Source organism: Jaculus jaculus, chromosome 17 (assembly GCF_020740685.1).
Source record: "Jaculus jaculus isolate mJacJac1 chromosome 17, mJacJac1.mat.Y.cur, whole genome shotgun sequence".
Classification (NCBI taxonomy): domain Eukaryota; kingdom Metazoa; phylum Chordata; class Mammalia; order Rodentia; family Dipodidae; genus Jaculus; species Jaculus jaculus.
In genome coordinates, this window is record NC_059118.1 from 41,741,739 (window position 1) to 41,813,827 (window position 72,089).

Consider the following 72,089-nt stretch of genomic DNA (forward strand, 5'->3'; position numbering starts at 1 on the left):
GCAGAAGCACCTCCTGCATGTCCGCACATGGAACCACTGCAGCAGTGTGCTAGCCAGCTGCCAGGCTCTGCTTGAGCCACAGAAAAAGCCAGTTGAGGGGATTTTCCACTCACACTGGATCTCTCCACAAACTCAAGAAACGTGAAAGGAGAATGGCAGTGAACAATGGAGGAGCAGATCACAAGGTAGAAGAACATGTGGAACAGTGACAGAACTAAAACAGCATCGTCAGCCTCCCCTCCCCCACTGCCAGTGTCTGGCTCCAGCAAACAGAGCAGTGGTCCAGGGACCCAGCCATGCCTACTTAAACCAACAGCGGGACCCAAGCATAACTGAGATCAAAATCATCCCAAAAGGTAACTGGGATTACACCAGCTCAGGACCCACCTAATAATACTGGTATATAGGCCTAAACCATAAGTGCTAATTGTACCTTCCATATCAGGATAAATTATATGTTAAATGTGATGGATGGTCAGATTTTCCATTAGTAAATAAGCTGTATTTTGGGCTTGCTATTTGTTGCTCCTTGATTTATACTGCCTTAGTTTCCTCTTCTATTATACATTAGGGAAGGGTTTCATCTGGTCACAAGCTGACTTGGAACCCTCTACAGACCAGAATCTTAACCTCCTTGTTGTCTGGATTAAGGGAGTGTGTGTGGGTGAGGCACCACACAGCCTAAGGGACAGACAGAGGATCTGGTTGTTATAATACCTACTCTTGGAAAAATACTCTGTGCTGTTTTTCATTGAAAGTGTATATTGTTTAGTTAAATTTTGGAAACTGTCTGTATTTGGTTCCACTCTGCCTACTTGAATAGTTTCATAATAGGCAAACCCAAAACCTAGAGTCACTCTTGTAGATACTCTGAGAGTCTTGAGAGCCACATCTAGTGCCTTAAGCTCCTACCCTGAAGATCTATAACATCAGATTGATTGATACATCTAATAATACCCAGCTAACTAGAAAATCCAATCATTAAATAATCCAGGATGCAAAAATATATACATTATAACATAAGAGACACCAAAAATCAAGACAATATAAATCCCCCCAAAAGTAGTAATGCATAAGAATGACCTCAAGTGAGAACAAGTTAGAAGAAATGGTGAGAAACATTGCAAAAGAATGATTATAAATATGTTCAAAGAACTCAAAGAATAAATCAAAGGAAGCAAAGAAGACATAGAATGCCAATTTAATGAAATAAAGAGGTCAGTACTAGACATAAATAAGAAAATAGAAATAATAAAGAAAAAGCAGTTAGAATTACTAGCAATAAAGAAATTGGTAAATGAAATAAAAAATTCTGTAGAAAACCTCACCAGTAGAATGGATGAAGGAGAGGAAAGAATATCTAAGCTAGAAGACCAGCTGGCAGATCTAATACGGTCCAATAAAGAGAAAGACAAACTTATAAAAAAGTATGAGTGAGACGTTCAAGATATTCGGGACACTATGAAAAGATCAAACATCAGAATTCAGAGCATAGTAGAAGGAGAAGAATTTCACTCCAAAGGCATAGTAGGCATCTTCAACAAAATCATAGAAGAAAATTTCCCCCCTATTGGGATAGAGGTGTCAATGCAGATACAGGAATCCTTTAGAACCCCAGCCAGACAAAACCTGGAAAGAACCTCTCCTTGCCATATTATAATCAAACTACCAAACACACAATCCAAAGAAAAAATATTGAAAGCAGTCAGAGAGAAAATCAAGTTACCTGCAAAGGCAAGCCTAACAGGATTACAGAAGATTACTCAACACCAACTTTAAAAGCCAGAAGAGTGCAGAGTGATGTATTCCAAGTCCTGAGAGATAACAACTGTCAACCAAGGTTACTTTATCCTACAAAGCTATCTGTTCAAATAGACGGAGAAATAAGGGTATTTCACAACAAATGCAAGCTAAAGGAGTGTTTGAAGTCAAAAACCAACTCTACAGAAAATACTTGAAAGAATCCTCCATGCTGAAGGAAAAGAAAAGCACACATATAAGAAACCGGGAAAAAATAAACAATACTCAAATACTAGTGAACACAAGAAAGCAAAGGTAAAACCAGAAGAACTACAAAAAATGGCAAAAATGAATACACACCTTTCAATATCATCTCTTAATATCAATGGCCTCAATGCCCCAACCAAAAGACATAGGTTTGCAGACTGGGTTAAAAAGCAGGATCCTTCAATTTGTTGCCTCCAAGAAACCCACCTTTCTACAAAAGATGGAAAGTATCTGAGGGCAAAAGGTTGGAAAATAGTGTTTGAAGTTTGGACCTAGAAAACAAGCAGGGGTTGCTATCCTAAGATCTGATAAGGTAGACTTCAGTCCAACGTTAGTTAAGAAAGAGAAGGAAGGCCACTTTATATTGAGTAAAGGCACCCTTCAACAGCAGGACATTACAATCCTAAACATATATGCATCTAACATGGGGGCCCCCAAATTCATCAAACAAATGGTATTATAACTAAGGTCACAGATAACACCAAACACAGTGTTAGTGTGTGACTTCAACACCCCACTCTCATCAATTGACAGGTTATCCATGGAAAAAATAAACAGAGAGGCATCTGGACTAAATGAAGTCATAGAAGGAGTGGACCTAACAGATATCTACAGGACATTTCCTCCAAATGATCCATAATATATATTCTTTTCAGCAGCACATGGAACATTCTCTAAAATAGATGATATATTATGACACAAAGCAAATCTTTACAAAACAGGAAAATTGAAATAAATTCCTTACATTCTATCTGACCACAATGGGATCAAACTACAAATCAATAGGAAGAAAGGCTATAGAGCATACACAAAATCATGGAAATTAAACAACACACTACTAAATGATTAATGTGTCAGTGAAGAAATCAAGAAGGAAATCAAAAAATTTATAGAGTAAAATGATAATGAGAACACAACACACCAAAATCCCACCAGAAATTGATGGTAAGACCCTATTGCTGAAGACTCCACATACTTGGGCTGCAAGGGCACTGAGAAATCCTGCTAGAACTGAGCTGATAACCTCCTCGATGTAGACCAGCTGACAGAAAGCTGGAATCAAGCCATTCTACATGTAGTTCAATGGGAGAAAGAGATACCACCAGTGAAGATACTCAACAGCAGACACTGCAAGCCTTATAACTGGACAGCCAGGCCAAATGAGCCAAAGGGTGCAATAGTGGCACATCTGTCATGGTGGAAACTAACTGCCCTCCAATTGGACTGGAGGCCCACTCCATGGGGGGAAACACATCCCTGATACTGAAAAATTAAAACAGGGGTAGACATGCCCTAGGGGTGTAACATCTGCTGATGTCTGGATAAATGTATATACTATGCTTATCAAACTGGCCAATAAGAACTTCTCTTAATATTTATACCCTTATATTAATGCTACTCTCACTTTGGGTAGAAACTCTTCTTTTTTCAGATGGCAGTACCTTGGGACAACTCAGAAGGTATCATAGTGCTGAGAAGAAGTGCTACTGGAGCATTGAGTACCATCTTGATTACACCTTCCAAGGCTCAGGGTCTAATGCCGAAGAGGTGGCAGAAAGAATGTAAAAGCCAAAGGAAGGGTATGACTACTTACAATGTGCTCCCTCCAAGCATAAAATGGCCTGGATATCCATGACCTCATAGTGCCTGACACTACCTACACAAGACCATCATACGTGGAGGAAAAGATCACATGACATCAAAATAAAAGAGAGACTGATTGAGAAGGGGAGGGGATATGATGAAGAATAGAATTTCAAAGGGGAAGTGGGAGGAGGGAGGGTATTACCATGGAATATTTTTTATAATCATGGATAATGTTGATAAAAATTGAGAGAAAAAGTAAAAGAAAATATAATAACAAGAGAATTTGAGACTCTTGAGTCTCACCCTTTCTTCCTACTGACACCAGTGCCAAACTTACCAGGGCTTTAAACACTGCCAAAAGAAATGGGTAACATTTACATACAGTCTCTAAAAACAGTTACTTTACTTTACATGTCCATACAGCTTTATGAAGGGGAAATGGTTGTTAATTACTTAAGGATCTCCAATTAGGCATTCTAAAAATATCCTAGGCATTCTTTGTTTCTGTTTCCTCTTGCTGGTCCCTCACATAACAACTGCGTTCATAATGGCACTTATTAAAGTGAGACAAAATATTTGGGACTCTGGCAAAATAACTCTATCTCCAGAAGAGAGGAAAAACAACTCTGTTTCCATAGACCCACTCAATATCTAGCCCCCCTCCCCCCACGTTTCACCAGGTCAAACAAAACAAAACAAAAATATTATTCTTCCTATGTGCTTCATGACAACATTCCAATGGGAAAAACTAAAGATGAGGAACATTTCTAAGGTAAAGGAGTACTCCAATATTGTGAAAAAGTTTTCTCTACTTCATATCCATACTTGTTCCTTCTGATTGCTTAATGACCATATATGGTAGCCAAAGCTAATTGGAGTTATGAGTTAAAAGGACAACCAATATTTTGGCTCATGCTTCCAGGTCTGAAAAGGCCACAGGAGATGATGAGACACTTCCAGCATATTCTCCAACTTTGATAAACCACATATTCTCTTGATCAGAGAGATTATGGAGGCTCAGAGGTTAGCCTTCAAACATTTGCATAGTCTGCAAGAAGAGAGTCAAAACAGAGAGAAATATCTTAAATGCTTCCAAGGGAGGCCCATGGTCAGGACAGCCCTAGCTTATCCTAGCAGATGACACAAATACTAACGGAGCCACAGAGTTCCTTCCAGCTTTCTAAAATCTCTCCTAAAAAAGCCACAACTAATCTTCAAAAGTATATATTTAATTAAATTTTGGATGTCTGCCTGTTCTTGTACACTTATAAAGGAAAATATATAACCAGAAAGAAACTATGACCTAAAGGTTTTAAACAACACAATCCAGAGAATATCTCTTCTCGATTCCAAAGGTCAAATGATAAGAATGACAATTGCACAAAAGAGTGACTGTGACTTGGACACTTGTGCTCAGAACAACTCAGTAATATTGATGCTATTATCAAGTTTCCTGAATCTTCCTCTCCCCTTCATGGGGGAGGAATATCTCAATTTGGAGGGGCTTGCCATAAAACATGTATGTGCAAATTCACATGCTTATTCAAGTGTGTAGTTATTTCTTCTAAACTGAAATATTCTCAGGAAGTGAATGAAATTTTTAAACTCAAAAGTTTTAGGAAGTCTTCATAAATTTAAAGTATTCACAAAATCCTTCCCCAGGATTTTATAAGCAGTAACAATTGTTGGGGAAAGTAGACTTTTTAAATAATTCATTTATTTATTTTTAAAATTTTTAATTTTTTTAAAAATTTTTTATTTGAGAACGACAGACACAGAGAGAAAGACAGATAGAGGGAGAGAGAGAGAGAATGGGCGTGCCAGGGATTCCAGCCTCTGCAAACAAACTCCAGACGCGTGCACCCCCTTGTGCATCTGGCTAACGTGGGACCTGGGGAACCGAGTCTCAAACCAGGGTCCTTAGGCTTCACAGGCAAGTGCTTAACCGCTAAACCATCTCTCCAGCCTTATTTATTTTTATTAATTAGTTTTGTACTCAGTGAATACAGTCAAGTTGGTATCATGGTTAGGCTCATCCATGTCCTAACCCCTCCCACTAGCCCCTCCTTGTTGAGGCATATGGGTCATGCATTGTGGAGTTAGCCCACAGTTATGGGTAGGAGATATGTCTCTGCATATCATGACCCAACTTGTGGCTCTGACATTATTTTTGCCCCCCACTTACATGAAATTTCCCTGAGCCATATTGGGTTCATTTTTGGTCTGCTTTATTGTTGAGGAGTTGGAGGCCTCTGGGTCTCTGGATATGTGATTTGGAAGGACTTGATTGTTCTCTGTGTCAATATCCTTCACCCTTATCCTGGTACCTGGTTCACCAAGAAAATAGCACTCTTACTTGTTTCGCCAGTTGTTCTTAGTTTCAGCTAGGGCTCTTTTGAGGTATGATGGGGTGGTTCTATCCTTAGGATCTGCATCTATCTGAAAAAGAGAAGCAGATTCTCCAATGGAGAGTAAAGTTAGCAACAGACAAATAGGATAACCCTTATTTTTTATAGAGAATTGAATAGGTGTAGGCCCTCTTGTAGCCCATGATTGGTGGTAGCTTGATAATGGAGTACGGGTTCATGTTTGGATATTGTTCTGACTTGTTTCCCAGCTCCAGCTATGGTTCCCATTCCACTGAGTGGATCAGTTAGCCAAATCAAGAGCAGTTGGTTTCCTACCATGGCTGTGCACCAGTATTGCACTTGTGTGAGCATCATGACAGGTTATTTGCTGCTAAGGACATTAGACCATGAGTTGCTTGGACAGATATTGGTCATTTTCCCCCAGTCGCCCATTTAGCTTAAACAGTCACTTAATCCAATAGGATCACATGAAGCTGAAGAGTTGCTTTACAGACAAGCATACAATAAGCAAAGCCAATGATTACCCACAGAACAGGAGAAAATATTTGGTGATTATCCAACTGACAGAGGCCTAATCTCTAGAATCTACAAAGAACTCAAAAACTTAACTCACAAAATGGGGCAAAGAGATGAACAGGCAGTTCACAGAGGAAGAAATACAAATGGCAAATGCACAATTAAGAAAATGTTCATCACCCCTAATCATCAGGAAAATGCAAATTAAAATAACTATGAGATTCCATCTTACCCCAGTAAGGCTAGCAAATATAAAAAAAAATCAAATGAAAATAAATTCTGGTGAGGATATGGAGAATTAGGAACAATCATCCACTGTTGGTGGGAATGTAGGATGGTACAACAACTTTAAAAAGCAATGTGGAGGCTTGTGAAAAAAGCTGACTATAGAGTTACCAACAGACCCAGTTATTCCCTTACTGGAATCTACTCTTAAGCCTTTAAAACCATAGTCCAGAGAGATTTGCTCAACGATGTTTACAGTGGCTCAATTCACAATAGCTAAGAGCTGGAATCAACCCAGATGTCCATCACTAGAAAAATGGATAACTAAGATGTGTATATCTATACGATGGAATTCTACACAGCAGTAAGAAAAAATGACACAATGAAATTTGAGGAAAAATGGTTAAACCTGAAACAGATCATTTTCAGTGAACTTACCCAATCACAGAAAGAAACTCGCCATAGTCTCACTCATTTACAGCCCCTAACCTGAATCTACCCAAGATGCCAACATACCCAGGAAGCATCTAGAGGACTAGACAATAGGGTGAGTGGGGAGGGAGGAGAGGGAAAGGGAAGGGGTGGGAGACACAATTCTAGACCCAAACAGCAATGGTACCATAAAATTCTCCATATTAAAAGGCAGACCAAATGGTTGAACCTTCAGCAGGCTCCTAAAAGGAGCCACAAGACACTGGAGAGGGTATGATGAAGACTGACCTTAATCTTCTACAGCTTCTCTCTCTCTCTCTTCTCTCTAACTCTTTTATATTAGTTATCTTTTTCTTCATTTTCTTAATGGGCATTGACCTGTTACTCCCAGTACCAGCATGTGGCTATCACCAACAATGAGCCTTTTTTTTTTTTTTTTTTAGAGTGACAGAGAGAGAAAGAGAGTTAGTGAGAGAGAGAATGGGTGGTGCCCCAGGGCTTCCAGCCACTGTAAATGAACTCCAGATGTGTGTACCCCCTTGTGCATCTGGCTAACATGGGTCCTGGGGAATCAAGTCTTGAACCGGGGTCCTTATGCTTCACAGGTAAGCGCTTAACTGCTAAGTCATCTGTCCAGCCCAACAATGAGCTTTTGATTAGAAAGAACTACAAGGTTTCCTAAAAGAAAGACAGATTTCTGTCAGAGTACTTGGTGACTCACCAAAGGTTAGTGGTAAGAACATACTGCTGAAGACACCATATGCATTTGACATGTAAAATGGAATGACATGGCTAGAAGCTGGACTGACTAGTCCCTAGATAGTCAGCATGTCTAGTACCAGAAAGTAGACTTTTTGCCCAGCTAGGCTGCCTGCAAGTTGAGGAGTGAGCCCTAGCATTCTGCTTTAGTGAGTCATCACCCATGCTGTAATGAGCTTTTTAGTTGATTAAGCTGCTTTTGAATCATTTATGCTTCTAAAAGTAACCCCTCACAAGCACTCCTATAAGTAAACCCAGTAAACTGGTTCATTAAGTAAATTTTGATGGAAGCATTTCCTTGATCTGGTATCAATGCCCTATCTGAGTTGAATAAACATTTATTTATGCCTCCCAAGGAAAAATTACACAAAATAAGTATGGTTGAATTGAATGATTGATTCCATTTACCATAGTATAAACAGTGTTGTGGGGGGAGTATGGAAGGGGTATGTATTTCAAGTACCAGATGAAGCAAACAGAAAGTTAAATGGTGGTTACTAGAGACTGAAAAGTAGCAGAGAAGGAGAGCTAGGGAAAGTTATAGCAAATAAATAGAAATAAATAGAAATAAAAAAATAAATAGAAATAAAAAAAAAATAGAAAGTAACAGCTGCGCCCCGCATGGTGGTGCACACCTTTAATCTCAGCATGCGGGACACAGAGGTAGGAGAAGTGCCATGAGTTTGAGGCCACCCTGAGACTACCAAGTGAATTCCAGGTCAGCCTACACTAGAGAGAGACCCTACCTCAAAAAACCAAAAGAGAGAAAAAATAAAAAAGAAATAAATTAACTAACAACTGATAGGAGTATAAAATTTGAGTGTGTTATTATGCAATAGGGTTATTATACATACCAGTCATGTATTATACACACCAAAAAGTTATGCGAGAGAATTTTGGATGTTTTTATCATAAAAAAACATAATAGATATTAGAAGATATATATATTCATATAAAATATATACATATATGAAAAGGCTACACAGTATTTCTGTAATAATCACAGATTTTATGCTTTTTTAAAGTATTTTATTTTAATTTACTTATTTGAGAGTGACAGAGAGAGAAAGAGGCAGAGAGAGAGAGAGAGAGTGAGAGTGGGCATGACAGGGCTTTCAGCCACTGCAAATGGACTCCATGTGTGTGTGCCCCTTGTGCATCTGGCTAACGTGGGTCCTGGGGAATTGAGCCTCAAACCGGGGTCCTTAGTCTTCACAGGCAAGCACTTAACTGCTAAGCCATCTCTCTAGCCCCATTTTATGCTTTTTTGTATCAGCTAAAAATTACACTATCCTGATAAGTCCCTATTGCTGAAGTCACCACAGACTTCATAAAGAAATCAGACTAAAACTGAGTGGGAAACTTACTCACTGCTTGCTAGCCTTCATAGTGCCTTAAGGTGTTATGTAGACTGCTTGAAGAGAAAAGTCATCAACAGCTTTACCCAGCTGTGGACCCTGCGTGTTACCTTCCAGGTTAAGATGTGCCAGTCAGTAAAATGGTGGTATGACTATAATTGGAATCACCAACCATTTTCTAATTGAATTAAGGTCTGTTTCATAGGAGGGAATTTATGCTTGGTACTATTAATATGACCAAGGACTCATGGCAAGGGAGGCTATAGGCTCTAGAAAAAAGCCTGCAATTACTGTTAAAATAAATACACAGATTGTCAAACTGCCTTCTACATACTTATGTTTATAGGTTGGTGCTGCTTCAAACATACATTATAGAAGTCTCATTGTGCAATGTGCATAAGTTAATGCAAAGACACAAAAATTCAGAGAATAAGTGAATATTGTATGTTGTAAACAGGTTATCTATATAACTTCCTTCAAGACTTAAGAAATGTTACAGAAGAAGTAGCAAGAAGAGTATTAAGAGCCACAGGATGGGTAGAAGTGCTATGGAACTCTGCCATCTGGAAAGAACATGGCCACTATCCTCATTAACTCACAATATCTGTGATTTTTGCATAAAATTAAACATCCCATCATGGATGAGGGAGGAACTCACAAGATCCCACTCCTCCCAGAGTACCTATTGACAGTTAATGGCTGCTGTGGGAGAGGAAGTCATGTTCTTTAGTGGTGTATCCATTGGTAAACTTATCATATTCCATTTTAACACAGAGAGTCACAAGGATCACACACACAAAAAGACACAAAAGTAGTCAGGAAAAAAAAGAAGTTTATTGGAAGTAGAAGGGCAGTTAAGAAAGGATAATAGGGCATAAATATGACCAAAGTATATTATTTATATGTATGAAAATATCTATAAATAGATACATAAATTAGAATGTCATTACTACAGATGATATAATTAATATTAAATGAAGTATTCAGAAGTTAAGCATTGATTTAAATATGGCTGACAGCAAATCTAGAATACAAAGATTATTATTATATATATAAAAAGTTGGGCTACAGAGATAGTGTGGCACATCCATTTTCTCTCTCTCCATCTGCCAATTTCTCTCTCAGCAATAAAAAATAAATAAAATATTTTTAAATAAAATGGTTATAAGAAATATGCGAAGCATTCTCTACATTACAAAAGATAATTTGAGGGCTGTAGATGTTGCTTTACAGTTAAGATGCTTGCCTGTGAAGCCTAAGCACCCAGGTTCAACTCTCCAATATCCTCATAAGACAAATGCACAACGTGGTACATGTGCCTGGAGTTCATTTGCAGTGGCTAAAAGTCCTGGTGCTCCCGTTTCTTTCTCTATCAGTACCTCCACCCCCCTCTCAAATAAACAAATATATATAAACATTTTTAAAAACATAATTTGAACTCTATATTAAGAGAAATATTTTCCTAATACCAAAGATACTTTTGTGGAAAAATTCAAAAGATTATATTTAGTATGTTTTAGATCTTCGGAAAATGGAACAACCATTTTTATTTGAGAGTTTAATATTTTTACCAGATTTTAATGTTTTTACTTATTTATTTATTTATAACAGATTATATTCTTTTATTCCTTCTCCTCTGTTCCTATTTTCATAGGGCCCTCTTCTGTGGCTTTATGGGATTTACTATGGATTCATAAAGTCCTCAGTCAGTCCCTGTGAGATAGTGGCAAGACCATGCCTTAGAGTATTCCCACCCACCCTTACAATCTTTCCACCCCCTCTTCCACAATGTGTCCTGAGCAAATGTCAGGCCTGTTGGCAGTATGATTTAATGTTGAGTCTATTGTAGCCTCTGTATTTCTGCTTTGATAGTTTTTGTTGATCAACGTTTCTGCCATCATCACCTGGGAACTGGTTGTCAAGATAGCAGAAAGAACAGTGCATATGGCACCACCTCCATTGCAAGTTTTCCTGGGTCCTGGCAGATGTGGAAGAGGTAGTAAGTCTCATTGTGGGCAGTTAGTCATCTTTGTGTCTCATCGATGGATCTCAACTCTCCTCTGTTTTCTTTACCATCCTTAAAACAAAGCATATTTTTTCAACCAAGAGTGAGAAGAGAATAGATTGGGTTAAAGTATTTATGTAAAGTTATTTGAGAGATTTTTGGTGTGCAAGCCCACTGTTCTAGATAGAACAGTGGGGACTTCTCTCTAAAGAATGACTTACCAGAATATGGGAATCTGACTTGGCTTCTAGTACCAGGTATGAGTTTTCTCCCACTGAGTGGTCCTAATGTCCAATCACAGAACAGCTGGTTACCTGTAGATGCTGTTTGCCACTATTGCAGAAGTATGTACTTCTTATCAGGCTGGTTGATTTTGTAGTCTGTAGGTTCTCCTTCTTATTCATGCTGTTGGTGGTGACCCTTTTCTTCTAACAACTCCAATAATATTTTTCAGCACTATGGGGGCCAGTCAGGAGAAAGCTAGTTTCCCCTTTTTTCCAGGATAGTAATATGATGTCCTGTGACTGAAACCTGTGGTGTCTTCAGCTATAGGCTCTGACCTTTTAGTTCTGGCAGGTAGTCAAGTGTTTTGCCAAGGGCCTACATTGTTGTGGGGAACTCATGAGTATCTCTGGCCAACAGCACACTGTGAGGGGTGGGGTGCAGCCAGACTGTGGACCTGGGAATTACTGGTCAGAGTCCATGGTTTTAAGAAGACTCTTATTTTTCCACCCTCTTTCCAGACTTTCCTTCCTCCCCTTTCATTGGAGGTTATATTTTGTAGAATGCTAGTTAGAAATAGCATCTTTATGAGAGTGATTCATGTTGTCTTAACTTTTGTCTAATTCCCTCCTCACACTCCCTACCACCTCCCCCTCCAAGATTTCCTAGTCTACAATATATTTACCCCCCAGTTTGTCCAGTAACTCCTCCTCTCCTCTCTGCCTAGTACTTGTCTCTAAAGGTCTTTTTCTAGTTTAATTCTCGTGCTTCTGGTGGTGACTACCATTCTCACTCATCTCTAGTTGTTCCCAGTTAGAAAGTGCACATGAGACAGTACGTGGGGCATTTGTCTTTCGGGGCTTGCATGACCTCGCTTAGAATATTTTTTTCAACTCCCTCCATTTACCTGCAAATTTTATGATTTCACTGTTCTTTACTGCTGACTATAATTCCACCCTATATATGTACCACATCTTCATTGTTCACTCATGAGTTGATGGGCTTCTGGGCTGATTCTAGTTCCTAAGTATTGTGAATAGACCAGCCATAAACATGGCTGAGCAAGTATCTCTGTAGTAAAAAATGGAATTTTAGGGGTATATGCCCAGAAGTGGTATCCTAACATCAAATGGTAACTCTATTTTTCATATTTTTCAGGGGTCTCAATACTAATTTCCATAGCGGTAGTACAAATTTGCACTCCCACCAACAATGGATAGGGTTCCTCTTTCCCCACAGCTTCAATAGCATTTGTTATCATTTAAAATTTTATTGAATGCCATCATGACTGGTGTGAGATGATATCTCTGATTTGCTTTGATTTGTATTTCTCTGATGATTAAAGATGTTGATCATCTTAAATGTGTAATGTCCATGTTCATGACTTCCTCTGAGAATTTGTTGTTAAAATCTCTATCCTACCTTTGAGGGAGTTGCTTGATTTTATTTTTATTGTTTAGTTTTTTTCTGAGTTCAATGTAAATATTAGATATTAGTCCTTTGTCAGAAGTAGAGCTAATGAACATCGACAACATTTTCATCAACTCTGTTGATGGTTTGTTTGTCTGTTCAGTCGCTTTTTAGTTTCAAGGCATACCAGTGGTTGATTGTTCATCTAAATTCCTCTGCTACTAGGGTCTTATTCAGGAAGTCTTCCCTTACACCTATGTTATGGAGTGTTCACCCTCATTTTTCTGTGAGTTGTTTTATAGTCTTGGGTGTTATACTGAGGTCCTTAATTCGGGGTGCGTGAAGTGGGTCAGAATTCTTCATATACTTATCCAAGTTCTCCAATACCATTTGCTGCTCTTTCTCCAGTGTGTATCTTTGGCTCCATCAAATACAAGGCAGCTTTACTTTTCTGGATTTAGAGGTGGGTCTTCTATTCTATTACATTTGATCAGTATGTTTGTTTTTGCTCCAGTACCGTGTTGTCTTAGTTACTATGTCTTTGTAGTATATCTTGAAATCAGATATAGTGACACTCCAAATTATTTCTTTTGCTGAAGATATTTTTGGCTATCAGAGGCCTTCTGATCTTCCATATGAACTTTGATACTGTTTTCTATCTCTGTGTAGAATTTTGCTGGAATTCTTATTGGAATTGCATTGAATATGTATAATTGTGTTGGTAGAATGGCTATTTTCACAATATTAATTCTCCCAATCCATGAGCATAGGAGAACTTTCCATGTTTCCTTGTTTGTAAGATTTATGTGTCTAAGTTCCTTAGGGATATTGGTCTATAATTTTCTTTTATTGTTGAGTCTCTGTCTGGTTTAGGTATTAGAGTAATGCTGCCATCACAGAAGGTGTTTGGGATCATTCCCTCAGTTTTAATTGTGTGAAATAATTTGAGGAGTGGTTTTAGTTCTTGATTATAAGTTTAGTAGAACTCAGTGGTTAACCCATCAGGGCCTGGACTTTTGTTTTTTTCTTTTTTGGTTGGGTGATTTTTAATTAGTTTTTCAATTTCATTAGGAGTAATAGAATTATTTAGGAAGTTTATCTGACCTGAATTTAGTTTTGAAAGAAGATAAAAGTCAATTAATTTATCCATTTCTACCAGGTTTTCCAGATTTTTGGAGTATAAGTTTCCAAAATATTGTCTGATTTTTCTTTCAATTTCTTTGGTATCAGTTGTTATGTCTCTAATTTGATTTGTAATTTTGTTGATTTGAATCTTCTCTCTTTCCCTCCTCTCTCTCTCTCTCTTGCTTTTGATTAAATTGACCAGTGGTTTATCAATCTGCTTTACTTTTTTTTGAAAAACAAGCTCTTCATTTCATCAATCTTTTGAATTGATTTCTTATTAAAAATTCAGTGATTTCTGCTTTGATCTTGATAATTTCTTTCCATCTTTCACTTTTGGGTGTGGACTGTACTTGCCTTTCCAATATATATATTTCTAATCTCTCTGTTTTTGTAATGTGGGAATTTAGTGCTATAAATTTCCCTCTTAAAACTGCCTTCATTGTACCATAAGATTTGCCATGCCATAAGATTTGGCATGTTATGATTTGATTGCCATTCAGTTCAATAAAATTATGGCTTTCCTTTCTGATTTCTCAAACAATCCATTGCTGTTTAATAGTAACTTGTTCACTCTCCAGGATTTGGTGTGTTTTCTGTTGCTACTGTTGTTGATTTCTAGTTTCAATGCTTTGTAGTCAGATATGATGTAGGGAATTATGTCATTTTTTTTTTTTCTGAATTTGTGGAGACATGCTTAAGTGCCATTCTCTGTTTCTTTCATTACTTTTAGCTTAAAGTTAATTTTGTCCAAATTAAGTACAGCTATTTCTGATTGTTTTATGATCCCATTTGCTTGGTAAATATTTTTCAATCTTTCAGCCTAAGGTGGTGTTTATCTAATTGTAAGATGGGTTTCTTATAGATAGCAAGTGGGTGCATCCAGTTTTCTGATCTAACCTGATAACCTGTGTCTTTTGCTTGGGGAAATGGGCCATTTAAGTTCAGAGTTATAATTGTGATGTTTAAGTTAATCCATGTCATATTGATAGTTATGTGGAGTTTTGTGTTGTCTGGATCTTTGCAAGGTTTTATAACCAACCTACTTCTGATTCTTTCTTTTTCTTACCTCTTCTCAATGTTGGTTCATCTTCTAAGTGTGGAGTATTCCATGCAGTATTCTTTGGTATTATAATATATGTTATCTATTCTAGATTGGTGTTCATGTAATCATTCAGATATTTTAAATTCTAAAAGCTTTTTAACTTCACCTCCTATTATGAGGGACAGTTTTGCTGGGTATATTATTTTGAGTTGGAAGCCACGGTCATTTAGAGTTTAAAATATTCCATTTTAAGCTCTTCTGGCTTTAAGAATTTCCATAGAAAAATATAAGATGATAATTCTGATGGGCTTACCTGTGTGTGTTATGAACTGGTTTTCTTAACAGCTTTTAGTACTCTCTCCTTGGTTTTGATGTTTACTGTTTTGATTATTATGTTCTGGGTATCTCTTCTCTGGTACTGTCTATTTGGTATTCTGTGAACCTCCTTGGTCTCTCTTTTGTAAGGTTGGGAAATTTTTCTTCAACACTTTTGTTTAAGATATTCTCTGTGCCCTTGGCTTTTATTTCTTATCTTAATGTATGCTTATGATCCATTTTTTTCTCAATTTTTATGAACATTTTCCATGACTATAAAAAATATCCCATGGCAATACCCCCCCCAACTTTCCCCTTTGAAATTTCATTCTCCATCATATACCCTCCCCATCTCAATCATTCTACTTACATACATACAATACCAACCTATTAAGTACCCTCCTCCCTTCCTTTCTCTTCCCTTTATATGTCCTTTTTAATTTACTGGCTGCAACTACTGAGTTTTTCCTTCTCACACAGAAGCCCAATCATCTGTAGCTAGGATCCATATATGAGGGAGAACATGCAGCACTTGGCATTCTGGGCCTGGGTTACCTCACTTAGTATAATTATGATCCATTTTTTAAGTTGCCCCAAAGTTCCCTCATGTTCTATTTGGATTTTTTTTTTTTTTTTTTTGAGAGCGACAGACACAGAGAAAAAGACAGAAGGAGAGAGAGAGAATGGGCACACCAGGGCTTCCAGCCTCTGCAAATGAACCCCAGATGCGTGTGCCCCCTTGTGCATCTGGCTAACATAGGACCTGGGGAACCGAGCCTCGAACCGGGGTCCTTAGGCTTCACAGGCAAGCGCTTAACCGCTAAGCCATCTCTCCAGCCCTATTTGGATATTTTTTAAGTTGACAATATTTTTGGAGGCACAGTTTCTTCTGTTTTATCCTTGAGTTCTGTAAAGTCTGTCTTCTATGTTATCTATTCTGTTGATGAGGCTTTATTGGGATCCTTCAAAGAGGGTTAGTGTATTTCTGTTTTTTGTTTTTCTTTTGCATTTCCATTTCTTTTCATTTCTTGATTTGAGCATTTTTTATTGTCTCTTGGTGTTCATTCCTGCATTTGGATATACGTCCTCATTGACGTTGTTCTCTTGGCCCATGAGCTAATTTATTTGTTCACCTCAAATTCCTTTAGCTTTCTGTTGATCTGGTTTTTTTGTTTTGTTTTTTTTTTTCTATTTCATTAAGCCATCTATGGTATATTGTTTCCTGACTCCATTTGGTTTCCTTCAGCCATTTATTCAGATGTTCTTGTTGATTATCTTCCATTTTCATGATTAATCCCTTAAGTTCTTTTTGTTACCTTTCTTCTAATTCATTTTTAATATTCATAGCATATTTTTTTAAAAAATTATGGTTTTATTAATTACTTTTGCATTCAGCAAATACAGTCAGTTTGGTACCATTATTAGGCTCATCCATTATCTAATCCCACCTCTTGGCCCCTCCTTGTTGAGGTGTATGTGGAGTTAGCCCACAGTTATGGGTAGGAGAAATGTCTCTGCATATCATGACCCAACATGTGGTTCTGACATTCTTTCTGCATCCTCTTCCATAAAATTTCCCTGAGTCATGTTGGGTTCATTTTTTGCTGCTTCAATGATAAGGTGTTAGGGGCCTCTGGGTCTCTGGCTCTCTGATTTGGTAGGAGTTGATTTTTCTTTGTGTTGATCTCATTCCCCCTTGTGCTGGTATCCAGTTCACCAGGAAAACAGCACCCTTGCTTGTTTGTCCAATTATTCTTAGTTTCAGCCAGGGCCCTTTTGAGGTATGATGGGGTGGCTCTCCCCTTAGGATCTACATCTATCTGAAAAAGAGAAACAGATTCTCCAACGAAGAGTAAGTTAGCACCAGAACAGATGAGATAACACTTACTTTTTTATAGAGAATTTAATAGGTGTAGGCCCTCTTGTAGCCCACAATTGATGGTTGCTTGATAATGGAGAGTGGGCTTATGTTTGGATATGGTTCTGACTTGTTTCCTAGCTCTGGCTATGGGTCCCATACCACTGAGGGGATCAATTAGCTGAATCAAGAGCAGTTGGTTCCCCACCATGGCTGTGAACTTACCCAATCACAGGAAAAAAAAAAAAAAGAAAGAAAGAAAGAAAAACACATAGTCTCACTCATCTACAGCACCTAACCTGAATCTACCCAAGATGTCTTACATATCCAGCCAGCATCTCATGGACTAGACAATAGGATGGGTGGGGAGGGAGGGGGGAAAACACAAATCTAGACCCAAACAGCAACGGTACCATAAAATTCTACTTCCTAAAAGGCAGACCAAATGGCTGAACTTTCACCAGGCCCTTAGAGAGAACACCTGAACCACAAGACACTGGAGAGGGAATGATGAAGACTGAACTTCTAATTCATTGATCCATCTTTGATTTGCAATTTGAATTTGTTTTACTGATTTTCTTCTGTTTCCTTAAGCCATTCTTGGAGTTCCTGTTTGATTGCTCCTTTTCCCATTTCTTCCCACTCAATAAGTCATTTGTTCATGTTAAGTTAGTTTAAAATGCATGTTGAGATTTTATTGTTGGGTTCTATGTCTTGTGTTTCCCCTAAGCTCTCATGGGAAGTTTCTGTTGTGGAAGTAATAATTGTGGTTGGGATGCCTTTGCTGGATGTTGGTTGTCATTTCCTTTGCATTTGGGTCTACTCAACGTGAGTTCAGTTGTCTCATTAAGAATGCAGCAATAGCAGCTACTTTTATAGCTTGTGTTGGGTATGCTGGTCTAAATTGATCAAGGTGGGTTTGGAGTTGAAGACTGTCTATTGGAATCAGGTGGATGCACTCGGGCCTGAACATGGTCTACTTTGAGTATGGCTCCTCTGGGAAAATCCAAGGATTCTTGGGAGACCTTGATTTTTAAAGGCCTGGGTTGGGAAATTCTCATTCAGTCTTGTTTGCTGTGTGGCCTTTTGGATTGAGATCAGCTCCAATTTTCTCCTAGAGACAAAGACTAATGCACAGTTTCCCTCAACTTAAAACCCTTTTCATGTATATATATATGCATATGCATATGCATACACACACACACACACACACACACACACACACACACACATATTTGGCAAGGGGATGGCTTGGAATGTGAATGTATGAAGTAGAATCCAAGTTGGTTGGCCTTTTCCAGCTGTTTTTTCCCTCCCTGGGTGTATAAACCTGAGCTCAGCCTTGTCTCACATTAGTATGTGACTGTTCCCAGCCTCCCTTACACTGGCCTTGCTCTCCCAGGCAGCCACACAGGGGTGTTTCTACCTTTGGAGTACAACTGGGAGCTCAGCCCCATCTCGCAATGGCTTACAATTCAGCCCTGCTACCAGCCTGTCTTATGGAGGCCTTGCCCTCCTAGTCAACTGTCTAGGGATGGCTCTACCCTTGGCATGTGAGCCCCCAAGTTCAGCCAAATGACATTTTAGGAACATCCACACCAAATTTTATCTTATAGCCACTAGGTGGAAATCTCAACTAATTTTTTTTTCAACTAATTTTTTATTAAAGTAATGAAATTAAACATAAAAGATATGTAACACATCCAATGAGTTAAGCAAAATGATAACTTCATCAAAGAGATGATTATTCTTTGTCTCTGGAAGAAAATAAAATTAATTTTGAATACATATTATTTAGTCATTTGCTACAGGATATTTTTCCCTTGAACTAATTAATGTTAGCAAATACCTTACAAAACCACAGTTTACATTTTTAAACTTTAAGAATATATATTATTAAACAAAAGAAATCATTTTATATGATGATACAATAAAAGTCCTCAACATACATACAAGGAAATTAGATACTTTATAACATTATGAATGAGATCCATATAAATGATACTAAAACTAATGTCTATAGAAGTAATATGACAGGAGCTATGATCTCCTTTGAAAAAAAATATTAAAACAATTCATAAGTAGAATCACATGCAATTATAAGGCTTCAGTACATAAGAAAATGGAGTAAAAATATCTCCAAAATGATAGAAAATGTTTGCAACTATACATCTGATAAAGGATTAGTATCTAGCATATACAAAGAGCACCAAAAACAAAAGAACACCAAATCAAATGTCTCAAATGGGCTAAAGAGCAAAGCAGAAATATTTAAAATAAATTATGCAACTAGTCAATATTTTTTAATATTTTATTTTTATTGATTTATTTATTTATTTATTTGACAGAGAAAGAGGAGGGAAGAGAGAGAGAGAGAGAGAGAGAGAGAGAGAGAGAGAGAGAGAGAGAGAGAGAATGGGTAAACCAGAGCCTCCAGCCACTGCAGACAAACTCTAGACGTGTGCGCTCCCTTAAGAATCTGGCTCATGTGGGTCCTGTGAAATCAAATCTGGATACTTTGGTTTTGCAGGCAAATGCCTTAACTGCTCAGCCACTTTCCAGCCCTTCAATAAATATGGTGTAAAGTACTGCACATTGCAGGTCATTGGGGAAATTCAAATTAAACCTACACTGGAAGATGGAGGTAAGGATATGGTGAAAAGGGTACCTTTATTAACTATTAATGAGGGTCTAAACTGGTGAAAGATCTATGGAGAGCAGTGTTAAGTTTTCTCAAAAATCTAAAAATGGAACCACCATATGACCCAGCTATACCACTCCTAGACATATTTCCAAATGATTCTGTACTCCACTACAAAAATAATTTGCTCATCAGTGTTTACTACTGAGGTCTTACCGTGGCAATGAAATGGAATTTTCCTAGACATACTTGAACTGAGGAGAATGAATAAGAAAAATGTGGTACATTTTCCGTATACATGAATTCACACAATGTAGTTCTATTCAGTCATAAAGAAATACAAAATTATGAAATTGGCTAGAAAATATATATATTAACTCAACTATCAGGTAGAGAAAGACAAATATTTCTTATTCTTTGTAGTAAGTGAATACTAGGTTAGTATCTTTATATGTGTGCATTTTGTGCAAAAGAGTGTGCCAATACCAAGGAAGTAGAAAGGAACTCATGGAATGAGAAAAAATAAGGCTTCAATGGGAAGTGATATAAATGTCTGATAAAAAATACTGAGGGGGAAGGATGGGAGCAGGATAGGGGGTCAGGGAAAGAGAGCAGAGAGGGCAATGGGAAGGTCAACCAAAGCATGGAGAACAGAAGTGGTCATAGGAATGAAACAGGAGCAGTGTGAAAAAGAAGCAAGGATGAGCCCCCGACTGATCAAAGCCACATGCTGCCACATCCCCATGTTCAGGGCCTACAACCCTCCTCCTCGCCCCTCACTGCCCATGCCCAAAAGAAAGGGTGAAGGGATGCTAAAGGAGAGAAAGCCAAGGTGAAGGACGAACCACAGAGAAGATCTTCAAGGTTAACTGCTAAACCTGCTCCTCCAAAGCCAGAGCCCATGACTATAAAGACCCCTACAAAGAAGGGAGAGAAGGTACCCAAAAGGAAAAGCTATAGCTGGCAAGGAGGGAATAACTCTGCAGAAAATGGAGATGCCCAAACAGACCAGGCACAGAAAGCTGAAGGTGTTGAAGATGCCAAATGAAGTGTGTGCATTTTTGATAACTGTGTACTTCTGGTGACTGTCCAGTTTGAAATAATATTTTTATCAAGTTTTATTAAAATGCATAATTTTGTTTTACTTTTTTTAAGCTATGTTGTTAGCACACAGAACACTTAATTGTTTTTTGGGGGGGTGGAACAAGTGTCACTAACAGAAGGTCTCCCAAGCTGGAGTGATGGGAAAACACCTTTCCCTGCTCATTTTAAAAGATTCCCCTTGGCTCTGGAGAGGAGGGATTCCCTTGTGTTCACACAGTAGCCAACCTTGGCACAAATGCCTCGTGGTATGAGAAAACTCAAAATCCATTTTTATGTTCCCCACTCCACCATCAGCATAGACTTAACTCCCTTAAGACCAGAGACCTGTTGGGACCTGACCCCTTCACACTGGTTCTGCCAGTGTGTCAGATGACCTGGACTTTGCAGTGACATCACTGAGATGATGGCGTTCCTCTCAAGAGCTTTTCTAAAAGATTATGGATTTTTCAGATTAATAATTCTTTCGTTTCATTTTCTGAAAGTCAGTGTTGGCTTGTGAAAAGTTGTTAAAAGAACATGCTCAATGTGAAATGTCAACCCTCTCTCTAAACTCCCCTGTTCCGAGAATCACATGAAAACTTCACTGGATTTTATAGTGGCTTTCTAATTTTGGTAGTCCATGCAAGAAGGGAGTTTGAAAGTTCTTATATACTATTACTGACTGTCTGCCCATGTCCTGCCTGAAATACCATGATTGTTTATGGAATTTATCTTTAATAAAGCTTGGGGAAAAAAAGGAATGAAACAAAATAGAGGAAGGACAACCTAGAAGAGAAGGATCTTCAATGTAATGGGGATTCAGGAGAGGGATAAAAGAGGATAATAGGTGGGAAGATGATCAAGTTACAGTATGTTCCAACAATAAAGTTCTTGGTTAAAAAAAAATTAAATCCCTAAAGGAATAGCAAATTTACCTTAACTACACTCTGGCAAGGGCCCTGGCTCTTATACTATTTCCTGATTACACCACTTTTTGTAAATAAATATTTTTATAAATTTATTGCAAGGACAGAGAGAGAGGATATGGACATAACAGGAACTCTTGACTGCAAACGAACTCCAGAACTCCAAATGCATGTGCATTCTTGTGCATCTGGCTTTACATGGATATTGGGGAATCAAACGACAGCAGTCCCATCATGCTTTTCAAGCAAGCTGCTTTAATAATTGAGCAATCTTTCCAGTTCATGGTTATACTTCAACTGACAGAAATGTCTTACCCCCATCATTTTGGGGTTTTCATTGTTTGTGCCAAATTTGCTGGGAGGGCAGGGCTATGTGAGACATTTGACAGCAGTGTTGGGTTCTGCTCCCGAAATATCAGTAGTAGCTTTCCAATGTGATAATGAAAAATGAGTTGAAATGTCTAATATAACTTGTGGGACAACTATCACAATCCATGCTAGCTTCATAATGTTCATAATATGATAAAACATAGAGTGAAATAAAAACAACAGCAGCAATATTAGGAAATATAACTACTATATTAAGATAATAACAGACTCTAGTCCAGAACATACTGTTAACTCCCAATTTGTAATTACTATTCTCAAGATTCTTGGTTTTACCACATCCCAGAAGGCCAAGAAAATGGACTGCTATTTGTCTCTATTCAAATGCTGAATGGTTTAATGTTATAATAAAATAGACAGTAGCAAAATGAATAACTATCAGGTGCATTATATTATTTTGGTAATTTATAATGATAATACAACTCTTCTACTGTGATGAATAAATATTCTTCCTAATGATAGTTCTGCTATCATAGATCAACTAATAGATACATGACAGAAGAATGTCATTCAGAGCTACTTGATTTATTACAGTGTTCTACACAAGATTTTTCTATTTTTTTCACATTCTATTGTCACTTCTTTTATATGTGTGTGTGTGTATATATACATATACATATATATATATATATATATATATATATATATATATATATATATATATATATATATATGCATATGTGTGTGTGTGTGTGTGTGTGTGTGTGTGTGTGTGTGTGGCACTCTGATTTGGTAGGAGTTGATTTTTCTCTGCATTGATCTCCTTCCCCTTTGTGCTGGTATCCAGTTCACAGGAAAACATCACCCTTGCTTATTTTGCCACTTGTCCTTAGTTTCAGTTGGGCCCCTTTGGAGGTATGTTGGGGCAGCTCTCTTCTTAGGAACTGCATCTATCTGGAAAAGAGAAGCAGATTCTCCCACGGAGAGTAAGTTAGCACCCGGAAAACTGAGGTAACACTTACTTTTTTGATAGACAGTATGGTAGGTTTAGACCCTCTTATACCCAGTGATTGATGGTAGCTTGATATTGTAGAGTGGGCTTGTGTTTGGGTATGGTTCTGACTTGTTTCCCAGCTCCAGCTATGGGTCTAGTACCACTGAGTGGATCAGTTAGCCAAATCAAAATCAATTGATTCCTCACCATGGCTGTGTACCACCATTGCACTTGTGTGGGCATCACATCTGGTTATTTGTTGCTAATTAGGTTAAACAATGTGTTGCTTGGACAGATCTTGGTCATTTCCCCCAGTCGCCTATGTAGCGCCTTCTGGCACTAGACACGCTGACTGTCTGGGGACTGACTCTCTCCTGGCTTCCAGCCATGTCATTCCATATTACACGTCAGCTGCCTATGGAGTCTTCAGCAATAGGGTCTTACCACTGGCCTTTGGTGGGTCATCAAGTACTCTGACAGAAGTCTGTCATTGTTTTGGGAAACCTTGTAGGTTTCTCTGGTCAAAAGCTCATTGTGGATGGTAGGCCCAAGCTGGAAGTGGGGGTTACAGGTCAGTGTCCACTAAGAAATTGAGGAAAAAGATAACTAATATACAAGAGTTAGAGAGGAGAGAGATAGAGGGGAGAGGGGGAGAGGGAGGGAGGGAAGATGTAGGAGATTTAGGGCAGTTTTGATCCTACCCTCTCCAGTGTTTTGAGGTTCAGGTGTTTCCTGTAAGGGTCTAGTGAAGGTTCAGCCATTTGGTCTGTCTTTTAGGAAGTAGAACTTTATGGTACCATTGCTGTTTGGGTACGGATTACTGTTTTCCACCCTTTGATTCCCTCCCCGCCCTCCCATCCATCTTATTGTCTAGTCCATGAGGTACTTGCTGGGTATGTAAGGCATCTTGGGCCGATTCAGGTTAGGTGTTGCAGATGAGTGAGACTATGTGTCGATTTTTTTTCTGTGATTGGGTAAGTTCGCTGAGAATGATCTGTTCCAGATTCAACCATTTTTCCTCAAATTTCTTTATGTCGTTTTTTCTTACTGCTGTATAGAATTCCATTGTGTAGATATACCACATCTTTGTTGTCCATTCTTCTAATAATGGACATCTGGGTTGATTCCAGCTTTTAGCTATTACGAATTGAGCTGCTACAAACATGGTTGAGCAAATCTCTCTGGCTTTTGGTTTGAAGGTTTTAGGGTATATGCCCAGTAATCGTATAACTGGGTCTGTTGGTATTTCTATAGTCAGCTTTTTCAGGAGTCTCCATATTGCTTTCCAAAGTGGTTGTACCATCCTGCATTCCCATCAACAGTGAATGAGTATCCCTGCTTCTCCACATCCTCGAGAGCATTTATTTTCATTTCACCTTTTGATGTTGGCTATCCTTATTGGGGTAAGGTGGAATCTCATAGTTGTTTTAATTTGCATTTCTCTGATGATTAGGGATGATGAACATTTTCTTAGGTGTGTGTTTGCTATTTGTATCTCTTCCTCTGTGAATTGCCTGTTTAACTCTGTGCCCCATTTAGTGAGTGGGGTATTTGTCTTCTTATTGTTTAGACTTTTGAGTTCTTTGTAAATTCTAGAGATAAGGCCTCTATCAGTTGGATAACCTGCAAATATTTTCTCCCATTCTGTGGGTATTCTATTGGCTTTGCTTATTATATGCTTGTCTGTAAAGAAACTCTTCAGCTTCATATGATCCCATTGGTTGAGTGACTGTTTAAGAACTTGAGCCACTGGGGTTTTATTCAGGAAGTCTTTTTCCATTCCTATATAATGGAAAGTACTTCCTAAATTTTCTTCCAGTAGTTTTCGAGTTTCTGGACTTATGTTGAGGTCTTTGATCCATTTGGATATGAGTGTTGTGCATGGTGAAATGTGTGGATCAAGTTTTAGTTTCCTGCATGTGGTAATCCAGTTTGTCCAGCACCATTTGTTGAAGATGCTACCTTTTTTCCAGTCTATATTGTTTGTGCCTTTGTTGAATATCAAGTAGCTATAGATGCTTGGCCCAAAATACGGGTCCTCAAGTCTATTCCATTGGTCTATACTCCTGTTTTTATGCCAGTACCATGCTGTTTTTATTATTATGGCTTTGTAATATAGCTTTATATTGGGTATGGTGATGCCACCGGAGGTATTTCTTTTGCTAAGGATATGTTTGGATATGCGAGGCCTTCTGCCTTTCCAGATGAAATTTGAGATCATTTTTTCTATCTCTGTGAAGAACACTGTAGGGATTTTAATTGGAATTGCGTTAAATCTATATATTGCCTTTGGTAGGATTGTCATCTTCACAATGTTAATTCTGCCTATCCAGGAGCATGGGATGTCTTTCCATCTTTTCAAGTCCTCCTCAATTTCTTTTTTGAGGGTTTTTATATTTTCATTGTATAGATCATCTACTTCCTTGGTTAACATTATTTCAAGGTATTTTATTTTTTTTGTTGCTATTGAAAATGGGACTATGTCCTTTATTTCTTTTTCTGTGTCTTTGTCATTTGCATACAGAAATGCTACTGATTTTTGTGCATTGATTTTGTATCCTGCTACTTTCCTATAGGAGTTAATCACCTTCAGGAGTTTTGGGATGGAGTCTCTCGGGTCTCTTACATATACAATCATGTCATCAGCAAATAGAGCTAACTTAACTTCTTCCTTTCCAAATTGTATCCCTTTTATTTCCTTCTCCTGCCTTATTGCTTGGGCTAGGACTTCCAGAACTATATTGAAAAGCAGAAGTGAGAGAGGACATCCCTGTCTTGTTCCTGATCTCAATGGGAATTCCTCCAGTCTCTCTCCATTAAGTATTATTTGGGCCTTTGGAGCTTTGTATATTGCCTTTATTCTGGTAAGATGTGAACTGGCCATGCCAATTCTCTCCAATGTTTTGATCATGAAGTGATGTTGTATCTTGTCAAAGGCCTTTTCTGCATCTATCGAAATGATCATGTGATTTTTATGTTTAAGCTTATTTATGTGGTGTATTACATTGACAGATTTTCGTATGTTGAACCACCCTTGTGTTCCTGGGATGAATCCCACTTGGTCAAGGTGGATAATGCTTTTGATGTGTTGTTGGATTCGGTTTGCGAGTATTTTGTTGAGGATCTTTGCGTCTATGTTCATTAGGGAAATAGGCCGATAGTTTTCTTTTCTTGTGGCATCTCTGCCTGGTTTTGGGATTAGGGTGATACTAGCTTCATAGAAGGAGTTGGGTAGCTTTCCCTGTTCTTCAATTGTGTGGCACAGTTTAAAGAAGATTGGTTTGAGTTCTTCCATGAAGGTTTGATAAAATTTGGCTGGGAATCCCTCTGGTCCTGGACTCTTTTTTTTTGAGAGGTTTTTTATTACTTTTTCAATCTCCATGAATGTGATGGGTTCATTGAGGTGGTTGATCTGCTCTGAGTTTAGCTTAGGTAGATGATATGCATCCAGGAATTTATCCATCTCCTCCACATTTTCCAGTTTTGTGGAGTAGAGGTTTTTGAAATAAGTCCTGATGATTCTGCCAATTTCACTGATGTCTGTTGTGATCTCTCCTTTTTCATTTTGAATTTTGTTAATTTGGAGTCTGTCCTTTTTTTGCTTGATCTAATTAGCCAGCGGTTTGTCAATCTTGTTTATTTTTTCAAAGAAACAGCTCTTTGTTTTGTCAATTGCCTTGTTTCCTTGGTTTCCAATTCATTAATTTCTCCTTTGGTCTAGTCGGTTAGGAGTTCTGTTTGCTTCTTGAATCTTGATGGGCCTTTCTTTTAAGAGACGGGGGAAGTTTTCTTCAATTATTTTGTTAAATAAGTTCTCCATGCCTTTGGTCTGAAATTCTTCTCCTTCTGGTATTCCAATGATTCTGATATTAGGACTTTTAAGTGTATCCCACAATTCTCTCATGTTCTGTTCACAGAAACTTTTGAACTTACTGAAATTTTTGGACTCTCAAACTGTTTCTTCCATCCTTTCTTCCAGATCAGAGTTTCTATCTTCCACTTTGCTGACTCTATTCTTGAGGACCTCTAGCAAGTTTTGGACTTGTTCAATTAAGTTTGCATTTTCTACTACTTTCCTATGTATCACTTCCATCGCTTTGTCCAGCTCCCTTTTTGTCACATTTTCTGATTTTCTTGATGATTCTTGGAAATCATCCTTGCATTTCTTTATGTTTTCATTTAGTGTGGCCAGCTGATTTTTTAAGGTCCTCTTTTTTTTTTCACTCTCCCTCAACTCTCTTAGCTCTCTTTGAATTTATTCCAGTGTCTTATCATATTGCTCTAGCTTAGTGATGGTAGCATTCATACGATTATCTATCCTTTGTAGCTTTCCTGTCAGTTCTAGCAGTAGTTTGGTCAGGGTTGCATTGTTCATTGCTTCCACTTGATGTTCTGATCCTAAACACTCTTCTATGTTTTGGTTAGTTGTGATCCTTGTTGGACTGGGTGATCTGCCTGGATTTTCTTCCATTTTATTTTTTGTGTTATTTCTGTTGCACTGTGGTCTACCCATGTCAGTGTATGGGCAGATAGGTGGGTGAAGCAGCCTGGGATCTAGCTTAATGCAAATCCTGGGGCAGTTGCAAGCAGCCTCGGTTTTGCTCACTCTTGCCAAAGCCGCCTATCTATAGCCTGACAGGGGCACCAAAGTTGCCTGAATTCTCACCCAGTAATGCACCTAAGCTGCCTGCCTTTGAGCTTGAAAGGGGACTAAGGTAGCAAGCCCTGAAGGTGCCCAGACTCTGGCTGGGTACACTGGGGTCTGTAATCAGTCTGTGCTCTCCCGCCTCAGGGGAGTGGGGGATGGGTGGTGATGTACATGTAGGGGATGGCACCTGCGCAGGCACTAGTGACTCAGTGTGGACTTGCTCTTGCTGTGGGAGTGGGCCTGCTGCATGTGCAATTGTAGTGCAGAGGCAGATAATGTGGGTATGGAATCAGGACACAGCTGTGGCTGACCGGCAGCAAGTGATGTGAGCACAGCAGCAGGGGATCTGGCAGCCACCTATTCACGGCACGGGTGGCCCCCACAGGCCTGCGAACTGAGCACCATGTGGCTGGTCTACTTGCAGGATCAGAGAAGGGCAAGGTAGGGGGTCCCAGCTCCAGTGCAACAGGCTGGCAGACGTGACTGGTGGGTGCCCAATCAGAGCACAGCCATGCGGTACGTGTGCGCCAGGGCACCGGGCAATCAGGGTGGGGCGTGCGGGAGGCGGCAGGGCTCATGTGGTGCGGGATGGGGTGCCCTGGAGGGGCGGGGGGCATGTGGCTCTCTGGTTGGTCGGGTGGGGCGAGGGTCGCGTCGTGGGCGCGGTGGGGGCGCGCACGTAAAGAGGTGTGCAGGGCGCAGGGGGTGCGGAGGGGTCGTGGGGCGTGCTGGGAGTGTGGGGAGTGCAGGGGGGTGCGGGGGAGCGTGCAGGAGGCGCAGGATGCATGGGACGCCGCGGTGCACAGGGTGCTAGGGATGCGGGGCTCATGGGGGGTGCACGGGGTGCGCGGGGGGTGCAGCGTGTGTGGGGGTGAGAAGGCGCGTGGTACACCGGGGTGCGGGATGCCACGGGAAGCCATGGGGTGTTCTGGACGCGCGGGGGGGTCGGGGCACGCAGGGGTTGGGGTGCGCGGGGAGGTCATGGGGATCGTGCGGGGGGCATGGGGCATGAAGGGGGGTGGGGCACGCTGAGGCACGCTGGGGCACCGGATGCACGGGGGTCGGGGCGCTGGGGGGGGGCACGAGGCACGCGGGGGTGGGGCACGGGTGTCTTGGGGCACTTGGGGGACGCGGGGCACGACTGGGCACGCAGGGGCATGCTTGGGACACACAGGGGCGCACGGGCCATGTGCAGCGGGGTGACGAGGGGTGCGCAGGGTGGGGGGGCGGGAGGCGCCGGGGTGGGGCGCCAGGGGGGGCAGGGGATGCCACGGTGCACACGGGGTTCGGGGCGCGCTGGATGCCTCGGGGCGTGTGGTGGTGGGGGCGCGCGGGGGGCGGCGTGCGGGGGGGCGGCTAGGAGCGCGGGCGCGCAAGGGGGGCGGGGTGCTCGGGTGGGTTCGGGGGGGCACGAGACGCTGCGGTACACCACGGGGTGCTCTGGACTTGCGGGGGTGGGGGCGGGGACGGGTCCCGCGGGGCGCATTGAGCACGCGGAGGTAAGATGGGGCGCGGGAGGCTGAGGGACGCTCTGGATGAGCAGGGGGGTAAGGGGGGTGGGGCGGGCAGTGAGTCGCCGGACGCGTGGGATGCCGCGGTGTGCAGGGGTGTGGCGCGGGGTCTCGGGGTGCGTGGGGGGGCGCTCGGGGCGCACCTGCTGCGTGTGGATAAGGAGTTTGGGGTGCGCGGGGGGGCGGGGCACAGGGAGGGGGCTCAAGGTGCACGGGGTTGGGGCACGGGGTCTGGGGGTGGGGGCGCGCGGGGCCGCCGGTGCACATGGGGTTTGGTGTGCGCGGGGCTGCCGGGGCACTGGGCCGTGCCCGATGTGGTGGGTCTCGGCGGGCGGGGTGGCGATGCGTGGGTCGCGGGGGTGTGTGCTTCCCTCTTTTACCCCAATCTGTGCCCTCCCTCTTGCAAAAAGTTCCTAATTTCCCTTGAATACTTGCCTTTTTTTTCCTTGTTGTCTGTAGTGCAGCTAGGCGGTCGCCATCTTGACCAGAAGTCCAGGTTTTATACATTTTTAAATAGACTTCTTAGAAGCTCGGCCAACCAATTCAATGATGTCTTCTACTATTGTGCCTTTAGGATTTCACTATGAAACAAAATAATTTGTTCTCAGCTACTTGGCACTCCTCTCTCAGGAGAACCTGCAAGAGTATCATGGTCCCTCACCCCAAATTGTTCAACTAGATGTAGCTTCACAGTCACTGGTCCAAGAAATTAATAAGTTAAATCTGAAATTGAAAAACTAAAACTCTTGGACAAAGAAATCTTTGAAGCCTTTATGAGCACAGGGTCAGATGTTATACCTCTCCCGTGTTCAGTCCTCCTAAGCCTGAAAGCTCAATAGAAGACTTCCTGGCCCATCTGGGAGAAAAATGTGTTGCAGTAACTGAAAGAGTCTTTGCACAAAGAATTGCAAATGCTCCTCCACCAGCCAGTAGATAATGCACAGCAGAGACAGCAGCTCATGTCATATCAGTGGATGGAACAAGATTTTGGAGCCTCTAATTTTACTGCAACAAATGTGTCTGGAGTTGACAATACATGGGCAAAAGCCTTTGAATGCACTGCTACACTTTGGTATGAGGTATCTGGAGGACAAGGCAACAGAGTATATCTTTCAGCAAGGTGACTGGGGTACTGTCTTTAATCTTGAGTCTGAGGAAAAAGGATATCCTGGAATCACTGTAGAAGATAGCAATGACGTTTATATATCCTGCCTAATGACAACTCTGGACAAGTCAGTTCTCCATAGTCTCCAACTGTGACAACTTATTCACAATCCAAAAGTCTGCCTGTCTCATTGTCTGCTAGCCAGAGGTGGCACACAGAAAGCCTTCCAGTGTTCCTGGGTCCTGAGTCCTGACAGCAGATTGCAGTGGATCCAGAATAAGTCAAAAGTTTAGACAGTACTGGAGCCAGAGAGAAGAGTGAGAACAACTATTCGAACTCTGACATTGTACACACTGGGAAGGAAGAGATACAAGAGGGTGTGGAGGAGGTCTTGCAGTCCAGGGAGCCACAGGAGGTGCTCCCTGGAGCACCTGCTCCCTTGCTTGCATAAATCACTGCCACACCTTTGATGGAGCTAGGGAACCTGATGCAGGGATTATTTCTCTTGAGGAAGCCAGTTTCACTCCCTCTGTGCTTGTGGAGCTTGGTGTGGAAGAGTTGCAAGCAGCAGCAATGAGGCCTGCTGCCATGGAGGGAGTGGGCCACACTGCCCTGCAGAGTGAGAAGGAGGCCCTGAGCAGGAAGTCAAGGCAGTACTGCTGTTTGTAGGAGCTGCTGCTGTGGCCATCCTGTCAGTGGCAGTTGGGGTGGCTTTTGCACTAAGAAAGAAGTAGAAAGTTTTAGAAGAAAAAAGAAGACAAATGGATCTAAGGGTTTCATTGTTGTATTATCTGGAATTTGAACTGCCATCAGGTAACTGGAAGTTGTGGGACACTGGGAAACTTCCTGGTCACCATGGCAATGGCATTACCCACAAATAGGGCTTGAAATAGAGGGTCTGACTCATTATGCATTCCAAGGATCTTGGCTCATACCAGATTCAGAATAGTAAGAGAAAAGTTTCCCCATCTAGAATAAGAATGATCAACTCAGCACTATGGACATTTCAGTAATTCTTTGCAGGAGACATTTCTGTGAATGTGCAATGGTTAGAAACATCCTTTGATCTGCTCCCACTAGATTCCAGTAGCACCCTACTCCCAGTGAGGATAGCTAAAAATGTCTCCAACATTGCCAAATGTCCCTGTGGGCAAAACTGTCCCCTGTTGAGGCCATTGCTTTAAGAGTTAAAGTCTGGATCTTAGGGAGGAGTCCACAGTGCAGTATGCCAGTCATCTCCTGGCTCCCCACCCCGTGGTGTGATGCTGTCTTACACTTCACCACCTCAGGTACTAGCCACACTTCAGCAGCTCTCCCTAGTGTCTTGCTTATACCTGTACCACACCCAACAAGCCCCTGGAACTTCTTCAGCTCCACCTTGCAAATATGCTGCCTTTAGGAACTTTGAAAAGAAAAACGCAGGTGGAGCACAGTGTGCCCATCTATAATCCTTGTACTCTGGAAGTGGAGGCAGGAAGATTGCCACACATCTGAGGTAATCCTGGTCTCCATAGAGAGTTTCAGTCAGCCAAAGTTAGGTATTGAGACCATGTTCCTTCCCTCGTCCTCAAAATGATGACTGCAAGAGACTTGGAATTTCCTAAGCAGAATACTACTGAAGTTATTTATCTTATTTAGAAGCAAGAGGATGGCCTATGTGACCCATCCAAACCTCTTCAAGCTCTTACTGTATCTATTTGCTTAATATGACTTGCCATTGGCACCTCTGTGGTCACATGATCTCACTTTCTATATATAAGCTGGGTTAGTGTATTTTTCTAATATCTGACCTCAGTTTTTGGAGTGGTCAGTAACTTCTCTTGGGTCTATAGTCATGGGTTTATGGAAACTGTTGGATCATCATCCTTACTAAATGCATACTATTGAATATTTTCATTGAATCCTAAATATCATTGATATAAAAAGTAAAAAAAAAAAAAGAAGCTTGAATTTCAAGACTGAAGGTACTGATGAGGTTTTTTGATTTGACCTTCAGAGTTCAAGAGCAGAGAACTCTTGGCCTGAACACTTCTAAGACCAAATGCCAGGGTGACAAACCAGGATGACTGGATCCAGTTTTTAGTTAGTGGAGACTCAGCAGAATCTTTGGCCTGGCAGATCCCCAGCCTCAAACGTATTGGAACATGTCACCCTGCAAGGCACACATGCTTGATAAGAAGTCATCTCAGATTTATCTTAACTGTGTACTACTACTTATTAGGTCCTGAAATTTATAATTAAAATACATTTAAGTACTCTGAAAAAATTAATTAGATCATACTGAATAATGTATTGAATCATGGTCTTCCAAAAATAAACTTACCTTTTTTAATTTTTAATTTAATTTATTTGAGAGCGACAGACACAGAGAGAAAGACAGAGAGAGGGAGAGAGAGAGAATGGGTGTGCCAGGGCTTCCAGCCTCTGCAAATGAACTCCAGATGTGTGCGCCCCCTTGTGCATCTGGCTCACGTGGGACCTGGGGAACCAAGCCTCGAACTGGGGTCCTTAGGCTTCACAGGCAAGCGCTTAACCGCTAAGCCATCTCTCCAGCCCAAACTTGCCTTTTAATAAAACTGAATATGGCCTTACTTTAAAAAAAAAAAAAAGCCAGGTATGGTAGCACACACCTTTAATCCCAGAACTTGGGAGGCAGAGGTAGGAGGATCCTTGCGAGTTCAAGGCCACCCTGAGACTAAATAATGTATTCCAGTTCAGCCTGGGCTAGAGTGAAACTCTACTTCACAAAACCAAAACAAACAAACAAACAAACAAAAAACCTGTGCAGAGGTTACAAAGTTACAAAATTTGAGATGAGATGATTGTGGACTACCTAGTGGGCCCCAAACCCAAGAGTTCCCAAAGAAGGCAGAAGGGAAGAAGACACTGTCAGAAAAGATAAAGGTGTGCAGGGGAAGGAGGAGCGCTCCCATGAGGAATGCCTGGAACTGACAGAAGCTGGAAGAGACCAGGAATGACTCTTGTTAGGGACTCTGAAGAGAGCACAACTGTTGCATGGCAAAATTCCTCCATATTGAAAGCAGTGGAGTATTATCATCAGGCTTATCAAATCAGCTGGGACAATTCACCAGAGAGGACATGGAGAGGGTCACCAGTCCACTACCTGAGATCTCAGGTGCCTCATGTGCAAGCTGTTGACGATAAAGTATGAGATCTTGTAACCTCCTGTGGAGATATAGTATATACAGGGTAAAAGATCAAGGAACAGTGAGATCCATCTAAGCAGTTTGTTTGGTCTCTCCACTCTCTGTAAAATAGCCCTCCCCCATGAGGGAGGATCATCCACAGGGTTAATCCCAGTATAGTGAGCCCCACTGAAGTGCTACTTCTGTAAGTAAACCCTCATAGTGAGACTGAGGGAGGAGCATCTACAGGGGCAATACCAACATAGTGAGCCCCAGTGAAGTGCTATTCTGGGATCTCATACTCCTCAGTGGATTAGCAGGTGTTTTGTATATGTGTTAAGATCCAAGAAACACACACACACACACACCACAAAGAGAGATTATACACAAAATTAAAGCTAAAAGATAGTACTTTAACAAAGTAACAATAGCAAAAGTTAGATGTGAGGGTATTCTTGTGTGTAACAATACTCAAGTTATCCAACTTAGAAATCCATTAATTATACAGTATTTATCAATGCTTCTTGAAAGTAGCAATAGAGGGAGGTGTAATGGTACTTGCCTTTAATTCTGCCATTTGGGACACAGAAGTAGGAGGATCAGTGTGTGTTTAAGACAAGCCTAAGATTATATAGTGAATTTTAAGTCACCCTGACCTAAAGCAAAGCTCTACCTTAGGAAAAAAAAAAAAAGTAATAGATTTCTAAAACATCTACTATAATGTAGAAAGCAGTCTCTGTATCAAACTTCATTTCTAACTCATCAAGTACAAAATAACTTTACTTTTAAAATTTTACCACTAATTGTTGATACAACACAATCTATTTCATGGTATACGCTGATAATGCCAACATTTATTAGTGATTCTTCTCTAATTATATCAGCCCCTATTTTAACGCTGTAAAAAATTTATGATTTAGAAAGTGCTTTTCAAACTTTTAAAACTCAATCCAAATAACTAAATTGGTTCTTTAGTTCATCTTCACAAATCCAAGCTCAGGGCTCAAGGTATCCGCAAGTGGCCCTTAATGAATCACCAGTATCAATACAAAAATACATACTTGGACTTAATTTGTTAGTTACCAAATGCATCTGTATTTTTGGTTTAAATAATGGCCTTTCTTCCTTGGACAACTAATTGAGATAAAACAAAAACACTTCTTTGTAATTTTAAATCTGAGTGCAGAGGTAATCAATTGACTTCCCTTACTGTAATTATTCAGCTTCTCCATTATGGATTTACCTCCTTCAGATTGCTCTGGATGGATATGAGGACCCCCACCCCCGCAACACAAATATAAAAAAAGGAGAAAAATGTCCATTAACACAGACATTTATCAATTTTTAGGCAAACTGTTTATTGGAGACCAGACACAATATTAAAGAAACTACCTCCCAGGTAGGGTTCTTTCTCAAAGTCTTGTAAATTGATAATGAATTTTGCTCATTATTGAGCCATTGAGATGTAAAAAGAAGCTAAATCTCAACTAGATTGCCTATTGCTTCTCCTTAATCTACACTAATAGTACCATGAATCATTCATTATCCTACATCTTAACCAAATGGGCAGTAAAGAACTACTTCATTTTGTTTTGTCAGATGAACTGGCCAAAGAGAATGCATGATGGATTAACCACAAAAGTCTAGATAATACATAATAAGAACTTGAGTGTTTTCATAGAAATGGCGTATTTGAAAAGAAGATTAATACATTTAATTAGTGTCTATGTGTTGAATACCACTCTCCTTGGGGAGTTATATATTATAATGGCCAACATGGAGCCACTAGATATATATGGATGCTTAAATTTAAATGAATTTAAAGTAGATAAGATTTAAAATCCAGTCCCTCAACATTGGTCTATACCAACATGAATGCTATGGTAAGTTCCTCAGGACAGATCAGCTGTGAAGGGGAAAATGCCCTCTTCCATTGCTTCTAGGTGTTTATGCCAGAAAATGAGAAGCAGCAATATTTTCTGTCATAATATTAAATGATTTCATCTTCTTATTGCTTTAAGCAGTTCTTACTATATCAAATGTACTTTCCAAATTGCACATTACTGAAATTATAGCTAAAATAGTTCAACAGCAATGATACCTGCTTCCTAACAGTATTATATTAAATGGTATTATATTATATTATATTATATTATATTATATTATATTATATTATATTATATAAAATGTTATAAAGTATTATATTATAGTATTATATTATTATATTAATATTATAGTATTATATTATATAGTATTATATAAAATAACATTAAACCATTTACATTGAATAAATGCCCTCAACAAACTTATATAAAAATAATTCTCAGAGGTAACTGTTGTATGTTTCCATTGTCATAGCCAATCATTACATATCTTCACATATGTACTCATTTGGTATTGCCATTGACCATCTGGAAATGAAAAAGTCAAGAGACTTGCTTTCTTGGAAAAGCAGGCTGCAAAACAAGACCTGTTTATCTTTTACCAATTGTAACACAAAGTGAATAAGAATATAAATGCTTCTTTTTTACTAGTTTGAAATGTAAACCCAGAATTATATGAAGTTGGAACTATTGAATTATTCATGTATTCTGATTGAATGGGATCATTATCTCTGGCCTTACAAGTTAATAAATACTGTCTAATGCCTGGATATTGTTTTGATGAATTGTCAGGAAAAAGAAAGAGCAATCTGACTTCTTTGCAAACTTCAACCTGAATTAAGGAGATGCTTCCTAATGAGTTAATCAGAAGAAGTTTTCATTGCATTTGTGTGTGAATGTATGCATACTTGTGACTGTGTGTGGGTTCATTCCAAAGTATGAGGCATCTTAGGTAAGCCTAGACATCACCCTATTTTCTGTTTTCCCAAATGGTTTGAATTTGTTCACGCAGCTACAGTGTTATGGACTGGCTTAATTTTCTGGTGCCTACAACACTTTTATTCATTCTTTGTCCTCATCTACCAAAAAGTATATAAAACAATTTCAGAAAATGCAAATTGAGTCTCAGTAAGATTATGCTATATAATCATTTGCCAGTGAATAGTAAAAGAATCCTAAATTATAAGCCCTTTTTCCTAGTTTAACTTTTAGCAAATTCATTGCTGAATATATGAAAGCTACTGATTTTGCTTTGTTGATTTTGTATTCTTTAACTTTGATGAAACTGTTTGCTAAATCTAAGAGTAAAAATTTAGAGTACAAGTACATTCAAAAAAGAGCTTGTTAGCATGTTAGTAGTATGCAAAATTTACACAAGACCAGAAATCTTCCCTCTAAGACAGTTTGCTTAGGTATATATATATATGGAATATACAAATTCTTTGGAACACTTCTTTTATCATTTAACACAACTAGTAAATGAATTTTGTAGTTTAAGTATGCATTTTTTTCTAAAAAGGAAGGAAAATGTGTGAATCAGCTAGTATAATGGGTGTGAATAATATTTGAACAGTGCTATTCTCACCGGACTGTGTGTTTCTTTATGATAGCAAGTAGACAAGGGCAAGTGAAAGCTTTTGTGTTGTTTTGTTTTTCTTTACTTTCTTAAGGAAACAAACTTTTTCAACTAGTATAGGTAATACATGTATGCAATTTAAAAATATTTTTCAGAGAAGGTCTAAAGAATTTTATACTTGGATTGAAGATAGTTTAAAGACATGTCAGTAGTGGTTAAACTACAGTATTCTATTTATGATTACTGGCCTTTCTTCATCTGTTTATTTTTATTTATTTTCTTTTAATTTTTTTTTTAAAAGACAGGGAGAGAATGGGTGCACCGAGGCCTTCAGCTGCTGCAAACAAACTCCAGAAGGTTACACATGTACCCTTTTGTGCACATTTGACATGGTGCAGTTGTGTCACTGTGCATCTGGCTTACATGGAACCTGGAGATTCAAGCATGAGTTCTTAAGCTTCACAGGCAAGCACTTTAATCACTAAGCTATCTCTCCAGCCCTTCCTCTGTCTTTTAGAAATAGAAGGTCCTCTCCAAAGGGTGAGATAAGTCTCTCCATGCTTCTCCCAATCAGCAGGTTTGGTGCACACTTGACAGTCCACCCATATTGTCATTCTTCCAGGCCATCATGATTGGCAGAATATTCACAGTAAGTCTGTCCCAAAATAGGGCTTCTTTATCTGGCTTCATGTGTAGCATAATAGCGTGTAAGACTAATAGGTCAATCAAAGGCAATGCTTCTGCAATATCCAAGATTTTTTTGGCTACGGTTCACAACAACTTGTTATGAGCACTGCAGAAAAAGTGAGGAGTATATTCTTAAGCATGACAGATATATGTTATAAAGAAAAACATACAACATGATTATGAAGGGATCACATAGGACCCTTCAAGAGCATAGAAAAAAAGAAAGCAAAAATATGAACCAGAAAACCTCTAGATATGCCTGATATGGATAATTACGGTAGATGTAAATAAAATTATAGGTTCAAAAGAAAGATGAAAAAGAATTTAACTCTGCCTGACTTACCATAGGTTCACATTATTCTCTTTTACAGTGTAGAAATTGTATGGGATTGCTTACAACTATAAAGGCTCATATACTCTTAGCTTTTTCCCTACACCTGAAGTCTCCACAGATTAAAACATGTCTTAGCCAGTCAGTCCTATCCTATGTTTTTAAAAGTAACCTGGAAAAGTATTTGCAAACTGTGATGGTTAAGGTGTTGTCAACTTGATCTGCTTAGTAATCCACAGAAATCCCTTCTGGGTGTGTCTCTGAGGTTGCTTCCAGGAAAGATTAACTGAAGGAGGAAGTCTTCCCCCAAGAGTAAGCCCTTCCCCCACAGGGCAGCCCTTCTCAGATAGGGACATCATATAATGAAGCTCTCGGTGAAAAGAGTCCCGTTCCTTCCAATTGGCTGATTGCTGCCTTCCAGCATGGATTTAAGACCAGCACAGACTGAAGACCTGCATGGATTGAAAACCAGTGGCTCCTCAAGAAGCCTACAGGCCTTCATTGCTGTATTGGGACTGCTGAGGCATCTAGCCATGCAGACTGAGCAGCTACTGCATTCCTTGATTCTCAGACCTGAAACTTCTATTGGACTACCACAGCTAATCATCTACAGCACATCCAAATTCAGGTGTGGTCTACCCTCAGACCTGTATAAAACTTTATGGTTTTTGCCTTTTACCAAAAGCATTCTTAGCTGTTTTATTCTTGGATAGCTGAACTCCATAACGCTCTCTGTTGCCTACCATTTATAGAAACAGGGTGTTCTAGTTCATTGTTTGATGTTTTCCTGTGCGAAACACTCCACTTCCTCTTTCATCAGGAGTCAAAGCTGCACATACCTGTCTAAAGAGGCCTTTCTCTAATAATCTGGTGTCACTAGCTGGCACATAGGGCCTAAGTCTAAAGAATAAGAGGAAATAGTCTTTCAGTAGCATTGCCAATTTTTTCTCTCACTTTGTCTCCTTGCTATTAACCAAGTGCTTAATTTGTGTGTGTGTCTCTGTGTCTCTGTGTGTGTGTCTGTGTAGTATGCATCATTTTATCTCAAAGAGGAATTAATCCAACCAATTTTTGTATGAGCTCATAAAGGATACAAGGTAATAATAATGGTGCCTAGATAGATACTGATCTGAAATTGTAATTTAAATGAACACCCTAAATTACAAAATGTATACAGTATAAAGTCTTTCCCTTATGATGTATATTTATCTGTTTATAGAACATCATTATAGATGTGCATTAGCATAATGAATATATGTTATATGTACACATTACCTAATATCTATGTATAGATGTATATCTTTGGGTTATGGTTAAGTTTCAATCTATTTTACTTATATTATGAACTTTTCAACAGCAAAATATCACTTAGAATTCTTTTTTTTTTTTTCGAGGTACAGTTTCACTCTAACTCAGGCTGACATGTAATTTACTATGTAATCTCAGGGTGGCCTCATACTCACAGCGATCCTCCTACCTCTCCCTTCCAAGTGCTGGAAATGAAAGGTGTGAACCACCACACTCAGCTACTTAGAACTTTTTTGAATTATTTTTATAATTTTTGAGACAGGTTCTTAGGTAGCCCAGACTAGTTTCAAACTTGCTATATAGCCAAGACTAGCTTTGAACTCTTGATCCTTCTGCCTCCACCATTCAAATGCTGAAGTTATAGACTTGTGACTGGTAACTACTTTAAAGAATATTAAAGCTATTAACATTTTTCACAATATGTTAAGTATATTCAACTTTTTTCAATATATCTGCATAATATAAACCCACAGTGGATTAAAATTTATTTGTTGATGAGAGACTCAAGGTGAAAATGAGACATGTGGTACTGGCAAATGCACTGGACCAGACAGGCAATCTCAGGTTCTACTCTCTTTTTTTTTTTTTTTGGTTTTTCGAGGTAAGGTTTTACTCTAGCCCAGGCTGACCTGGAATTCACTATGGAGTCTCAGAGTGGCCTCGAACTCACGGCAATCCTCTTACCTCTGCCTCCCAAGTGCTGGGATTAAAAGCATGCGCCACCACGCCCGGCTCTACTTTCTTCTTTAACTACATGTACAACTTTTGCAAAGTTGCATAACATCTCAAGTACTATTTCTTCATATGCAAATAGAAGACTGGACTAGAGAATTAAAATATTCCTTCAACTCTGAATTTCTGTGAGTATTGAATACTATGTGTTACTTTGAATTCTCCGATTATCTGTATTTTAATATGTGGAGTGGAGGACATAGTATTTCTTGGCAATAGGACAAGCATGAATGCATTTAAAAACTATGTTACTATGAAGATTCGCCACCACTACCAAGAGTAGCACTTGAACTTACAATATCCTGAACACTGTTAAAGACTAGTTAAATGGTTTTACTTTAAAATTTTCAAAACAAACATAAGTTTTATTGTGATTATGTGTACTGCTTTGCATGTAAAGATATCCCCCAAGAGGCAGTTTGTACTAATTGTGGGGGACAGGGAACACAGTCCTAAATTTAGAGAAGACTAACCTCTAAAACTTTCCTATCTAGAAATTGGCACACTGATTTTATGAGCAGGCCCTTGAAGGTGGGAGAGCTACCTCCTGGTACTCCCATCTCAGGAGTGGTCTAGCTGCTTTCTAGCAGCAGCCTAAGGAAAAGTAAACTGAAAGGAAGTTTAGTTTAAGCTCTTAGTAAACCTGCTGCATCTGCTCTCACTTCTCTGAATGTTACTACAGCTGTGGCTTCACTCTCCATAAGACCCCCTTCCCATCTCAATCAGTTTCTCTTTTACTTTTGATGTCTTGATCTTTTCCTCCTCTTATGCAGGTAGTGTCAGGCACTGTGACACCAAGGATATCCAGGCCATTTTGTGTCTGGAGGGATCATGTTGTATGGAGTCCTTCTCTTCCTTTGGCTCTTACATTCTTTCCACCACCTCTTCCATATTAGACCCTGAGCCTTGGAATGTGTGATACAGATATTGCAGTACTGAGCACTGTGGTCACTTCTTTCCATCACCATGATATCTTCTGAGTCGTCCCAAGGTCACTGCCATCTGAAAAGAGAAGATTCTCTACCCAAAGTGAGAGTAGCATTAATATAGGGGTATGGACATTAGGAGAAGTGCTTACTGGGCAGTTTGATAAGCATAGTATATACATTTGGCCAGACAATAGCAGACGTTACACTTCTAGGGCTCATGAATACCCCTGTTTTAAATTTTCAGTATCAGGAATGTATTCCCTTCCAATGGAGTGGGTATCCAGTCCAATTAGAGGGCAGTTGGTTTGACCCATAACAGACATGCCGCTATTGCACCCGTTGGCTCACTTGGCATGGCTGGCCAATTAAAAGGCTTCCAGTGCCATTGACGAGTATCTTCACTAGTGTTTTCTCTTTCTCCCATTGATCTGCATGCAGAATGGCTTCTTCCAGCTTTCTGTCAGCTGGTCTACATGGAGGAGGTTATGAGCTCAGATCCAGCAGGATTTCTCAGTGGCTTTGCAGCCCAAGTATATGGAGTCTTCAGCAATAGGGTCTTACCACCTATTAGTGGTGGGAAAACAAGGGCTTCGGCAATGGCCTATAATGTTTTGGGAACATCAGGGATCTCCCTGGTCAACAACTCACTGGAAGATATCCTATACCTGGCACTGAAAAATTTCTGGCAATGGTCTAGGGCTCCTGAGTGTTCCATTGTCCAAAAATGTAGGATTATATATGTTTTATTTATATCCTCTTAGATTTTGATTAGCTGTCTCTCCACCACTACTCAATCTCTTCCCAAGACCTCATTTTGAGCCTTTTCACCCCCAATAATCTATTCTTCTACTTACATATATACAATACCATCCTACTAAGTACCCCTCCCCCCTTCCTTTCTCTTTCCTTTATCTCTTTCCTAGCTTACTGGCCTCTGCTACTGAGTTCTTTCGTTCTCACACAGAAGCCCAGTCATCTGTAGCTAGGATCCACATATGAGAGAGAACATGTGACATTTGGCTTTCTGGGCCTGGGATACCTCACTTACTATAATCCTTTCCAGATCCATACATTTTCCTGAAAATTTCATAACTTCATTTTTCTTTAATGCTGAATAGAAGTCCATTGTGTAAATGTGCCATATCTTCATTTTCCATTCATCAGTTGAGGAACATCAAGGCTGGTTCTGTTTCCCAGCTATTGTGAATTGAGCAGCAATAAACATGGTAGAGCATGTACTTCTAAGGAAGTGAGATGAGTCCTTAGGATATATGCCTAGGAGTGCTATAGCTGGGTCATATGGTAGATCAATTTTTAGTTGTCTTAGGAACCTCCACACTGATTTCCAGAATGGCTGGACCAGATTGCATTCCCACCAACAGTGTAGAAGGGTTCCTGTCAATTGATGAGAGTGGGGTGTTAAAGTCACCCATTGCCACTGAGTTTGGTATTAACTGTGACCTTAGTTCAAATAGTGTTTCTTTGATGAATTTGGGAGCCCCAATGTTAGGTGCATATGTGTTTAGGATTGCAATGTGCTCCTGTTGGAGTGTGCCCTTAATCAATATAAAGTGACCTTCCTTGTCTTTCTTGACTAATGTTGGACTGAAGTCTACCTTGTCAGATATTAGGATAGCCACCCCTGCTTGTTTTCTAGGCCCATTTGCTTGAAACACCGTCTTCCAACCTTTCACCCTCAGATAATATCCATCCTTTGTAGAAATGTAAGTTTCTTGGAGACATCAAATTGTAGGGTCTTGCTTTTTAACCCAGTCTGCAAACCTATGTCTTTTGGTTGGGGCATTGTTATTAAGAGGTATTATTGAAAGATGTGTATTTATGCTTGCCTTTTTTTTTTTTTTTTTTTTTTTTGTATTTCCAGTTCTACCTTTGCTTTCTTGTGTTAACTAGTATTTGAGTATTGTTCATTTTTTCCCGGTTCCTTATATGTGTGCTTTTCCTTCTCTTTGGAATGGAGGATTCTTTCAAGTATTTTCTGTAGAGCTGGTTTTGTCTTCAAATACTCCTTTAGCCTGCTTTTGTTGTGAAATGTTCTTATTTCTCCATCTATTTGAATAGATAGTTTTGCAGGATAAAGTAACCTTGGTTGACACTTGTTATCTTTCAGAACCTGGAATACATCACTCCAAGCCCTTCTGGCTTTTAAAGTTTGTGTTGAGTAATCTGCTGTAATCCTGATGGGCTTGCCTTTGTAGGTAGCTTGATTTTTCTCTCTAACTTCTTTCAATATTTTTTCTTTGGATTGTGTGTTTGGTAGTTTGATTACAATATGGCGAGGAGAGGTTCTTTCCAGGTTTTGTCTGGCTGGGGTTCTAAAGGCTTCCTGTATCTGCATTGGCATCTCTTTCCCAATTTGGGGGAAGTTTTCTTCTATGATTTTGTTGAAGATGCCTACTATGCCTTTGGAGTGGAATTCTTCTCCTTCTACTAAGCCCTGAATTCTTATCTTTGATCTTTTCATAGTGTCCTGAATATCTTGAAATTCCCATTCATACTTTTCTATGAGTTTTTCTTTCTCTTTGTTGGACTGTATTAGATCTGCCACCTGGTGTTCTAGCATAGATATTCTGTCCTCTCCTTCATCCAATCTACTGGTGAGATTTTCCAGTGTTTTTTATTCCATTAACTCTGTTCTTCATTGCTAGTAATTCTGACTGGTTTTTCTTTATTATTTCTATTTCCCTTTTATGTCTTGTATTGACCTCTTTATTTCATTAAATGGGTGTCCTGTGTTTTCTTTGATTCTTTTGATTTCCTCTTTCATTCCTTTGATTTGTTCTTTGACTTCTTTGAACATATTTACAATCATTCTTTTGAAATCTTTCTCAGGCATTTTCTCTAACTTGTTCTCACTGGAAGTCATTTTTGATACATTAATACTTTTTTGTGGATTTATATTGTCTTGATTTTTAGTGTTTCTTGTGTTATAGTATATATATTTTTGCATTTAGATTAAGTTCAAGCTTGAATTTTCTAGTTAGTTGGGTATTCTTAGCTGTATCAGTCAATCTGATGCTCTATATCTTCAGGGTAGGAGCTTAAGGTGTTAGGTGTGGTTCTTAAGACTCTCAGAGCATCTACAAAGGTGTTCCTAGGGGTTGGGTTTGCCTGCTATGGGAGTATTCAAGTAGGCTGAGTGAAGCAAAACACAGATAGATGCTAAAATTTAACTAAACAATGTACATATTCAATGAAAAACAGCACCAAGTATTTATGCAAGAGTAGGTATTATAACAACCTGATCCTCTATCAACAAAGAGGTCAAGATTTCTGGTCTGTTGTGGGCTCCAAGTCAGCTTGTGACCAAGTGAGACCCTTCATTGGTGCAATCCTAGTTATGTTTTTGGTCCTTCTTTGGTGCCCTGTGGGTTCAAGTAGGCTGGCTGGATTCCTGCACTGCTGTTCTGTTTTCTGGAGCTAGGCACAGGTTTTCTCTGTGGGGCAAGCTGGGCCTGGCAGCTGTGGCCCCACAGACCTGGTGCTGCTGCTGTTGGTGCCGCTGCTGCCGCTGCTTCTGCTGCTGCTGCTTCTGCTACTGCTGCTGCCAGAACCGCCGCTACTGGAGCCAAAGCCACTACTGCCAGAGCCAGAGCCACTGCTGTCAGAGCCTGCCTGTGTGGCTCTGGATGTCCTAGATCTCTCCTACTTCTCTGCTGCCATTTTAATTTCTTATACACCTCACTTTTTAGTAAAAGTGTGTATTTTGCTGGGTATTCTTTGGCTTTTTCTCCCCTAGGCTGCTTTGGTGTGGTTCCTAAGCTCCCATCTTAACAAGAAGTCTCTTTTTATATGAAATATTCATTCAAGTCACAAATTCTAAAGTTCTCTTTTTCTTCCTATCCACATGTAGTGACTGCAAAATGATTAAATAAAAATTGTGTATTCACCTTATAGAACTAAAATTATGATTATTTAGGATCAAGTTTAGGCAATGTAGTGGAAAGAAGACTTTATGTGGTAGGCTCTGGGCTGAGCTAGAGAAAGCTGGCTGGAATCCTTAATTTCCTCTTACCTACAATATATTTTGCCAGCAATATTTGTCTGGAATCATGAGTTGCAATTCCAAAAGTGGCCATTAGATGTCAGGCATAAAATCTCCTTGTGGCAATTAAGGTGATCCTTTATGATCAGTTTTTTACCAAAGACAAACATATCCTCTGAGTCAATGACAGAATCTTTTTTTTTAAAACTTTTTCTTTTTAATTTTTTTTTTATTTTTAATTTTTTATTTGAGAGCAACAGACACAGAGAGAAAGACAGATAGAGGGAGAGAGAGACTGGGCGCGCCAGGGCTTCCAGCCTCTGCAAGCGAACTCCAGACGCGTGTGCCCCCTTGTGCATCTGGCTAACATGGGACCTGGGGAACCGAGCCTCGAACCAGGGTCCTTAGTCATCACAGGCAAGCGCTTAACCGCTACGCCATCTCTCCAGCCCCAGAATCTTTATAGACTCCTGATTCTGCCCTATGACCAGTGAGCCCACAATATAGAATTTCATGCATAATTCTATGCACTACAAGCTCTTCAACTCGGATAATCCTGTGAAAATGTAAGAAGACATGTTCACATGTTGTACACATAGGACAACATGTACTTTGCTGGGTAAATACAGGAAATATCTGTCAACTGAGTGCTGAGTGGCTTCTTCATATTTCTAGTCGATTCTTGAGGATGACTTCCTACTCAGTGTGTGTACTGCTAATGGACTCAGTAGGCTAATGTACAGCAGACACTTAAAGGGACATTAAGAGTTTATTAATAAAGACATCATGTCAGTTGTGTATATGCACACATAATAAATGTGCAATGCCCATGGTTACCTTTTCTTTATTATCTCTTAGAAAAGAAGATAACAATTAGGAATGTAGTAAAGGCATAATGTGTTTGCCTAACATGCATAAGGATTTGATATGCAATACTGAAGAAGAAATAAAAAGGGAGAAAATACTAATTGTATCATTTTGTATCACTTGGTTATTGAGTGAAGGAAATTAGATAACTTCTAATGTCTGGAAGAAAAACTCAATTTAATATTTCTATTGAATTTTGCCTAGAAATTCATGTTGAATTAGCAACTCAGTTTAGACGGTCATTATTAGGTCAAGACAGAAATAAAGAAAAATCCATTAGCGAAGGACATCTCTCAGGACAAAACCAGTAAGCCTTCCAGCAGGGCTTACAATCAAGTAATGTATGTTGATGTATAAAAGCATGATATCAGCATTATAAAAGTCTGCCACAATTATCCCAGTTCCAGTTTTGAAGCCTGAAGCTTGAAGGCTAGACTTCAGCCATCAAGACAACTTTTACAAGCAAGCAGTTCAGGATGAAACTGGGTCAACAAAGTACTAAGGTTGGGTTAATCACATAGGTGTGTGTGTACACAAACAACCAGAAAACAGTCCAGTTTCAAGAACCAAGTGCCTGATGAAGACAAGATCCAAATTAGAAAACCCAAGGATCTAAATCTAGGGATACAGATTTCATCTATGTTGCAGTCAGGTTCACATTGCTGGTAGGAATCATCCGACAAAGAGCAGTGTGTGGGTAAAAGGAGGCTTATTTTGGCTTACATGCTTGAGGGGGAAGCTCCATGATGGCAGGGAAAATGATGGCATGAGCAGAGAGTGGACATCACTACTGGCCAACATAAGGTGGACCACAGGAACCGGAGAGTATGCCAAACACTAGCAAGGAGTTGTTGGCTATCACAACTATAAGCCCACCGCCAGCAACTTCCAGGAGGCATTAAATTCCAAATCTCCATCAGCTGGGAATGTAGTATTGAGAACACCTAAGTTTATGAGGAACACCTGAACCAAACCAACACATTCCCCCATAAAATGATATCCATACACGATGTAAAATACAATGCATTCAGCCCAAACTTAAAAGTCCTCATAGTTTTTATCAATCCCAATGATGTTCTAACATTCCCTTAGTCCAAGATCTTTTAACTGAGCCATAATACCAAGAAATCCCCCCTGCCAAAGAACCCATAATAAAACAAAATAAACATTCACACTGCAAAAGATGTCTTTGGGCATAGCAAAGAAATATTCAATCAATACATGATTTAAACAAGGCCAGCACCAAACTTTGTAGCTCCAAGCTCAATAACTTTAGCCAGTGACAAGTCTCTGAGTCCAGTAATCCTAACCAGCAACAAGTCTCTGGAGTTCTAATTCCACCCCAACGGCTAGGCTACTTAGAGTCCTGTAAATCTTCATCCAGGGCAGGTAGCTCTCTTTGGTAGCCATCTTGTTGTCCTGGCATCTCCACTGAGTCTTCACTGCAACTCATGCTTCATCCTCATGATCCCATGTGGTCTCAATGCAGACATCTAGAAAACCTGCTTCACACTGCCCATAGCCATTTTAAACATAAAACTGTATTGCAAACTCAATGACACTCTCTTTCCTGCATTCCTTATACTTCACAATACCAGCTAGGGTGCCAATAAAGCAGACGTTGATGAACAGGACACTCCTTGAGCACTCAGGGCCCTTCAAAAGAGTCTACATTCTGACTGTTGTCCCAGTGCAGGTTAGCAGGCCCAATCTCAAAGGTTGTAATCTCTCAATTGCAGCTGAACAGGCAACAGTTCACCCAAAGATTTCATTTTTTCTGTGCCATATCCCTGTGCTCACACCAGTCTATTTCTATGCAATGCAGCCCTACACAACTTCTCAGGTTCCAGTTATAACAGCAAGCCTTTAACATAAACTATTTGTGGCCCAGCCCAGGCAAAGCTCTTTCTAACCCTCATAAGCCAAACCTAACAGTCCATAGTTCTTATTGCATTTAGGTCTTTCAACTCTGACCAGAATAGTCTATCAAGCTGTATTTATAGCACTGCAAGGCATCTTAGACCAAGGTTTCAAATCCATCCACATTTCTGTTAAAAATCAGCTAGACCTTGTCTCAAAAAAAAAAAGAATAAATAAATCAAAAAGAAAAAGGAAATCAAAATCATAAGACAAAGAGGCTAGTGAGATGGCTCAGTAGTTATAGTCACTAGCTTGATAAGCCTAGGTTTGATTCTTCAGTATCCCTCCAAAAAAGCCAGATGCAATATATGGATAATAATGGATAATATATATTACAGAGTCATTTATTCACAGAACTTTGATGTGTTTTGAGTCTCTTCAGTAGTCACTGCCATCTGTAATAAGAAGTTTTCCTCACCAAAGTGATGGGCACAACATACCCATTTAGTCAAACAAAAGTAGTAATTTTCTTCCTAAGCCATATGACCTTCCCAGCCATAGGCTTTTGACTAGGTTTTCAGTACCAGAAATTAATTCATTTCCATGCAGACGTCCTTAAATTCTATCACTGAGCAATTGGTTACTTGCATAAGTATTATTCCACTATTGACCAATAAGCATATCTTGTATGTCTGATCAGTTTTGCAGCTCTGAGAGTTCACTGCTGATAAGACTGTTGATTGTTTACACCAGTAGCCTTAGTAGCAACTTTCTGCATATGACAGCTAAATACCAGGGAGGAAATTTGCAGGCTCAGTTCTTGCTTGGTTTATCAGGGCCTTGCAACTGAAGCAAGTCGTTTTCAGTGATAGGGTTTTCCATCTGGTTCTGACTGAAAAACAATAACAGTGGTATGCATTGCTATTTTAGGTCAAGAAATTGCTCTAGGGCTTCCATGGCCAACAAATCACTGAGAAGGATCCCACCTCTGGTACTGGAATGTTCCTATAATAACATATAACTTTTGGAGCAGCATTTCCTTTCCATACAGGGTATTTCTAACCATACTTTTTAGTTAGAATTTTGAAGTAGCTAACAAAGTAGTACAATTCCATTTGGCTTTGCTACATACCTTTAGTTTTGGTTAACCCTCTCCCTTCCCCTTCCATCACCCAACTTCTATACTCACTTAAATCCTTCTGCCTTCATTACTTTCCTATGTTCTATTATTCCTTCTCACTATCTTTTCTACATTCTTGGCATCTACTGATTCTCACTCCAACTTACATAAAAATCTAAAATTTTAAAGCTAGGATCTGTATATGAGAGAGATGTGGCTTTTGCTTTTCTACATCTTGGTTACCTCATTTAGTACAATGTTTTCCAGGTCCATACATTTTTCTGTAACTTTTATAATTTCATTTTTGGAGCCTCTGAAAAAATTCCATTGTGTATACGTATCACATATTCATTGCCTAATGATCAGTTGATGGTCATCTAGCAACATTGTACTAAATGGGGAAAACTCCTAGTATTACCACTAAAATCAGGTATAAGACAAAGAAGTCTACTCTCTCCACTATTGTTGAATTTTGAGTATTGAAAACATTAGCTAGAGCAGTAAGATTACAGAAGCAAATAGGGAATATAAATAGTAAGGAATAAGTCAAATTATTCTTATTTATAGATGATATATTTCTATATGTAAAACCCTAACATTTCTACCAGAAATGTGCTAGAGATGATAAATCCTTTCAGCAAAGTGGTAGAATGCAAACATTCACACACAGAAATCCATAACTTTCTTAGATATGCCTACAACAAACATGGTAAGGATAAAATTAAGAAAACAGTACCATCCACAATTGCTTCAAGTTTTATTTTAAATTATATGTATTCATGGTATCCCACATGTGTTAGATTGAATGGATGTCCCCAGTTGGCAGGAGTTTTATTAAAGCTTGTAACTTTGTTTCATGGTAGGCTGATCCTAAGGTCCAGCCCTAAAGTGTAGTTAGGAAATTTCATCTTTGACTAGAGTTCCTGAAGTATGCTTGCTTGCTTTTGGAGTCAGCATTTCTTTCTGCTTGGATCTGTGAAAGGTGGGACAGCATCTGCCATTATGGCATTTCCCCTGGATCTGCACTTTTCAAACAAATGCCATTCCCCCCATAACTTGTGTCAGGTTGGAAAATTTATCCCAGCAACCTGAAGCTGTATTCTGTACCATGTAGTGCCTCTGTGTGATATATATCATATATACATATATTTTCTCACACATATATATCATATATTAGATTAATATATATAATATGTATATTAATGACATGATACACATATAGAACTGAGATGAAAATCTTGGGTTTGTGGTCCTCTCCTCTCACCTTGTATGATAGAGTCTTCCTTATAGTTCTACCTCTGGAAAGGCCAGCCCAGCTGGACCATAAGCTTTGGGATTTTCATGACTATTTCCCATAGCTGAAAATTTGTTAGAATTACAGACAAGGGTGTCACTTTGTGTTTGGCTTTATTTGGGCGCTGTGAATCTTAACTCTGGTCAGGAGGCTTGACAAGTACCTTTAAGTACTGAACCATATCTCCATCCCCCACCTATGTAATGTTTTGACACATGCATGCAATTGTATAATATTCAAATAAAGCTATCACTTCAAAATCCATAGCTTCTTGGTGAAATAATAACTACCCTTCCTTCAACTTTCTGAATATACAGTGTGTTTTGTTATTAATGGTTGAGTAGCACACCCAAACTTCCTACTGTAGCTTAGCACTCAATGATTACCCTTTCCTTTCTCTTCCCTAACACCTCAAATCCTGGTAGTTGTCATTCTATTCTCAACTCCTGTTGCATCAACCATTTTAGAGTCCACATAAATGTGAGGTCATGTGGTCTTTCTCTTTTTGTGCATGGTTTATTTTACTTATCATGATGCTCTATAGCCCACTTATGTTGTAGTAAGCTCACAGGATTTTATTCTTTTTTAGCTGAATTATATAAAGGTGCTATAGTATTTTTTTTCAACAGTATATGTACAAAAATATTTTTACTAGAAATATGCAATCCTATAGTATTTTTTAAATGCATTCATCAGTTAACTCTTAAGTCATTTCTGTTTCTTGGCTATTATTTAAAATATTGTATTAAACATGATAATAAACTCATTTTACTAATAATCTCATTTTCTTTATTTGTATACTCTGCAGTAAAATTCTTGGATCATATGGAAATTACAGTATTGAGTGAACTACATAATATTTGACATAAGGACTGTACAAATTTGAATTTCCACAGACAGTATATAGGATTTTTCTTTTCTCTATATCTTTATCAGCACTGCTTATCTTCAGTCTGCCCCAGAAACTTTTGTTTCTTTTCAGTACAGGAGTCTGGCTACAGCTTAAGAACAGCATTGATGGTTATGTCTGGTACTCTGCATTTCCATTAAAGGACATTTTTTGCCTTCTCATTAAAGAATGAGTTCTATACAACATGATTTCATTCAGTTTATTTAAATAAATATTTGTTGAGGGTCTGTTTTGTGCAAGAAGACTAAGACACATGCTCAATGCTTAGTTCAGTTAGCTGTGCATGTCCTGTTCGACATATTTTTTCTGTTCCTGAGTCCCATAATTCAGATATTAATAGTATATTTCACTTTGATGAATTTAAATAGATTTTACTATTGATGCAAAAGACAACTCTCACCTAACCTCAAAGGGACAAACAATCATTCAGGAGGTAAATGAGTGGCCAGCATCATGTGGATGGTTACAGAAAAGCAGGGAATCTCTGCATAGTCCTTAGATTTTAGCTAATGGCTTTCTTAGCCTTTGGGTAGGTAGAAGCTATGGTTCTATATACTCCAAAAGGATTTATCTGATAATCACAGGAATGTTAGGTCATATACAGATGTAAGCAATAAATGCCCATTAAGGGGTCAAAAGATTGCTCAAGATAATTTAGCTCCTGACCCCAGTAACATTCTATCTTTCCACAAAAACAGAACTTCTAATCAGTCACTCAGATCTTTATGCCTTGTAGAATGTTTAACAAAGACACCATTTATATTGTTATATAATATATATATATGTGTGTGTGTGTGTGTGTGTGTGTGTGTGTATGTATATGTATATATGACATATATATGACACACATATATATGTATATACATATACATGTATATATATATGTATATATATGTATATATATATAATTTATAAATATTTTTTTTGTGTGTTATACATATATATGTGTGTGATGTAGAGGTCAGAGGACAACTTTCAGATAGGTTCTCACCTTCCATCTCATTTAAGGCAGATTCTCTGTTTTCCAGGTTAGCTTTTCCAGGGAAAAAGTCTCTGTTTCTACTTCCCTTTGATTACAGTAGCCTCCCACAGCTTCCATCTTTTACTTGGAGTCTAGGGATCTGAAATCAGGTGCAACTGCTTTATTCACTGAGCCAGCTTCCCAACCTAGGTGTGGCTTTTTGGTGGGAACTCCAATTCACAGCATTTTATACTGAAGGCTTGAGTAAGTTCAGTTAATGAGCTAAGGGAAAGCAGTGACAGAAACAAAGGAATGGCTGTGATTTCAGAATGGAGAACAGTGCCTTCCTGCCCCATTTGGCTTTCAGCCTTCATGAAGTCTTAGCTTGTTAGCATGTTGTTTTATTTTTCACACATTGCACCCTAGTGCTACTGGTAAACTAAACGTGAAAATCACATTTCACCCCAGTGTCACTGGTAAACTAGACCTGAAAATCAATAAAAACATTCCAAGTGCTAATGTGGCTTCTTTTCAAAATTCACTTATTTCTCTTGCGTATAAAATGTTGAAGAGAGACTTACTGAAAACTTCATGAGATGGCACTAACCAGAACAAGACATATTACTAGGTAGAGCTGTCAAAAAATAACTTAAGAGTCAGGAGTATTCAATGTCATGTGTATTTCACTGATTTAAAAGGGATACATTTACAGATAATACTTCTTTGTATTTATTCATATAAACTGCACCTGTGAGATTAGCAAAAAATGAACATTAATTGGTTAATGAATTTATAAGGAAACAGAATCTGCAATAACTAAAATTTTGCTCATTTGAATCATCATAATGCTGAAAAATATATAGAGAATAAGTTTGGAAAATCGCAATTATGAGGTGCTTTTGAAACCATTGTCTGTAATTCCTATCAAAATGTGAAAATGCCTCATTTTTCCTCTCAACTAGCACATTATCACCCATTGAATCATCATATTTCTTGCAAATATCACATTCAAAGCATCTGATAAGACCTCAGACATCAGTGTGTTAGCCAGTGTCTGCTACACCTCTGGACAAAAATAACACATAATATGTCTAGAGGTACTGCAGTAGGTGACTGATAGTTTTTGTGTGTGGTCTCAGCTGAAAGGTGATTGCAAAAAACTGTGACTGTGAAATGACTTAGCAGAACCCGTGATGATGTCTTAATGGCCTCCTACTGAAGGAACAGGAGTCATTGTAAGAGAGTGAACACATCTGTAAGAGCATCTTCTGCAAACCAAGGAGTCATGGGTAAAGAGAAAGTGAGAAACAACACAGGGTGACAGTAGTCCACTGAGAAATGCCAAGGTGGTGTGAGTTTATCTAAGTGCTGGTTTGACTGGTCAGAACAGGACTGGGGAGGGGCTACATAAGAAAGAGTGAAGCTGTGTGTTTTGGAAAATGACACAATTACTTGGAAATAAAATGCCTGCCTGCTCAAGTTATTTGTTCCTTAAGGCAACCTTGAATCATAATGAAGATACTAAATAATGAGATGCTGAGGAAGAAGCTGGGTGACAAACAGGAAAAAAGCTTCGATAATTGTTGGGGCTTTGGGAGCTTGCCCATTTTTCCACCAAGAATCTTCTCAATGATACATATACATCCAATCACTTCCTTTGTTAATTGCTTATCAGGGTGATTGAAAAGGCATTTTTAAAACAATACTTTTGAAATTAAGGCAAAGGAATTACATTAGAAGCATCAGAGTTGTATGATACAGTTGAAGGGTGCTTAACCTGTCTGTCGTGCACTAAATGAAAGGTTAATGAAATACTGTCCTTAGAGCACTGACCTCAGTGGGCCATAAAACTTTCCCAGACCATAAGCATGAGAAGGGACTTCTGTTAAAAAGCAAGTGCTTAAAGATCAGACTTCAAAAGCTATCAGGACATCTGGATAGGTGATTAGTAAAAAAAAAAAGAAAATGGACTTACCACCCCCATTCTTCTCTCCCAAAGAGCTCCCCCATTACTCACAATATATATATCTTTTGTCTCCCATATCACATACAGCAGGGGCAACTCCACTCCAGGAAAGCTGTTTGTCCCTCCAAAGGAATAGTCTGTGCTCACTTTCTTTCTTGTTATTTCTAAATTTCTTTGTTTATTTTTATTTATTTGAGAGCAACAGACAGAGAAAGAAAGAAAGAGGCAGATAGAGAGAGAGAAAGAATGGGTATGCCAGGGCCTCCAGCCAATGAAAACAAATTCCAGATGCTTTTGCCACTTTGTGTATGTGGCTTAAGTGGGTCTTGGGGAATCAAGCCTCGGAACAGGGTCCTTAAGCTTCACAGGCAAGCTAAACCAGCTCTCCAGTTCTCGCTCTTATATTTTTAACATCGCTCTAGTCAATCTTGAATTCTAACATCTGATGCTGAAATTTGCTTGCCTGGGTGATGTTTCCCCCTTTATTGATGCTTTCAATAAACCAAGTTTCAAATCTTTTGCTCCCCTGTAATGAAGGGGGGTGATTTAGGTTCTGGGGTGCTCCCTGGAGCCCCAAGCTCACATTTGCAAACTAACCAAAGAATTGGCAATTCTAGGTTCAAGAAAATGATTTTTAAAATACCACATTTTATTAAGATCTTACAAAGATGTGGGGAAGGGAAAAAACTTTGGGGTTGGAAAGGAGAGAAGAAGTGGGAAAAGGGAAGATACACCACATAGAACCCCACAGCCCATGTATTCCATGTGGAGGCCATGGGCCCATGTAAAGGAAAAAGAAAAAAGAAAAACCATGAAAAGGGCTTTTTAAAATGTGCACTTCCAAAAAGATTAAAAGTAAAGACAGTAACAAAAGATAAGGTGTCTCTTCCTACCTTGGCACAGCTGTGGAGTGGGAGGGAAACCTTACCCATCTGAGGATCCATGAATGTTGCTGCCAATTCCATAGAGAAAGAGAGAGAGAAAAGTGTCTGACTCTCTCCATGGGTTATGGAAGATATATTATAGAATTTCACCACCACACCTATACCAAATATCCCAGCCAATCAGCCTGGGATTAGGGAAGAAGTACACCCACACCTGGGCAGGGTACAAACTCAAGAGAGAGACCTAATTGGATAATAAGGCTAAGCATTAAATCCCAGGACCGATGCAAGGCAAAGCCAGGTGAAATAGGGGAGGCTAACTGAGATAAACATGGTGAGGGTGTGATTTCTCTAAGGGCCTTCCTGCTTAGCCAGATCTTCCTATTTCCCCCAACATCCCCATTTTAGCATTTGTTCATTATCCTATTTTCCCCTCCCCACACTTCTAGCACAGATGTCTTTTTCCATTTGATCCTACCTTGAACTCAACACCTCATCAAACACCTTGAAGGTAAGGTTCAAACACATTCCAGTGGCACCCTAGGCTGTCATCATGCTAGATCTCTGGCTCTCTTACCTGCAGCTCTATGCCTCCCAAAGGGTGAAGATTGGGGATGCCCTTCTCTACTTCAGGGATCTCTGTCTAGCTCTAAAGCTTCCTCCAGCTTTATTTTGGTATCAAGTGACATCTTGCTACCAAAATCTAGCTCTGAGCCTTACCAACCCCTACCTCAAAGTAAAACTTTTAATTCATCTTTCTACACCTGACCCCAACTTGGAACTTACAAGTCCTGGTTAATTTGGAAAACCTCATAAGATGAAATGTCAAGAGATTGGAGGTATTGTGTATGTGGCTTAAGTGGGTCTTTTTTTCATTTGCATGTGTGCCAATCTCACTGTCTAGACTGCTCTGCTAACTAGATTTTCCTTCTCCTCCTTCCTCTGTGCTTCCAGTGCTTTTTGTACACTGCCTGCCTTTTCTGAGTTTGATCCTAAACCTACTTCACCCTCCTTGATGTCCTCCTCTCCAGAGATGATCTCCTAATACAGTCCCTCCCAAGAGCTGTGCCTCACATACTGTTGAACTCCTCAATGCCTTTGCATACTGGGCCTCTCAGATCTGGAAAGACAAAGCTCAGATCTATCAGCTGACTCGAACTTATTTGAATCTTGTTTTCTCTCTCTCTCTCTCTCTCTCTCTCTTTCTCTCTCTCTCTTTCTCTCTCTCTCTCACCAGATTTGAGCCAATCCCCAAAACAGGATACAAACTCTTCCAGACTGCCCCATGTCTGCCTCCAAAAGGATTTTCTATCTTTACTGAGCCTCTTTAACTTCTGCATATGGATATATAATTCCTCTATCTTTGCTTTCCCCTTTTCCCACCAGAAAAAAAAAAAAAATACTGTGGCTGAGGTGGGCAATCACAATAAGCCAGCCTACTTCACAGCTAGATAAAATAAACAAAGACAGGACTGGAGAGAAAGCTTAGTTGTTAAGGTGCTTGCCTGCAAAGCCTAAGGACCCAGGTTTGAATCCCCAGAACTCACATAAGCCAGATGCACAAGGTGATACATGTGTCTGGAGTTCACTTGCAGTGGCTAGAAACCCTTGGTGTGCCCATTCTCTTTCTCTCTCCTCTTTCTCTCCCTCTCCCTCTCCCTCTCTCTCTCTCTCTCTCTCTCTCTCTCTCTCTCTCTGTGTGTGTGTGTGTGTGTGTGAGAATGTGTCTTCTTCCTTCCCTGAAATAAATTAATAAATAAAATATTTCCAATAAAAAAGAAATAAATAAACAAGAACAGGTGCCAAGGGAAGTCCTTGCTTGTGCCTGGGGAAAAAAATCATCCACTTTAAATTCAAACTAAGAATAGCAATTAACACCCTGTTTTTAAGTTGATAGCTCCTCTCAGGTCCAAACCTAAATCCCTAAAAGTTTCTGGCATCCACTCTATCTCTCCCTCTTTTCACCATGATAAGTTGCCCAAAATTCCAACACCACTGGGCTCTCAAAACTCCCAGGTGGTTAGAACAAATATACAGATATAACAAACAAACCCAGATATAACAATTTGCCTGCCTCTAACTCCAACGATAGACAAGCCATTTGCTGTGCCCATTGAGTTATCCAGCACCAGACCATCTATAGCCCAAAGAGGGGGGTGAGTAAGCATCCTTCATCTGTCTTCCTAAGGTACCTTCCTGGACTCCCTTGTCTTGACCTCAGAAGAGTCTCCTCCAACAAAAAAAAAAAAAAAGAAAGAAAGAAAGAAGAAAAGAAAGAAAGAAACTGAAATCTTTAGGAAAAGATATCTCTTCCTGTTTCATGTTCTTTGTAATGTCTAGTGCTGGCCAGCCATGTCATGTCATGTGTTCTGTTTCATGTAGTCTGCCTTTGTGCATGATTAAATTCATGGTAATTAATTGTTCTAGTGCTTATGGTCATTGTGGTTGTTTGATTCAGGTGTCCCTCATAAACTTAGGTATTTTGAATGCTAGTCTGCCCAGCTGATGGCAAATGGGAATTAATGCCTACTAGAGTCTGAGTATTGTTAGGGGCGGGTTTATGGGTGTTATAGCCAGTGTCCTTTGCTAGTGTTTGACACACGCTCCTATTCCTATTGTCCACTTTATGTGGGCCAAGGGATGGTGTCCACTATCTGCTCATGACATCATTTTCCCCTGCAATTATGGAGCTTCCTGTAAGATTCAGGAGTGATGAAGACCATGGAAGCTTTTATTTTGGAAAAAACATGAGCTTCCAGGACTGAGTCTCAAGAGCAGACTAGTCAACTTTGACATTACAGATAGTGGGCTATATAGAGCTTGTGGTGGTTTGATTCAGGTGTCCCCCATAAACTTAGGTGTTCTGAATGCTAGGTCCCCAGCTGATGGAGATTTGGGAATTAATGCCTCTTGGAAGGAGTGTATTGTTGGGGGTGGGCTTATGGATGTTAAAGCCAGTTTCCCCATGCCAGTGTTTGGCACACCCTCCTGTTGCTGTGGTCCACCTTATGTTGGCCAGGGGGTGATGTCCACCCTCTGCTCATGCCATCGTTTTCCCCTGCCATCGTGGAGCTTCCCCTCAAGCCTGTAAGCCAAAATAAACCTCTTTTTCCCAGAAGCTGCTCTTGGTTAGGTGATTTCTACCAGCAATGCAAACTGGACTGCAACAGAGCTCTACAGCTGGGGGAAGGTGAGGAAGGGAAGGAAGTCCTTTGCTCTTTACATTAGCCATAGGGTGTGAGATCAGAACAGTGACCAGACCTGAGAGATAAGGAGGCAAGATAAGGGGGAAGGAAACTTAGACCTGGGGCATTGTTAGGTAAGGAAAGGAAAATGGCTGGTGATTCCTTGATGAATGTGGATGACCGACTTCCATGTGTCTCTATTGTCCTCCTGCTGTCCTCAGGGATCCCATTTTGTCCTGACCTAACACTTTCCCTCAAGCCTGTAAGCCAAAATCAACCTCTTTTTTTTTTTTTTTTTTCCTACAAGCTGCTCTTGGTTGGGTGGTTTCTACCAACAATGCAAAACTGACTGCAACACTAAAGTGGTACCCAGGAGTGGAATTGCTGCTAGACACCTGACTATGTGGCTTTGGCCTGTTGGAGCTGATTTTCAAGAGGAATCTGGAAGGATTAGAAACCTTGGCCTAAGAGATGCCTTGCAGTGCTATAAGTACCACTGGATTGATTATTCTGCTCAGAGTTGAAAGAGCTGAATGCAATAAGAACTATGGACTGTGATGTTTGGCTTATGAGGGTGAGAAGGAGCTTTGTCTGGACTGGGCTAGCAGTTTGCGTGAGATGCTTGCTGTTATACTTATGTCCTGAGAAGTTGTGCAGGGTTGCTTTATGTAGAAATGAAATGATGTGAACAGAAGAACATGGCACAGAAAGAAAACTCTTTGGTTGAACTGCTGCCTGCTCAGCTGCAATTGAGAGATTACCTTTGAGATTAGGCTATCTAACCTTCACTGGGGAAACAGGAGAAAAGTAGATTCTTTTGAAGGGGCCTGAGTGCTCAAGGAATGTCCTGGAAAGTCTGCTTTATTCCCCCCTGTATTAACAAATTGGCACCCTACTTAGTATTGTGGAGTATAAGAAATGCAGGAAAGAGAGGGTCAGTTTGCAATATGGTCTTGTGTTTTGGAAATGGCTGTGGGCAGTGTGAAGTAGCTTTGTGAGTGCCTGAATGGAGACCCCATGGAGCCATGAGAATAGACTGTGGGCTTCAGTGGAGACCCAGTGGAGATGCTGGGACCACAGGATGGCTGCCAAGGAGAGCTGCCAGCCCCAGATGAAGTTTTCCAGGACTGTGAGTCCTAGAGGGGTGGAATTGAAACTGTAAAGACTTGTCACTGGCTAGAGTTGTCGGGAACTATAGAGTTTGATGTTTGCCCTGTTTACATCATGTATTGCTTGATTATTTCTTTTCTATAGCCAATGCCACCTTTTGCAGTGTGAATGTTTATTCCATGCCATTATAGGTTTTTTTTTGGGGGGGGGGTGGAGGAGTGGGTGGGATTTTTGGTATATAGCTCAGTTAAAAGATTTGGAGGGACTTCCAGTCAAGATGGTGTCTGCCCCTCCCAGGGGAAGTAAAGGCAAGATGTTGAGGGTTCATTTGATCTTCTGGAGGTGAGCAGACTCTAATAGACCTCTAGTGGGAGGGCACAGAAGTGCAATAAAAAGGGGAATCCACTGATTCCCATGCTCTCTGTTAGCCCACCAATCCCTCAATTCTCTCAAGCAGCTACCCTAGCCATAGCCCCAGCTGCAGGTTACACCTGCACTAAACACAGGTAAGGGGACCCAGGCAGCATGTCTCCATGCTTGTGAATGCTGTCCCAATTGCCAATGCTCCCCACCTCTGTGTACAGACCCAGGCCCGCAGGCTTAGCATTCCCCCAGGGGACCCCCAGATGATAACACTGTTCCACTTTCTGCCACCCCAGCCCCCATGCACAGACCCAGGCCAGCAGGCTAGTGTTCCCCCACAGGACCTCCATGTGCAAACACAGTCCCACTCACTTCCATCCCCCACCTTCCTACACAGACCCACGTCAGCAGATTAGCATTCACCCTGCCACCACTAGGAAACACCATACACCAATACCCCCTCAATGTATGAACCCAGGCCAGTGGGCTAAGATTCCCCTCCCCCTAGGCTCTCTCATGGCAGGGGACCTCCATGCCCCAACCCTCTGCATGTCACAGGGTAGCTTATTCCTAAATTAAATAAGACTCCTACATTGTGATGGGCAGACCACGGTACAAAAAGAATAACATGAAAAATCAAATGCAAATAAATCCAGTAAGATTTTCCAATCCACAATGGATACAAACTATGTAACCCTGATCAAGCAAATAGCAGAACTTGCAGAAAACCAACAAACAATATAAATGCTATCCTTGATAGATTAGACCTAATAGATAAGAACCTGGAAGGGATCTAAAAACAGTTAAAAATGATCAGAAGGAGAATGGAGAGAGAAAAAAAAAAAGGACTTCAATAACAAGCTGGGTAAGGTCAATTAAGACATAAAGAAATTCAAGGATGAATTCCAAGAAGCATTAAGAAAATCAGAAAATGACATGAAAAGGCAACTTGACAGAGGGATGGAAACTATACATATAAAACTAGTAGAAAGTACAAACCAAATTGAACAAGCTTAAAATTCTATAGAAGCTCTCAAGAATAGAGTCAGACGTGGAGGATAGAAACTCAAAACTGAAAGACAAAACAGGAGAAACAGTTCATGAGTGCACAAGTTTCAATAAGTTCAAAAATTTTTGTGAACAGAACATGAGGAAAATGTGGGATACCCTTAAACAACACAACATTTGGATCATGGGAATACCATGAGGGGAAGAAATTCAGATCAAAGGCATGGAGAATTTATTCAGAAAAATTATCAAAGAAAACATTCCTACTCTCCCCCCCCCCAAAAATAAAATCCCATAAAGATACAAGAAGCTAACAGAACTCCAAACAGACTGGACCAAAGGGGAAATTCTCCAAGACATATTACCATTTCTAAACATCGATACCAAAGAGAAAGTCCTAAAAGCAGCTAGGGTGAAACAATAAATTACATATAAAGGTATTTCCATAAGAATTACCTCAGACTTCTCAGTGGAAACCCTGAAAGCCACTAGGGTCTGGAATAGAATTCTGCAACGTCTAAGAACCTATGGGTTCTAACCCAAAGTACTCTACCCAGCAAAAGTATCCCTCACAATAGATGATGAAAGAAAAAATTTCCATAATAAAATTCAGCTTGACAACTATATGAACACATAGCCAAATCTGCAGAGGGTACTTCAGGGAATTCTCCACACAGAAGAATCAAATAATCAACCTCAAGTGCCTACAAGAACCAGATCACAATAACCAAACTCAGAGAAGGCACAAAAATCTACAAAGTCCAGTGATTAATTGGAAATGATTAATCAATGTGGTGGTTTGAATAGAATAGGTGGCCCCAAATATATTCAGTTGTTTGTTTGTAGTTTGCATCAGCTGGGTACCTGGCTAGAGGCAATGTCACTGGGTAGATCTTAAATTGTGGTGGTGGGTTTCAGGTTTCAATCTAAAGATATGCAAACTGTACCTAGCTAGAGTTCCTGAAGTGTGCTGTGTGGCTTTTGACTTTTTTAGGCTTGTGTGCTTCTCTGTCTCTCTGCTTGGACCTGTGAAGTCAAGCCTGCTTCTTCCACCATTATGGAGCTTCCCCTGGATTTGTAAGCTTCAATAAATATCCCATCCTCCATAACTGTGCCTGGTCTGGAAGTTCAAGTCAGCAAACCTGAATCTTTCTGCTACAATCAAACCTCACAGCTGTTACCCTAAATATTAACAGCCTCAATTCACCCATCAAGAGACATAAGCAAACAGGGTGGATAAGAAAATTAGACCCCTCAATCTGTTGTCTTCAAGTAATGCACCTCACCACGAAAGACAGATGCCTCCTCAGGGTAAAAGGGGGAAAAATGATATTCCAAGCAAAAGGAAATAAGAAACAAGCAAGCATAGCAATACTACTATGAGATAAAATAGACTTCAAACCAAAAGTAATCACAAAAGACAATAAAGGCCACTTCCTACTTAGCAAGGGAATGATCCAACAAGAGGATATTATAATCATCTATCTTTATGCACCATCATGGGTGCACCAAAATTCATAAAATAAATCCTACTTGACAACAAAACAGATATAACCCCCAACACCATCATAGTTGGGGACTTCAACATTCCACTATCAGAAATAGATAGAGTGACTTCTGGTTAAGATGGCAGCTTAGGTACCATGCCAAAGCAGCCTGGGGGGAGGGGGGGGAGACAAAAAAAAACTCAGCAAAATACACACTTTTACTAAAAAGTGAGGTGTATAGGAAATAGAAAAGGCAGTGGAGAATTAAAAGAGATCCAGAGACCGCACAGGCCAGCAAAAGCAGCCCCAGCAGGTCCGCAGACTGCGGTGGTGGCAGTGCACCAGAAAGCGGCCAGGCTCAGCTCCAGCTGCAGGAAAAGCCAGGTACGGGGAGCTTCCACTCACACCAGCACTCTCCGCAACTCAAGAAACGTGAAAGGAGAGCGGCAGTGAGCAGCGGAGGAGCAGATCACGAGGTAGAAGGACACGTGGAACAGTGACAGAACGAGAGCAGCTGCGGCTCCCTCCCCTCCCCCAAAGCCTGTGCCTAGCTCTCAGCAAACAGAACAGTGGTCCCGGGACCTGGCCACGCTAACTTGAGTGAACAGCGGGACCCAAGCAGAAGCAGGGTCCTACAGCAACATTAGTGGCTCCAGCACCAGCAGCAGTGGCCCCAGCAGTGACAGATCCAGCAGCAGCAGCAGCTTCAGAGGCACCAGTTGCAGATACAGCAGCAGGAGCAGAGGATCCAGCAGTGGGAACTAATGCAGCAGCAACAGCGGCAGCAGCAGCGGTGGACCCAGCAGAGGTGACAGACCCAGCAGCAGCAGCTTCAGTAGCAGTGGCAGTTCCAGCAGCAGGGATGCAGATCTGCAGGGCCACAGTTGCCAGGCTCAGTTGGCCCTGCAGGAAAAGCCAGGGCCCAGCTCCAGAAATCAGAACAGCAGCCCAACGACCCAGCCAGCAACTTGACAGAGATCAAAATCATCCAAAAAGTTAACTGGGATTGATTGCACCAGGTAAGAGTCTCACTTGGACACAAGCTGACTTGGATCCATCAACAGACAAGAAATCTTAACCTCTTTGTTGCTAGAGGATCAGCTTGTTATAATAATTACTCTTGTATAAATATTCGGTGCTGGTTTTGATTGAATGTGTACTGTGTTTAGTTAAACTTTAGAATCTACCTGTATATTACTAGCCTATTAAATACTCCCATAGCAGGGAAACTCAACACCTAGGAACAAATTTGTAGATACTCTGAGAGCTTTAAGAGCCACACCTAACACTTTAAGCTCCTACCCTGAAAATATATAACATCAAAACAATTGATACAGCTAAGAGCACCCAGCTAACTAGAAAATCCAAGCATTAACTTAATCCAAGATGCAAATATATATACATTAAAACACAAGAAACACAAAAAACAAAAACAAATAAATCCACCTAACAGTATTAATGCATCAGAAATGATCTCCAGTGAGAACAAGTTAGAGGAAATGCCAGAGAAAGATTGCAAAAGAATGATTGTAAGAATGTTCAAAGAAGTCAGAGAACAAATCAAAGGAGTCAAAGAGAAACTCAAAGGGGAAATCAAAAGAATTAAAGAAGATGCAGGCCACCAATTTCATGAAATAAAGAAGGCAATACAAGACATAAATAAGGAAATAGAAATAATAAAGAAAAACCAGTCAGAATGACTAGCAATGAAGAACACAGTTAATGAAATAAAAAACTCTGTAGAAAATCTCACCAGTAGAATGGATGAAAGTGAGGACAGAATATCTAAGCTAGAAGACCAGGTGGCATATCTAATACAGTCCAACAAAGAGAAAGAAAAACTCATAGAAAAGTATGAGTGGGAATTTCAAGATATTAGGGACACTATGAAAAGATCCAATATAAGAATTCAGGGCTTAGTAGAAGGAGAAGAATTCCACTCCAAAGGCATAGTAGGCGTCTGCAAGAAAATCATTGAAGAAAACTTCCCCCAAATTGGGAAAGAGGTGCCAATGCAGATATAGGAATCTTTTAGAACCCCAGCCAGACAAAACCTGGAAAGAACCTCTCCTTGTCATATTATAATCAAACTATCAAACACACAAACCAAGAAAAAAAATACTGAAAGAAGTTAGAGAGAAAAATCAATTTACCTACAAAGGCAAGCCCATCAGGATTACAGCAGATTATTCAACACAAACTTTAAAAGCCAGAAGGGCTTGGAGTGATGTATTCCAAGTTCTGAAAAATAACAACTGTCAACCAAGGTTACTTTACCCTGCAAAGCTATCCATTCAAATAGACAGAGAAATAAGGACATTCCATGACAAAAGAATGTTAAAAGGGGTATTTGAAGACAAAACCAGCTCTACAGAAAATACTTGATAGGATCCTCCATCCTGAAGAAAAGGAAAAGCACACATATAAGGAACCTGAAAAACATGCAATACTCAAATACTAGTTAACACAAGAAAGCAAAGGTAGAACTGGAACCACAAAAAAAAAAGGAAAATATAAATATACACCTTTCAATAATATCTCTTAATATCAATGGGGAAAAACTGGAAGCATTTCCACTAAAATCAGGAACAACACAAGGGTGTGCACTGTCCCCACTTTTATTTAACATAGTTTTGGAAGTCTTAGCCATAGCAATAAGGCAAGAGACACACATAAAAGGGATACAAATTGGAAAGGAAGAGATCAAGTTGTCATTATTTGCAGATGACATGATTGTATACATAAAGGACCCTACAGACTCTACTAGCAAACTGTTAGAGCTGAAAAAAACCTACAGCCATGTAGCAGGATACAAAACAAATACACAGAAATCAGAAGCCTTTATATATGCTAACAACAAACACACAGAGGATGAAATCAGAGAATCACTCCCATTCACAATTGCATCAAAAAAAAAAAAAGTACCTTGGAATAACCTGACAAAGGAAGTAAATAATCTCTACAATGAGAACTTTAAAACACTCAAGTGAGAAACTGCAGAAGACACTAGAACGTGGAGAAACATCCCTTGTTCCTGGATTTGAAGGATCAATATTGTGAAAATGGCAATCTTATCTAAAGCAATCTACACATTTAATGCAATCCCTATCAAAATTCCAAAGGCATTCTTCAGGGAAATAGAAAGAACAATCCAAAAATTCATTTGGAATCACAAAAAACCTTGAATATCTAAAATAATACTAAGCAACCAAAATAAGGCTGATGGTATCACCATACCTGATTTTAACCTATACTACAGAGCCATAGTAACAAAAACAGCATGGAACTGGCACAAAAACAGACATGTAGATCAGTGGAACAGAATAGAGGACCCAGATGTAAGCCCAGGTAGCTATACCCACGGATATTTGATAAAAATGCCAAAATTACTCATTGAAGAAAAGACAGCCTCTTCAGCAAATGGTGCTGGGAAAACTGGATATATTTCTGCAGAAGAATAAAAATAGATTCTTTTCTCTTGCCATGCACAAGGATTAAGTCCAAATGGATTAAAGACCTTAACCTCAGACCTGAAACTCTGAAACTGCTAGAGGAAAAAGTAGTGGAAACCCTTCAACATATTGGTCTTGGCAAAGACTTTCTGAATACAACCCCAATTGCTCAGGCAATAAAACCACAAATTAATCACTGGGACCTCATGAAATTACAAAGATTTTTCACTGCAAAGGACCAGTGAAAAAAGCAAAGAGGCAACCTACAGAATGGGAAAAAATCTTCACCTGTTATATATCTGATAGAGGATTAATATCTAGGATATACAAAGAACTCAAAAAGTTAAGTAATAAGGAATCAAACAAGCCAATCAAAAAATGGGCTTTGGAGCTAAATAGAGCATTCCCAAAGGAAGAAATACAAATGGCATATAAGCATCTAAAAAGATGTTCTACGTCACTATTCATCAGGGAAATGCAGATTAAAAGTACATTGAGATTCCATCGCACTCCTTTCAGTTTGGCCATCATCATGAAAACAAACGATCATAAATGTTGGTGGGGATGTGGAAAAAGAGGAACCCTTCTACATTGCTGGTGGGAATGCAATGTGGTCCAGCCATTGTGGAAAACAGTGTGGAGGTTCCTAAAGCAGTTAAAGATTGATCTACCATATGACCCAGCTATAGCACTCCTAGGTATATATCCTAAGGACTCATCTCATTTTCTTAGAAGTATGTGCTCAACCATGTTTATTGCTGCTCAATTTATAATAGCTGGGAAATGGAACCAGCCTAGATGTCCCTCAACAGATGAGTGGCACATTTTTACATTGGAGTTCTACTCAGCAGTAAAGAAAAATGAAGTTATGATATTTGCAGAAAAATGGATGGACCTGGAAAGGATTATACTAAGTGAGGTAACCCAGGCCCAGAAAGCCAAGTGCCACATGTTCTCCCTTATATGTGGATCCTAGCTACAGATGATTGGGCTTCTGCATGAGAAGGAAAATACTTAGTAGCAGAGGCCAGTAAGTTAAAAAGGAGATATAAAGGGAAGAAAAAGGAAGGGAGGAGGGTAGTTAATATGTTGGTATTGTATATATGTAAGTACAATGATTGAGACGGGCAGGTAATATGATGGCGAATGGAATGTCAAAGGGGAACGTGGGTGGCGGGAGCAGGGAGGGTATTACCATGGCATTTCTTTTATAATCATGGAAAATGTTCATAAAAATTAAATTAAAAAAAATAGATAGATCATCCAAACAGAAAATTAACAGGGAATTAAGAGTGCTATAGAAAACTATAGATCAATTAGACCAACTTACATATCAGAATATTTTACCCCAAATTCAGAGACTACAAATGCTTCTCAGTAGCCCATTGAACCTTCTCTAAAATAGATCATATAGTGGGTCATAAAGCCCACCTCCATTCATATATTTAGGACATTGACATAATTTACTACATGATATCAGATCACAGTACTGTATTGCTAGAAATTAATAACAAAAGATGCACCAGGAATACTATCAACTCCTGGAAACTGAACAACACACTCTTAAACAATAAATGAGCAGTGGATGAAATAAAAAGTGAAATTTCTAGAAATTGATAACAATGATAGCTCATCATACCAAAATTTATGGAACACAATGAAAGCAGTCGTTAGGGAAAAATTCATAGCACGAAATGCCTTTATAACAAAGACAAACGGATCCCAAATCTATAATCTAGCCATCCACCTAAAGGCACTAGAAAGGCAAGAATAATCCAACCCCAAAAGCTCCAGATGGAAAGAAAGAATTATGATCAGAGCAGAAATTAATGAACCGGAAACTAAGAAAACAATTAGGAAAATTGATGAAGCAAAGAGCTGGCTCTTTGAAAAAATAAACAAGATTGATAAACCCCTAGCTAATTTGATCAAGTGAAAAAGAAGAGATGCTTCAAATTAACAAAATTATAAATGAAAAAGGAGAGATTACAACAGACATAAATGACATTCGAAAATCATCAGGACTTATTTCAGAAACCTCTACTTCACAAAACTGGATAAAATTGAGGAAATGGTTGAATTCCTGTTGTATGTGTATACAACCTACCAAACCTAAACACAGAGCAGATTAATCTCCTAAGCAAACCTATCACACCCATTGAAATTGAAAATGTAATCAAAAAACACCCTCAAAAAGAAGAGCCCAAGTCCAGATGGCTTCGTCTGCTTAATTCTATGAAACCATCATAGAAGAACTGAAACCAATTTTTCTCAAACTGTGCCACACAATCAGAGAACAGGGAAAGCTCCACAACTCCTCCTATAAAGCTAATATCACCCTAATACCAAACCAGGCAGAAATGTGACAAGAAAAGAAAACTATCGGCCTATTTCCATGATGAACTTGGATGCAAAAATCCTGAAAAAATATCTTCACAAACCAAATGCAACAGCACATCAAAAGCATGATCCACCTAGATCAAGAAGTCTTCATCCCAGGAATGCAGGTATGGTTCAACATATGGAAATCTGTCAATGTAATACAAGACATAAATAAGCTTAAAAACAAAAACTACATGATCATTTTCATAGATGCAGAAAAGGCCTTTGACAAAATACAACATTTGCTTCATGATCAAAACAATGGAGAGAATATGCATAGCAAAGGCTATATATAAAGCTCCTAAAGGCCAAATAATACTTAATGGGGGAGAAACTAAAGGAATTCCCATTGATATCAGGAACAAGGCAGGGGTGTCCACTCTCACCTCTGCTCTTCAACATAGTACGGGAAGTCCTAACTCAAGCAATAAGATGGGAGAAAGAAATAAAAGTGATACAAATTGGAAAGGAAGAAGTTAAGTTAGCCTTAATTTCAGACAACATGATTCTACACATAAGAGACCTGAGAACCCCCATCTCAAAACTCTTAAGGTGATTAATTCCTTCAGCAAAGTTGCAGGATACAAAATAAATGCACAAATATCAGTAGCCTTTCTATATTCAAAAGTCAAAGATACAGAGAAAGAAATAAGTGACATTGTCCCATTTTTAAAGCAACAAAAAATTAAAATACCTAGGAATAACATTAACAAAATATGTGAAAGACCTATACAATGAAAACATAAAAAACACTCAAAAATGAAATTGAGAAGGACTTGAGAAAATGGAAAGACCTTCCATGCTCCTGGAGAGGCAGAATTAACATTGTGAAAATGGAAATCTTACCAAAGGCAATATACAGATTTAATGCAATAACAATAAAAATCACAACATTGTTCTTTACATAGTAGAAAAAATGATCTCAATGTTCATGTGGAATGGCAGAAGGCCTCTGATATTCCAAGCATATCTTCAGCAAAAGAAACCTCTGGAGCCATCACCATACTTTATCTAAATCTATATTACAAAGCAATAGCAATAAAAACAGCATGGTTCTGGCATAAAAACAAGATTATAGACCAAAAGAACAGAATTGAGGACCCAAACTTTGGGTCAAGTAACTACAGCTACTTCATATTTGACAAAAGCCCTAACAATGAAGGCTGGAATAAAGACAGCATATTCAACCAATGGTGCTGGGCAAACTGGATAACCATATGCAAGAAAATGAAACTCAATCCACATATCTCACCATGCACAAAACTCAAGTCCCAAAGGATCAAAGATCTCAATTTAAGACCAGAAGCTCAACTACTACTGGAAGAAAAAAGAAAGAGGAAGTTTCGACGATACAGGAGTGGGAAAAGAACCTAAATAATCACTCAACCATTGGGATCTCATGAAGCTAAAATGTTTCTTCACAGATAAACATTCAATAAGCAGAGCCAATAGATTACCCTCAGAATGGGAGGAAGTTTTTTGCTGGCTATGCAACTGACAGAGACCTAATTTCTAGAATCGACAAAGAGCTCAAAAACCTAAACAATGAAAAGTCAAACAACCCACCCACAAAATGGGGCAGAGAACTGGACAGGCAGTTCTCAGTGGAAGAAATAAAAATGGCAAACACACACTTAAGGAAAGATTCATCATCTCTAATCATTAGGGAAATTAAAATTAAAACAACTATGAGATTCCACCCTACCCCAGTAAGGATAGCAAACACTAAAAAATCAAAAGAAAGAATGTGCTGGTGAGGTTGTGGAGAAATAAGAAACTTCATTCATGGTTGGTGGGAATGTAAGATGGTACAACCACTATGGAAAGCAATATGGAGGCCCCAGAAAGGCTGACTATAGAGTTACCAACAGACACAGTTACTCCTTTACTGGGCATTTACCTTTAAAGCCCCATGCTTCGGTTCAGACAGATTTGCTCAACCATGTTTATAGCTGCTCAGTTCATAATAGCTAAGAGCTGGAATCAACCCAAATATCCATCATTAGATGAATAACCAAGGTGTGGTATATCTATATGATGGAATTCTACACAGCAGTAAGGAAAAATTACACAATGTAACTTGAAGAAAAATGGTTTGGACCTACAACAGATCATTCTCAGTGAACTCACTCAATCACAGAAAGATAATCAGCACATGATCTCACTCATGTGGCTCCTAACCTGAATCAGCTCAAGGTGCTGACATACCTAATAGCATCTCAAGGACCATACAATAGGGAGGGTGAGGTGGGAGGGGAGGGTAATGGTAGGGGACATAAAACTGAACCCAAATAGCAATGATACCACAAAATTCTACATCCTGAAAGACAGACCAAATAGTAGGACCTTCATCAGGTCCTTAGAGGGAACATCTGAATTACAAGGCCCTGGAGAGGGTAAGATGAAGACTAACCTTAATCTTCTCCTGTCTCCCCCCCCGCTATCTATCTATCTATCTATCTATCTATCTATCTATCTATCTATCATCTTTCACTCTCTCTCACTGTCTCTCCCTCTCTCTCAATCTCCCTGACTCCCTCCCTCTTATCTCTATCTCCTTTATAATACCTGTGTTTTTCTTCCTTCTTTTCCTTGGAGCTGGCCTATAACTCCAAGTACCAGCATGTGGTTAATTTCCACAGTGACCTGTAGATCAGAGAGACAAACAAGGTTTCCCAAAAGTAGACAGATTTCTGTCAGAGTACTTGATGACCCGCCAATTGTTAGTGGTAAGACCCTACTGTTGATGACACTATGTGTCATTGGTACGGAACAGGGAGTGGCCTTGCTGGAACCTGGAAGAGAGTCAGTCCCTAGATAGTTAGCTTATCTAGTGCTGGAAGTTGCTACATGAGCATTGACATTACATTTGGAGGCCTCTGCTAACATTAAAAGGGAAAAAGTCATTGCCTCCTCATGAGAGGTCTGATTCTAAATATAGACATAGAATATATAATGTGTGCTAATAAATTAAATGTGTTGTAAAAAAGTGTTTAAACTCTGAGATAACTAAGTTATATCCAAATGCTGAGTTTGTATGTTTTCAATATGATAAAGCCTTTATTTTATTGCATAAAATACCTGTTCACAACAATAGACTTCTCAAGTGTTCTTTCTACTTTTATATACTTTCCTATTGGGTAAAACTTTTATTTGTTTCCTATAAACTTATTTTAATACAGAAAAAGGGGGCCTAATTATATAAACTTTCATTGTGCCTATAAAATTAATCAAAGTTTAAACTTTTTCAGCCTAACATTAGTTCTTCTAAAGCAAAGACCTTTTGATCTCTGGACCAAGTGAGTAAAAACTATAAGTTGTCTATATTAAATATATATATTTCTTTCAACCCGATAACTAAACTTCAAAATTAGTTAATTTCTTAATCTCTATCATGTTTAAATTTGAAATTGTTTAAGATATTTCAAATAGCCATAGCTTCAATACAAGTTTCTTATACTTCCTACCTAACCTAAGCCAAGTCTTTATATTTCCAAAAATTTCAATTAACTCCCTATCCAAGTTAACAAATAATTCCTTGTCTTTCAACCTTTGATATAATATTTGTGTCACCTGTAAATGACATGTCATATACAAAATATCCATATAAATATATCTTGACCAGATCATAATGGCTAATAGATTTAATATTATCTAAGTGCTTCATTCCTAATGGTTCTAATAAGTAACACTTTCCTGAAGAGCTGCCAACTCACCTGTTCATAAAAGCCACATGGAACCACAACCTGCCACGTGCAGGAAGTGCCAAGTAACATTTGGCAAATGGAGAACCAAAACTGCGGCTCCCAGAAGCCACTTCTATGATGGACTGAAGCAATTGTGGAGAAATAAATGTTATCAATCCAGAGCCAATAATATTTTGGGCTTTATTAACCTTTTTATAGCCAATAATAATATTTTTCTATATATGACCTAACACCTCTCTGTGACCAGCTATATGTTAAAAAAAAAAAAATTCACAGCTCTACTCCATTCAAGTTCTATCTGTCCTGTCTCTGACATGTAATTTATTCACCTATATGATAGGGCTCCTCCACAGCCACAGTTTAGCCTCTTCTTTGCCTCTAGTCCTACAGATTCAGTTATTCTTTAATAACCATTCTGTATTCATAGACCCCTCTTAGCCTCCTGTGTTTGCAGATGCTAATTTCTTCATCTT

At 39.5% G+C, this 72,089-nt stretch overlaps 2 pseudogenes; both read left to right on the top strand.

Moving 5' to 3' along the window:
* Positions 1–20,656: 20,656 nt before the first annotated feature.
* On the top strand, positions 20,657–20,919 carry LOC101595165 (annotated as a pseudogene).
* An 8,987-nt stretch (positions 20,920–29,906) lies between these two features.
* Positions 29,907–31,199, top strand: LOC101595458 (annotated as a pseudogene).
* Positions 31,200–72,089: the final 40,890 nt, after the last annotated feature.